This window comes from Alexandromys fortis, unplaced genomic scaffold, assembly GCF_014885135.2.
Source record: "Alexandromys fortis isolate MF-2015 unplaced genomic scaffold, M_Fortis_MF-2015_v1.1 scaffold_0, whole genome shotgun sequence".
NCBI lineage: Eukaryota > Metazoa > Chordata > Mammalia > Rodentia > Cricetidae > Alexandromys > Alexandromys fortis.
In genome coordinates this window covers 26,701,357-26,773,445 of record NW_026067949.1, presented here as the reverse complement: position 1 = coordinate 26,773,445, position 72,089 = coordinate 26,701,357, and positions in this window count along the sequence as shown.

Sequence of the window (72,089 nt, the reverse complement as noted above, 5' to 3'; positions counted from 1 at the left end):
GCTTATAAATCCCTGTGTTGGGGGCCAGACAGAAGCAGAAGCCTAAAGGTCATTAGTGACTCAGCATGTTCAAATCAATAAGCTTGAGGGTGGATATGAAACCCGGTTTCAAATGGTGAGTTAGAGACCAATCAAGGAAACACTTCCAATCAAGGAGACATCTGGCCTCCACACATACATTTATAGACACACTTGTGCACACATATGAACATATACATACAACAAATACGCATATACAATTTCATACATACCAACACACAAACACACATGATTTTAATGTAGCTAAACTACCATTGGACCTGATAAATCCATGAAGTTGATTTTTTTTAGATTTTTGACAGTAAAACAACCTATAATTTTTTGTCACAAGAATAAATGAATATTTATTATGAGAAAGTGAAATTTATGAGGACTAGATGAGTCTGTGAATAAGAGAGATTGTGATAACTGAAAAACAGGTAAGCAAGGAGGGATTATACAAAGATTGTAAGGCAAATTTTACTTAAAAGAAAATAGTTCCTGTCTTGATAAGTCACTGTAATAACAGTTATTTGCATCCATTAAGTGTGCACAGCCACTTTGCATAATAAAGTATCAGGCTTGTGATTACAGTGACTTTTGTTATGCTTCAGCCTCCTCATTTTGCAGAACATTTGCAAATGTCAGAAAAAAAATTGCAATTTTTGAAAACATTTTGTACCTTCCTGATTCTAAATATAAAGAAAATCCTGCAACTTTTTATGACATAAAGAGTTCCAGGTTACATTTTCTCAAAATGTTTCCTTTTGATAGTTTCATGCATACTTCCCTTGCTTTGGTGACAACAACATCAAGTTAAATTCTGGTTAAGGTTGTTTCACAGTTTTTAAATAAAAAAAAAAACATTTTTTGATAGGAAGTTTTTTAAAGAATTAAGCTACAGGAGATCAGGTAAACATGTCTGTTCATGATTTTCATTGCTAAGTGTGTATTCTGGACTATTGTAACAATTGGTAAGTTAAATGAGAATTTACACTGAGGTGGATTTAAAGGAAGGAAGGAGGGTGTGGTGTTGCTTGGGTACCTTCTGTGTGCTGGACCTTTAATGTGTTGTATGTTAATATTTTAAATTTCAAGGAGAGGAGATTTGTTTCACAACGCAAAAACAGAGGCTCAGAATGGAACATCAGTTCTACAAGCTCATGTATTTGGAAGTCAATTGAATTTGTGTACTTCTGCTCACATAAACTATTTTTCAATTATATAGAGTCATCCTGATGTCAGTGATTGCTCATTTTTTAATAATTGAATATGTTGCTTTCACAAAAAAAAGAAGTTCCAAAAAGAGACAGCTTGTTATTTTCTGTTTAAAGAATAAAATCAACATCCCAAGCTATTCATTGATACCATAGGAATGAATATTTTTGTTATTACCTCCTTAATTCGAAAGTGCATTTTTGTTCAGCTGAAATCCACCTATAGCGAATAAGCTTTTAGAAAGACTGCTTAGTTGGAAATGGTAGCTCATGCCTTGACTCTCAGGCCTGAACAGCTTGGATAAAATGATCATAAGTTTGAAAACAACTGGGCTACCCATAGAGAACCTGTAGTAAGGAAAACAAGTAAGCAAGTTCCCTCTGTGTACTGTGATTACCATTAATGAATAAAGAAACTGCCTTGGCCTGTTGATAGGGCAGAACTTTAGTAAGCAGGGAGGACTGAACTGAATGGTGGGAGAAAGAATGCAGAGTCAGACAGGGACACCATGGAGCCACCAGAGTCAGACATGCCGAATCTTTGCCGGTAAGGCATTGCCATGTGGCAATATACAAATTAATAGAAACAAGTTAAATTAAGATATAAGAATTAGTTAATAAGTAGCAAGAGCTAATGGGCCAAGCAGGGATTTAATTAATACCGTTTCTACGTGGTTATTCAGTTCTAGGTGGCTGGGACGAACAAGCGGCCTCCTCCTACTAGCAAGCAAACAAACCAATAAACAAATAAAAATGAACCAAATCGAAATACAAATGTTCTGAATTTTGGAAAAGACACTATAAACTACAGGCTACTAATTCTTAGGTTATAAGCACAACTCCTCATTTACATACCACCCAGTGATGTGCGATTTCCCTTTGTGTGCTATGATTACCATTAATGACTAAAAAGAACTACTTTGGACCTATAGCAGGGCAGAACTTAGCTAGGCAGAGGAAATCTAAACTGAATACTGGGAGAAAGAAGGGTGGAGTCATGTAGGCCTGTCAGAGACAGATGCCGGGACTTTAGCATGTAAACTACAGCCACATGGCAATGCACAGATTAATGGAGATGGGTTAAATTAAAATGTAAGAGCTAGCTGAGAAGAAGTTGGAGCTAATAGGCCAAGCAGTGATTTAATTGATACAGTTTCTGTGTGGTTATTGTGGGGCTGAGCAGCTGGGAAACAAACAACTTCCTTACAACAATCCAGATTTACTGTACCAATTCGAAAGCACATTCGACATTATTTTTATTTCACATTGCACAACATCATGCTTTCTCTCTTCATTTCACTGTGTATATTCTAACCAATCCAACTTGTGTTTCAAATACCCACAAATAGTTTATCAGAAAACAAACATTATGAAAAAGTAGGAGATACTCCGGAAGTTGATGTTGTATGTTGGGTTGTCTACTCCATTGCAGTACTTGGATTAGTAATGTTTTTAGTTTCTTGGCTTCAGATAATTTGCCATTTTTTATTTGTTTTATTTTGTTCGTTTTTTTTGAGACAGAATTCCTCTGTGAAGCCATGGTTGTCCTTGATGCTCTGTGAACTAGGCTGACCTCCAAGTTGTAGAGTGCTGGGATTAAAGGCATGTGCCACTGTTACCTGCCTTGGCCATTTTTTTAATGGACAAGTATTAAATTAAAATTCAAAAATTTAAAAATAGTAAAAATGACAAGTATAAAAATTAATAGGAGGCTTTAAAAACTACCACTACCCCTAAGCATAAATGCTAAAAATTAATATTGAGAGCTTATGTCAAAATCAGATATAAAGTCTAAAATAAACCCCTACTTTCATCTATCTTTCACTGAAGAACAATTTTTTTATTCATTATTATTTATTTTTGCGTATTTGTTTACATTTTTTCTTTTATTCAAAATAAATTTTTAGGTATCAATCTATAAGGAATGAACTTCAAAAAGGCGGTTCATGATCTAGGGATAAATACTGGTTCCTCTGTTCGTAAACTGCTCAAGCCACACATCTGTCATCCACATTCAGAAGGCCTAGTTCTGTCTTGTGCAGGTTTCCCAGCTGTCAGACAGGAGTCAGGTGTTTCTGTAGATTTCCCCCATCATGTTCTTGATCCCTTTGCTCATATTATTGCTTCTTCCTCTCTACAACTGGAGTTCAAGAGTTTGGCCCAGTGCCTAGCTGTGGATTTCTGCATCTGCTAGTTAGTGTATGAAGGTTCTATGGTGACAATTAAGGTAGTCATCAATCTGATTACAGGGGAAGGTAGTTAAATTGCCCTCTCCACTAATCCTTAAAATTGTAGCTGGATCACTTTGGGGATTCCGTGGAATTTCCCTAGAGCCTGGAAGATACTGGGGGTAGGAAGAAACCTTTGTCCTACCTCAAGTGATGTGACAGACTTTGTTGACTCTCCATGGGAGGACTCATCCTCTCTGAGGAGTGAATAGAGGGTGGGGAGGGGTGGGAAGAAGGTGTGGGGAGCAGGAAGATGGCAGGGAGAAGAAACTGGGGTTGTATGTATAATAAGATAAAATAAAATAATAAGAAAAGAAAATTGATTTTAGCCAAGGAGTGGTGGCACATGTCTTTAATCCCAGGACTAAGGAGGCAGAGGCAGGTGGATCTCTGTGAGTTTGATGTTAGTCTCGTTTACAAAGTGAGTTTCAGGACAGGCAAGGCTATACAGTGAAACTTGTCTTGAAACCACACACACACACACACACACACTTTCCTCAGACAACATAACCTGATTACAGTTTCCCCTCCCTCTATTGCTCCCAGTTTCTACAAACATCATGTCATTTAAAAGGCTTACTAATAATACAAAATTTATAATTTGTAAGGCTTTTTACATAAGATATTAATTTTTCTGTTATTTATTGATTTCAAGTTGCTGTCAGCTAACCTATTGAATAGGATGAGCCTATATTAGACAGTTTATTTGACAAAATGTAGGGAGCCCTGGAACTTACATACCATTACAGGCAAGGGTGTAGGTTTTTGCTTTAGTTCTTCCTTTCTCCCTAACTTTGCTACTCAAGGATGAATAAGAAACATTAGAGAATTTATACTCATCTCAAAATGCTTTCAATGTGCTTTTAGAAGTGCCTTATGATGCTGAAATTGTCTGACTTGAAAGCTCATAATAATTTCACACTTTAAAAGATATAGGGAAGACTTAGAAAATTCACACAAAGAATTTTCAGATTCTGGAAACGAGTTAGATAGTAAAATCTGGGACATAGAATGAAGGGATAAAAAGAAGGTAGAGAAACAGCTGTGGTTCTTAGAACTTACACCTGTGAGACCTGAGGCACCATACTGCACAGGAGCTTGACTGAACCAGTGACCAGGTATGGAGCAGGCCTGTGACAGCAAACTAGACAGAAGCAGGTCTGAGCTAACAACCTTGGGCTGGAACAGGCCTGAGGCAGCAAACTTCACAAGAGCAGGATTGAGCCAGTGACCTGGTGCCAGAGTGGGCCTGGGAATGTAAACTCCAGGGTAGCAGGAGTGGATACAGACCAGGAACATTTGTGAAAGCAGGACTAGGACAGCAACGTAGGCTGGAACAGGCCTGGGGTGGTGAGCTCCACAGGAACAGGTACAGGGGAGCAAATGCTGAGCATGTGGGCCAGAGTAAGAGACTGCCGCAGATCTGGATGTAAATCAGGAACCTTCTTGGGAGTATACCTAAGCCAGAATCTCTGTAGGTCTGGGCATGAGTCTAGACTTCTGAGGGAGTAGGCCTGAGCCAGGACCTCTGTGAATCTATGCAAAGGTTTGGGACCTCTGAGAGAGTATGCCTGAGCCAAGTTCTTTGCGGGTCTGAGCACACCTGAGTCTGGGACCTCCAACGGAGTAAAATCAGAGCCACAGACCTTTGCAGGAACAACCCCAAGCCAGAAGAGCTGCAAAAGAAAACGATCAAGTAACCTATAAAGGCAGACCTATCAGAATTACACCTGACTTCTCTCATTGAAGTCAATGAAAGACAGAAGGTCATAGTCAAGCGTTATGCAGACATTAAGAAACCACAGATACCAGCCCAGACGACTATACCCAGCAAAACTTTCAATCACCATAGAAGGATGAAAAAAGATATTCCATGACAAAACCAGATTTGACCAATACCTAGCTACATTGGAGGTTTCAGTCTTGCAAAATATATATTGTATATTTTAATTGTTTCTGGTTTTGCTTTGCGGTAAGGAATCTTCTACTAGAGTTTAGGCGACCGAGCTCATGATCATCTGTATCAGGCTCCTGAAGTTTTGAAATTAAATACTTCTGTCCCCATGCATAGTATATATGTATATATAATTTTGAACATGTATATATAGGTATGCACGTATAGTTATATCCATACTCTTCCGTACAGGATGTAGGTATGTGCAATCAAGAGTTCCTCTTATGTAGTGAAATTGCAAGCTTGGCTGAGTAGCGTAAATGAAAACACCTTTGCTTTGCTTCGTTTTCACTCACACTTCAGATTGAACCCATAGCTTTGTGATTACTCAGCAGGTGCAGTCCTCATGATATACCCATGATATCCCATTTCAGGAAACAAATTTGAAAAATTGCAGAATGTAATTTTGCTACTTCGTTTTTTTACATAATCATAAAGGAATCTCCTAGACTTCTAATCTTGCTTTTTCATCTAAACTCAAGAGTAATATATATTCCTGATGACTTTAACAAGCTAATATTCATGAAAATATTCAGCATCCTGCAGACACTTAAAATTTTCAGGCATCATCACTGATACTTATGTAAAATGTTTAGAAAAAGGAGACCTCTGGAAATAATGACCTCTTGATTCAGAACTCTAGTTCAGTCAGCACCAAGGATGGACACTGTACACTGAGTCTTACCAAATGCTTTCTCTGTTTTTCTTTAAAGAGAAGAAAAAATATCTCCTCAGATTCCTTTTGGCCACTGTGGATGAATCTCTATTTGTAGAGTGTTCCTACAGCATCCCAAAAGCCCTGGGTGTATATTTCAGTTGCCATGAAACTGCCCTTGGTGGTATCTGCTTGAAATCCCAATATTTGGCAGTTTGACACAGGATTAAGAGAAATTCAAAGTCCTCTGCAACTATATTGTTAATTTGACGCCATCCAGACCAACAAAGATCCTGTCTCCAAAAGTAAAATGAAAGCAAAGGAAACAAAACATTAACCAACTAACCAATGAAAACAAACTGTCAGTTAAAAAACTAGAGTTTTATTTATAACCTGTAGGGTGAATAGTTAAAAACAAATTCTGTAATGTTGGTCCGAATGCCACATGAGCAAGTTTGCAAATATACACATGCATACGCACATAAACACAAAACACGTGTTTAAACTGAAATGAAATAAATGATTTGAAAGTATGAGTATGTAATCTAGTCACAATTAACTCGTCTAAGGTAAGACTTAGGCTCTTATGTGTTTATTGTTTTTTTAAGAAATTTATTGGACTGATGTATGAAACCAATCTTTAGAGCTATCAGCTCTAGCCCTACCCTTTAATCCTCTGAAAAATTAAGACATAAGCACCAGAGGTAAAAGAGTGAATTTATGGTACTACATAATTGCCATTTAACTCTTAGACCACCTGTTTTAGAATTTCTTGCCTTTATGGGTTACATAAAAAAAAAGTCATGTGTATTTGAAATAGCAGAAGCCTACAAGACTAAAAGGAACCAATGGTAGAGAACACCTTCTAGGGTGACTTAATTCACGCCCACAGCAGACAGGCAGGCCAGGAGAGTGCAACTCTCAGGTGTTTCATCTTTCACATTCGTTAATGCTGAGCAGTGGTGAGAAAATGTGTTTACAAGAAATCAATAATTATGTGGAGATCAATATTTTTACTAATGTCTTAACCCTTTTTAGTCACAGTGCTAAGGATTGCTGATTGTACCACTGGTTTTTATCAGTTTCCTGAGAGCTTATTCCAATCCATTATTTTGATTTTTGTCTTTGTGGCACTGGATAGTGAATTTAAGGCTCCTGCCACATCCCCAGCCCCTGTTTTCATGGCACAATCTTACTGAGATGCCCAGAATGGCTTATTCTTAGGATCTTCCTTTTAGCCTCCCATACATGCCTGCACCACCACTGTTGCCAACTGCCAATATACCCTGATTGATTCATTGGGATGTTATAGAGACAAACATCCAAGATCATAACAGTGCAATGTAAAAATTTCTGAAGAAATTGACAAAATAATTCTGAGGATGAATTTCAGTGTTGCATTAAAAATATTCAAAGTACATCTGGTTTGGACTATTTTGATGAATCTTAAAATATCTTGTGGCGAGTAGAGTGTCCTTGCCATATGCTCAAGCTTTAGTTCATTGATTGGTTTATTGAGCTGAGCTGACTTCCTAGTGTAAAGCTGATTCATTTTATAATTTATCATAGGAAAAGCTAATGAGAACCTTGGATGCCTTTTCTGCTCTCCTGGAATATGTGTCTTTCCTAATGGCTTTTAAATGGTGTGGCTCTCAACCATGACCTTGATTTCTTCTCTCCAAGATGAAAATTAAGATAGCGTTTAAATTAAAATGTGTTCTTCAGTGGAGTAAAGATGTTTGTGGTTCTTTAAAAGAGACATAGACCCTAACATATTTCAGAGCTCATTATTTACTTAACTAGCGTGTTCCAGTGTGGTTTCCAGAAACGGCTATAGCAACATTTCCCAATGCATATATTCTTATAGTAAGACTTTGAGGAGTCTCTCATCAACAAGTCAGACCTGTTATGCTCCTTCAAAATCTAGAGAGACTTAAAAGGAAGGCAGAGTATTACAGTTGAACCCAAGGCACCTGAAATATATTTTCGGGTATTATCAGTAACAGTGAAGTGTGGAAGGGCTAGGATTGATGTGGCAATATTAGCTGGAACAGTAACATCACCAATATGCTTCAAGAGACAATGACGCTGGGGCCATAAAAATTCAGGAGTTAATTATTACAACATCTGAGTGGGTATCTTTGGTAAGAACGTGAGACCAAACAATTTTACCATCATGGGAATGGCCTCCTAAAATACAAAAGAAGAAAAGCAGCTCTAAGAAATCTTTACCCTGCTGCAAGCTGCAGCATTAATGCATGTAGGCAATGCATCCTTATCTAAAATTCTAGCAAATGAAATTCATCAAGCAGAGTTTCATGGCAGGCAAAGTGCTGGTTAAATATTACCGTGATCTTCTGGAATGATAATGAAGAAGTCTGTGACCAGCAATAACTCTCAGCGATCACAAGCTGTGGCTTCCACAAGCAATTTCTTGAGAAGAGATTTCTAAAAATATGCATTGAATGTAGAAATGACACTTCATGCAAATAATAATTTAACTTTTCAAATCTGTTTGGTTTTACATAGTATATTGTTTATGTGTGTCTCTGTGTGCACATGTATGTGTTTGATATGTGTGTAGATGTGGATGCCTTAGCATGTTTGTGGAGGTCAGTAAATACCTTTGATAAGTCTATTCTTTCATTTTACCATGTGGGTGACATATATCTAACTCATGTTGCCAGTCCTGGCAGTAAGTGACTTCATGCGACAAGCTAAGTTTTTAGCCTACAATAACAAATAAAGGCACGTTGTTCATAGAAGATACAATCTAATTGCAAACTCCCTGTTGCTCTGCCTTGTGTAATTTTCCCACTGTCTTCTACAGTGATCCTTGAGCCTCAGGTACAGAAGGTGTATTGAAGTTCATCTTTAGATTGAGTTCTATGATTCTGCATTTTGATTCATTGTAATTTTATGTAATGGCCTAGGAATTTCAAAAGCTATCTTCATAAAGTATCAGGAAGATGACTAACTAGATGTGAACTGATCAAGAAGGACAATAGACACATTAACATGGATGAAAGAAAGCCCAGGAGGCCTCAACCATACACAAAGAACTGCAATCAACAAAGACATTTCCGAGAAGTAGAAATAGTCTTCCCCAGTGAAGAGAACACCAATTTGTTCAATGCCAAATCAACAGCCCTGAAAAAGACAAAGTTAGTGTTATATAGACTAAACAGGCTGTAACTATGAGATGTGTGTGTGTGTGTGTGTGTGTGTGTGTGTGTGTGTGTGTGTGTAGCAATTAATGAAAAAGCCATAGGTTTGAAAAAGCAGGGGTATATAACAGGGCTTGAAGAAAGGAAAGTGAAGAGGAAAATAATGCATTTATATTATAATTTCAAAAACTAAGAGAAATAATTTTAAAAAGCACAGCTTGCTTAAAGTTTTAGAAAATTTGATAGTAATATATATGTTCATATATAATTTAACTTTAGCATTTCAAAGACACTTATGCAAAACTGATTTACTTTAGACAACTTTACAAGTGTTGAAGACATTACAAAAAAGAAAATAAATGTGTTTTAAGGGGTGATTTAAAATCATTTTAATTCAATAGACCTCCAAATTCTACCTCTTTAATTTTCTTTCCCACAGACAAGCTTCATGCAGCAGGTTCCTTTTTTATTTCCCAAGGTCGTCTTAAACACATGGACTCTTTCTGTGAATGATTTGGTTCAATCCCTTTAAAATGCCCAGTGCGGTAGTGAGGAGTGGGGATGAAGATAGAAAAGAGCCTTGCTAAGAAAAAGTACTCTTTGTTTCACATCCTGGACTACTAGCAATGCTTGTTCATTGTTTCAGTCAATTCTTTTAGCTCTCCCCAGTGGAGCTGTTATTTTTAAATTAGGAACAAAATTTTTGGTACCAGAGATACTGGTTAATGGCATGGTGGTAAGATCTGTATTTGGAGTTGACCTGATGGCAGAAACCAGGCACACGTTCTTTATTCTATATTCCATAATCTGTTATTTCACGACCATCATAAAATAATTACAATATGTGTGCATGTATATATGTGATATTAACTATTGAAGACAATGAGAATTATAGAGGGTGATGTGTGAGAGACACAGTTATAGCCTGAGGAGGAGAAGGATGGTTGCATGTGATGTAAATACAGTACTCAGTACTCACATGAAATTCTCCAAAACAATTTCTTTCCAAAATGAAACAAAGTGAAAATATTTTCTACCAGAAGCTCACTGACTATAAAGAGAAAAACGATGAGTGTACATCCACACTGGACACAGTGTCTTAGGGTTTTCTATTGCTGTAAAAAGATACCATGACCATGGCAACTCTTATTTCAAGGAAAATATTTCCTTGAAAGGACTCGGTAACAGTTTCAGAGGTTCAGTTCATTATCGTCATGGCAGGGAGCATGGTGGCATCAGGTAGTTGTGGTGCTGGAGAATTAGCTGAGAGTTCTACATCTTACAGACATCAGAAAGTCAACCAAGACAGTGGGCCGTATCCTGAGCATAGAAAACCTCAAACCCTGACCCCACAGTGACATACATTTTTCAACAAGGATATATCCACTCCAACAAAGCCACACTTCCTTATAATGCCACTGCCTGTGAGATTATGGGGGTCCTAATAAATTCAAATCACCACAAGCAGTAAGACTCCATACACAGTAGCAATGTGGACAAACAAAGCATTATTCCTCTAAAAGATATTGTTTCCGAAAGATGTCTTATTTCCAAATCATCTAACAGCTATAAGCACAAAGATACCGTATTTTCAAAGCACATGGACTAAGTAAGAGACTGAAGGTGCATTGGTCTCAGGGTTGGAGAAACTCGCTGCTGATGAAATGATACAGTTAAAAGTCAATGAAAAACACTGAGTAATTTTAACAAAGTCTGAATTTCCTAGTGAGCAACGGAAGATGAAATAATATTTTAATAACAATTAACTACTTGAGTAGTCTCGATATCATTTTAATTCCTATTCAAATTATTATAATCTACACTTAGATCCTTTGTGTGATGACTTTTAATGATGGTCAGCCAACATGAACAAATAAATAAACATAAGCCTCCAACTTCTTTTTCTTTTGCCTCTATAACTTTAAATATAAAATCCTTCCCTGAATTTTCATGAATAAAACCCAGTGTATGATAATTACATTTGTGGTTTGTGGTGGTTTATATTTCTAAACCTTGAGTACTAAGGCTATTCATACGTCTGTTAAAAGTAACTATTTCATATTTAGTATGCATAGTAGTTTTAAATAGAAAAATATTGAAATAGAATATTAAGTTGTAATAAATGCACTTTGGCATTGTATGTATATAGGTGTATATGTTGTACAAGGGAGTGCATGTTCTGGTGTGTGGGAACTATGTGTGTGTTTACATGCATTTGCGAGTGCACGTGTGCACAAAGAGTCACTGTCAGGTGTTTTTTTACATCTTTCGCACCTTCATATTTTTAAGAGTCCTCACACTGAGCCCAAAGTTCACCAATTGACTAGAGTGGCCAGAGGCTGTGGGGAGTCCTCCTTTCATCAAGCCTCACAGATGGGGCTATGAGTGTCCCATTTATCGTTTTCAACACAATAGGATTCAATTCTCTCCCTGTTAGCTTCTACTGTCAACTCAAAATAGCCCAGAGTTATCTGAAGGAATCAGAGGATTGTCTCTTTCACATTGGTCTATGTGCATGCATGTGAGACATTTTAATTGCTAATTGGTGTAAGAGGGTTCAGCTAGTGAGTAGGGGGCCAGGACTATTTAAGGAAGCAAGCCAAGATTAGCAGGCCAGTTTCTGCTTCAGTTCCTGGTTGGGTAAGTGCTCTGACTTCCTTCATGATGGACTGACTGGAAGTCTAATTCAAATAAGTCCTTCCTTCTACCAGCTGCTAAGGTAATGTTTTCTTTTTGTTTTAAACAGAAAAGGAACTTGGAATATGTTCATGTACTTTGAACTTGTTTTGAGAATTTTAATCTGGAGTTCTATCAATACTCCCCCTCCAGTGAGAAACCATCTGTTAATCATTTCTATTTCAATAGGTATCCAAATAGAAAATTACATCTAGCAAATACTAAGAATCAGCGTGATAAGGGTAGAGAGATGGCTCAGATCAAGGTATTTGCCGAACAAAGCTGAGTTAAATTCTTAAACCCACATGAAAGATAGAAGGGAAAATGGCCTACAAAGTCTTCCTCTGATGGCTACAAGCACACCATAAAAAGTGCATCCACACTCACATTATATACACATACACAGGAGCAAATGAATACACATATGCATATACACCTATATACAAAAATCAATCAATAATTTTATTGTGGGAGTGTTAGCATAGTACACCAGGAATGATAACACTGCCTGTATCTCAAGCACTCAGGAGGCAGACACAGCAAGGTCAAGAACTGGAGGATATACCCAGCTACCTAGCAAAGGGATGGATGAGAACCTGATACCCTAGAAGAGAAAAGTAAACAATGCTAATAAAAGTAAACAGAAACTAAACTAAATCAATTTAATTCTTACGAGAATCAGCCTTTAGAAAATCAGACAACCTAGCAATTTACCTGTAACACATACTTTGAAAACAGCACTATAGATTTATCCAACTATAGGGTCAATAGTTTTGAATTTCTCTTATTGCATTCCATACAATTAGATTATTTCACACATTTTATAGGGTATATCTTTGAGGTAAATTCTGAAAGTTTTATCAACACATTCATTCTGTTTGTTGGTATATATGCAATTGTGTGGTGGAGGAAAAATATATAATTTTATAGTTGAGTTATAACATACAGAGAAGCTGCCATGAGACTAAACATGCAAATGATTATTGGGAGCAGTGCCCAAGATGCAGCAAGGAAATGAGCAAGAGAAGATGAAGAGCATCCAGTCACCATGGCTGTTAAACATCTATGAAAGAAATGGAGTGGGAAGAAATGGGTTAGAACAATTATAACTACAGTCCAAGTCTATGAAAGATATGTCAAGATCAAAGAGGAATATTAAAACCATTTCTCCAGTTAGAATAGTTCTGAGACTCAAACGAGACAAAACCTTAGTGCTCTTGTCATCCTAATATAGTACCACTGAATCACTTTGGAAAAATGTACAGTTAGTGCTAAGTTCAGACTGGGAGATCTGTGCAGTGCTCTGTTAATGACTCTCACTGCCAGAAGATTCTGTACTGCAAACTGCTCGCAAGTAAACACACAGAAGCTTAATAAATGATTGGCCAATAGCTCAGGCTTATTACTAGCTAACTCTTATGTTTAAATTAACCCATATTTATTATCTCCAATTAGCTACGTGGCTTGGTATCTTTTCTTCCATCATTCCATCTTGTTTCTCTTAGTGTCTGCTTGCTACTCCTCCCTTGGTTCAATCTCTGTGAGCCCCTATAATTCCAGATTAGTCCATTTTGTGGGTTTTCTTGTTGATATCCTTGATTCCTCTGGCTGCCATAATCCTTCCTGCTCCTCTTTGGTTACTTGTCCTTTCTACAAGATGCAGGGTGAGAAACCAATGACTGGTCCAGCCTAAAATTCATACTATGAGAGGAAGTCCACCCCTGACACTGCCTGGGGTGCCAGGAGCCAGAGGTTGGATAGTCCAGAGATCCAGGATAGAACCACACAGGACCATCTATTAAAAAAGTCAATGAAATGATCCCAATTGATGTTTTTGCTATTACAGTAGCCTGGAGCTTAGCCTAATCATCAGCAGAGAAGTTTCTTCCAGCAGCTGGTGGAAACAGATGCAGAGATCCAGTGTCAATGTTAAACTATGAGAAGACAGAACTCTTTTTCCAGGTGTTCAACTGATTGGATAAAGAGTCACCTGTATCTAAGAGGAATGATATATTTTGCTTTTCTTCTTTTAAGTAACTGATATAAATCTATACTTCATCCAGAAAAATTCAAATCCCATTTCTCCCAAATATTACCTGTTAAAATTATGTGTCTGCCTCAAACGATTAATGTTATATGTGATACATGATGTTCTTTATATTCAATTTGTAATAGTTCATCAACTTTAATATTCAATCGGGAGATATTAGCTGCTTGGGAGGTGAACAAGAAATTCAGCACAATGTTTCTTTGGATATTTTAGAACCAGTCCTAATTTTTGAATGAGTATACAATTTTTTGGATCAATAAGACATTTCTGAAGTTTATTGGACTTTTAGTGGGATCAGTCCTTTTCCTTTATTGGGAAGCTAGACACATTTGTGAGGCGTGCTGATTGTGAATCCCTTTGTTCTAAATCATTTAATAGTATATAAAGTCAGATATTTGTGTGTGTATGTGTGTGTGTGTGTGATAGCACTGAGCAATGTAGTGAGGGGTTTTACCACGAGAGACATGACAATGAACACAGAAACAGGAAAAAAACAGAGTTAATTTTACTAAGCTTGGTTTCAATATATCTGTATACAGTGATAATTTTATAAAGCAACTGTTATCTATTATTAACTCAGCTCAGTTTTCTCAACTAATATTTCCCTTTTCATTTCCATTCCCACTCCCACTACACAAAAAGTTTTATAAGTGTTTTAAATATAATTCTATCCCCATAAGACATTATCAGACTGAATTGCAATCATTAAATCTGGAAAGTGTATTATCTCTTCCCTATGAAGAAAAACAGCAGAGATGTCTAACAAAGGTCCCTAAACTATTTGGTCACAGCAGCATCCTTTCCCATTTTTGCAAAAGGGGAAATTAATCACGTTCAAATAGTGCAGATATATTCTGAAAAAAATGACAATCTAGAACATTTCTACAGAGAAATGATACGGATGGGGCAGAGCTAAAATGAACATAGCTTGTTCACGCATCAAACAGCAAAAAAATAATTCCTTTTATGGCCTGGAAAATGGGGAATACTAAGGGAGTTTTTTGAATTTTGTTTTTTCAAGAAAGATTCAAGGAAGGCTTAGACAGGGTATGCTGCTGTGCTGTCCCAGATGCTGGCATAATGACCAGTTATATAAAGATTGTTAATTTGAATCGAATTCGGGAGAATAATTTTCATTTTCTTCACGTAGAAACACTTGTCTTTCTTTGTGTAGCAGCAGTGATTCCAGCTACAAGGACTTGGGATTACAATGAACAAATTGTCTCACTTGCCTAGAACTACTGCCTTCAGAACAGATCTAGCGCTACATTGAAACTTTGTTCTGCCCAGATTACACAGTGAGACGTTGTATCAACACACAATAAATAAACAAAAAGAAATAAAGTTAATATTATATGTGTGTGTGTACATATGAGAGAGCATTCTTATGGGAGATAGGAGAAAGAAAGGATAATTATGTTTCAGTGAATAAAATGCATTGCTGTGCAAGAATGAGGGCCTGAGTTCAGATCCCAGCACTAAATAAAAAAATAAGCGTGGACCTATGGATGTAGAAACAAAAGGAATAGGACTCCTGACATCAGACTTTACTCACTGTGTGCATTGGCACAAACACATGTAGACACAAGAGTGTGAATGGATACACACACAAACACACATTAAAGTGTATAATATCATTACATGAGCAGATACTCGACTGACAAGACCTAGTATCATTTATTCTTTACCTCTTTTTTGTTTTGTTCTTTTTACATAAAAAGATTTGGAACACATTGAAAGAACAAAAATCCCTAAAACAAAATCTCATAAATACCATTAAGCACAAAAATTCTAAATTTTGGATTTCTTGAAAGCAAGTCTTGATATATGTGCACTCACTTACCTGCCTGGAGAAACCACAGTAGGCTGTTAAGTGCCCTCCTTTAACCTCTAATTCTCTGTATTATTCCTTTGAAACAGGATTTCTCAGCTGGACTGGGAAAGAACAAGCATAGGACCTCACAAGTCCCTCTGAATGTGGCTGACAGTTGTATTGCTGGGGCAGACTAAGGGACCACTGGCAGTGGCACTGGGATTTATCTCTACTGCATGTAAATTTTGGGGATCTTATTCTCTTTGGATGGATTCCTTGCTCAGCCTAGATATAGTAGGGAGGGCCTTGGACCTTCCGGAAAGCAAAGCACTTTACCCTTCTTGGGATTAAAGGAGGTGGGGCTGGAGGGTGTGTGGAGGGGATAGGAGGAGGGGAGGAAGTGGGAATTCGGATTGGTAATTTTTTAAAAAAGAAAGAGACCTTGGACTTCCCATAGGGCAGGGAATCTGGACTGCTCTTCATTCTCAAGAGGGAGGAGAGGGAGGGGGAATGGAGTGAGGGGGAGGGGGAGAGGGGGAGGGGAGTGGGAAGTGGGGGTGATGTGTGCGAGGAAGGGGAGGGAAATGGGAAACGGGGAGGAGGCGGAATTATTTTTTTGCAACAACTAAAAAAATAATAAACACACACACACAAAAGAAAGAGATCTCTCATTTAACTGGGAATCTCTGGACCTCTCCTCCCAGCACTGAGGCTTTTTATGTAGTTTCTTGGGATCCAAAAGCAGGTTCTTAGGTTTGCACAGCCAGTGTTTTTATTAACTGAACCATCTCCCCAGTCTTTGCATGATTTACTTTATTTAATACAGATGACTTACTTTTGTCAGTATTTTGAAGTATATATTCTTGCTTCAAATATTCATGTTGTCTTTATATTTCACCAGACACAATATCCATCAGTTGAGATTCAAGAATGAAGAACACTTGAGCCCTGCTAATAAGTAGCTTAGAACAACAGATGAAGTGAGGCATATAATCAGGTGTGGGATGACATGTTAGAAGGGTGATGACAATATGTATATTAGAGCACAGAATTTCTTGATGATAATAGCATTAGTATTTTAACACATGAGCATCAGAAGCCTTGCAAAGATGCTGTATCCATGGAAAAGTTGGTATGCTGAAAGAAGCTCTTATTATGAGATACGGCATGTAGCATCTTTGTCTATTTTTTCAGACCTATTTTAAGGGACAGTTTGAGAAAGTAGAAGGCGTCATGACCTTTCAACTCTGTTGATTTACAAAAGGTAACTCTATAGAGTTCATTACAGTTGTATGTAGTGATGGTTATGATTATTACATATATTTTCATAACTCCATTAAATATTAAAATGGATAATACAGAAGAGTCCATCCTGACAGGAGATGTAGTGATACTGCTTGTATCTATAGAATGTATAGATAGTTAATTTTATTATTGTTATAGTTTGGAGTTTTGCTTTTATGAGACAGGATCTAAATATGTTGTCCTGGATTGATGTGAGATTCCCCTCTGTATGCTGTGAATACCGTTGGTGAATAAAGAAACTGTCTTGACCCGTTGATTGGGCAGAACTTAGGTAGGTAGGGAAAAGTGGACTGAATGCTTGGAGAAGGAAGGCAGAGAGAGGAGAAGCCATGTAGCCTTGCCAGAGATAGACACCAGAACTTTTCCCAGTAAGTCAGAGCCTCATGGTGATACACAGATTAATAGAAATGGGTTAAATTAATATGTAAGAGGTAGGCAATAAGAAGCTTCAGTTAATGGGTCAAGCAGTGATTTAATTAATACAGTTTCTGTGTGATTATTTCGGGGCTGGACACCTGGGAACCAACAAGCGGCCTCCTCCAAAACTGGATGATCCTGACTCCACTATAGCTAAGTTGACTTTAATAATGATCTTTACCCCAGTCTCCTGAGTGCTTAGACTACAGGTGTGTCCTATACCCAGTTTAAAATCTAGAAATTCTGATAAACACTTGTGGAAACAAAGTTTATTGTTCCTCTGGAATGGAAGAACACACATGGAGCTGGGCAGGTTGAGTTGAGTGAGTGGTATTAGGAAAGACAGGTACTTGATCTGCAGTTATTCTGAGTGCCAGGCACATTTTCACCTTTACTCATTGGGGAAATGCACACACAGTTAGCAGTGAGCTAAAACACAGACTGTGAGAACCCCCCCTCCTTTTCTCAATTTTGAAAGGGTGATAGATCTCTCTTTTTGTTTTGATGAAAGGTTTTTATGTAAAGAGCAAATCATTTCCCATATGCTAATGAAGCCCTTATTATAAAGTTTGTGCACAAACTTAGAAGGAAGCGATTTGTATGTGTCATGCATGTTTCTGAAAGTCAGACACATTCCTAAGCTGTTTCTTTTCCCCCCCTGGGTCTCCTTATAAATAAACCGTGTGAAACAGAGGCATAGGGCAGTTAGATAGCTTTCCTTCTTCCTCTTGGGGCTGTTTTTTATCTTTCATTTTCCAATTAACTCTGTCTGGTCTCTCATTGCTCCACATTACTCTCCGAATTCCCATGGTAGGGACCACTGCTCTTTTCATTGCAGCAGAACAACTAACCAAACTGTCTCAACATTTTCATCAGAAAGGTGACATGGGCTCTTCTAGTCGAGATATTTATTTGCTGGGAGGCCAAAGGGAAGCCAAGGAAGGTTAAATGAAATTGACTTCTTCACCATTCCCTTTGAGCTCAAACTGCTACTTTTTCTTTGCTTCTTCACTATAACACGCATCTAACTAATAACAAATACATCATTCAGTCTACTCCCCATGCTGTTATGTGGGAACTCACTCAGAAACACACGTCTTCTCATCTCCTAAATCAATTCCTTCTCTTCCATTACAAGGCTGTGATTTACTATGTCACTTCTGATTGGGCAGTTTAAAATCCTCTTACTCTCCTATCTTCCACCTACATTCTTAAATATCTCCGGGACTTTCAAAAGTGTTTTTTTCCTCCCCCTAGTACATATCATCTTAAATATGACCTTTACAAACTACAGGTCAGAACACCTTTGTCAGTTTTTTATTCTGTATAATGCTTAAGTTATCCACACTGTCCTTGTTCCATATTCTACTTAGCAAATTATATATATATAATATATAAACACATATATATATTATATTGTGTGTTTGTGTGTGTATATGTGTTTGTGTATGTGTATTTTAATTTTTTACCCGCTACACTGTGCTCTATGCTACCACAAATACACATTATGTGTGGCAATCTCTGAAACGGAAGTGATACTCTTCCTTTCAGATTAATGCTCCATACTCCTTATGTTTCCATCTCTTCTGAATCTCTTAGGAGTTCCCACAAAAGGTCTGCAAATATCTTCATGTTCTTAACTTTATTTACAGCTTCTTTAGTACACTGCACTTTCAGGTTCTTGGTTAGCTGTCATTTCTTTAAAGTGGCAGCTGCTCTTTGTCCCCTATCTTCTTATTGATCATTCAGATGCTATTTATACATCACCATCTCCAAAGCCATGTCCGAACTTCAGGTTAAGCATCTTTTATTTTGTGCTGCTGCTACACTTCCAGGATAGCTGGCAAACATTTCCGATATTATATGCATTTGAAACATTTTTGTATCTTTGCATACACCCATAAATTTCAAGGTTTGCTGATTTGTGCTGTGTGCTCATTGGATTTCTGTTATTTTAAAAATATATCTGAAAGAATTACCTTTTTAAGTTTAAAAAGGTTTTAATTCATGATTTTAGAGGCATAAGTCCATGGTAAAATGTCTCTGTTGTGTTGGGGCATGTAGAACACACTCCAATATAGCACAGTGAAGCTGTAATACATTGCGTTAGCTGAGGAACAATGAGAAGAGGCTAGAGCATCAATACCCAGGTCAAAGTCATTCTCCAGGGGAATTAATTTCTTTCTGTTGTAAATCTGTTTTCTAAGGCTTCCACCATACTCCCAAAGTTGTATCATCTTTCATACTGCAGCTCTAAGAATATTTTAAATCCCAAGGTCCCAATGAGGAGCGGATGGAGGGAGAACACGAGCAAGGATGTCAGGACCACGAGGGGTGCACCCACCCACTGAGACAGTGGGGCTGATCTATTGGGAGCGCGCCAAGGCCAGCTGGACTGTGGCTGAAAAAGCATGGGATAAAACCGGACTCTCTGATCATGGCGAGCAATGAGGGCTGATGAGAAGCCAAGGACAATGGCACGGGGTTTTGATCCTACTTCATGTTCCGGCTTGGTGGGAGCCTAGCCAGTTTGGATGTCCACCTTCCTAGACATGGACGGAGGGGGGAGGACGTTGGACTTTCCACAGGGCAGGGAACCATGACTGCTCTTTGGACTGGAGAGGGAGGGGGAGAGGAGTAGTGAGAGGGGGAGAGGAGTTGGGGGAGGGGGAGAAGGGTGGGAGGAGGGGGAGGGAAATGGGAGGCTGGGAGGAGGCGGAAATTTTTCTTTTTACTTTTCTCAATAAAACAAAAAAGAAAAACCAAAAAAAAAGAATATTTTAAATCAGAGCAGGCTATGGTGTGTGTGTGTGTGTGTGTCTGTGTGTGTGTCTGTGTGTGTGTCTGTGTGTGTGTCTGTGTCTGTGTGTGTTCCACGTGCACACACGTTTTTTGAGACAGGATTTTTCTATGTAATAGCCATCTTGGAACTTGCTTTGTAGACCAGGCTGGCCGTGAACTCATAGGAATCTGCTTGCTCTGCTTCCCAAGTTCTCAGATTAAGGGCATGTACCACCATACTATGAAGAGCTCTCATGACTAAGGCAACTATAACACAAGAAAGAGTTTATGGGAGCCCAGAGTTCCATAACTACCATGCTGAGAACCAATCAAAAGCATGTCACTGGAGCAGTAGCTGAGAGCTCACATTTTGGGAACAGTGATGAAGAGAGAGCTAACTGTGAACGATATAAGCTTTTCAAGCCTCAAAGCACACCCTGTGAACTTCATCAAATAAGGCCAAGTCTCTAAATATTTCTCAAACAATGCAACATACTTGGAAACTAGTAATCAGATATGTGTGCTTATGTGGGCTGTCTTCATTTAAACTACCACAGAAATGTAATTAACTTTTAATGTATGTCTTTCACTTTTTGTTTATAATTAGTTTTTATTTTCTTATTTTAGGTTGCCTTGATCATGGTATATAACTTATGTTGTGTTTGTAAGCTAACACTTCTTCATGAACACAGCACATATTAAAATGTATTCTGTATAATGTGTTTTAGTAATTGGAATTAATGAATTATCTCTAACAGTAACTTTTGCATTTTTGTAGTTTCAAAAATATTAAGCTTATAAGATTTATAAGGCTGTTACACTTTCATGTTAACCAAAATGCTTTATATGCTGAAACAAAATTATAAAATTTTATTTTTAGGTAAAATAATTAAAATGTTTCAAATCCCATGATAAATATTTTGAAACTTATTTGCATAATGGTGATTATTAATTTACCTTCTCTCTGAGACTATAAAAAGTTCTATTTAGTATCAACCCTTTATTTGGAATATTCTTATATTCTTACATATCCATACTACTTCAATAAAAATAAAGCTTATTTATCATTTTTAAGTCTACATTTCTTTCCTTCCCGATTAAGTTCACTTTTTCTGCAAGTAATACCTGTGCTTCATTTTTAATTAGCTGTGCATGTTCTTCTACATTACCCTATTTAAATATTTCAGTTGGATTAATGCAAAAGTTAGTATAGCCACATAGGGTGTTACTTAAAGCAAATATTTATTCTGCTTCATGTTTTCTGTTGACTCTATATTTACAATTATTTTTGCACTTAAAATGCAGGTATCACTCTTTCCCTGAATTATTGGTCTGACCAGAGCTCATTTTCATTGTCACCCCAAGCAAGTACCTTTTTTCATCACCTTACCCTTTAAATGTAAGACAAAGAACATGCAAATGGATTCAATGATCCATAGTGGCCCTTTTAGAATCTTAACTCTGGTGTCAGAGCACAGAATCTCTGCTCCTTCTCAGTATGTCACATTGTCATTTATGTATCTAACTAGGAATAAAAATATTTCTGTATTTAAAAGTATTCTTAGTTTTACTATCGGTTTTCTACAATTTTCAAAAGTTTTCAGAAAATATACTTTATTTTGAGCACTAAACTATGTGATTCCAACAACTTATAAGAGTTGTTAATGTTATAATAGATTGTTTTATTTTAAAATATAAGAAAAAACAGTTTTATGTTCTAGCTTGGACCCACATGATACATTTAATTGTTAAAGATTCAGATGTCTATTGTACTTTAGATGGATATAGACAAATGAGGAACTTACATCAGATTCTGCAGACAGGAACAATTTCTCTTACATTCACTCTGCTCTTAACTTTGATGCATGAACCCAGTTGCTGACCTGCAAAAATTGCTTTTGACTTTTACTCTTAAAAATGAAATTCAAAAATGTTAACCACGTATTTTTTGAAACATCATTATTCATAAATATTTGGTACATGATTTCATAAGAATTCAGATTTTCCATGAGTTATATGAGAAAAATGCTGTAAGCTTGTGATAGTGCTTTCTATGTAAACACAAACCATATGGTTTACTACAAAATATGTTGGTGGCAGTACTTATCATTTACAATGCTTAGAGTGGTACATGAAATAAGTCTCTAGACCTGAATTTTAATAAACTAAATGTGGATTTAACTAATGTCATTACAAAAGATACTACTTAAAGCTTACCAATTAAAATAAATTTTTAAAAAGAGTAATTCTATCCCAATTGTTAAAAGTACTGATCTTAGTTTTGACTCATAAGTCATATAGTATTTAATCAACCTAGAGATATTACAAAAGCTTGTGTTATCTTTTTTATATTAGAGGCTATAAGGACCATTAAGTTTTTTGTACTGTTGTTACATTTTCCCCAGGAGATGCCAAGAGACAATCTTGTACTAAAATGTTAACACAGAAGTCTGGATGTCTCCACAGGCCACACTTGTTGCAGATTTGGCAGTGGCAGTGGAATATCATAAACATGTGCCCCATCTGCTGAAGGACACTGAGGAGCAGCTCCCCTAAATTTATAATGTCAGGTCTCTGAGTTGTTGTGGTTTAGTATTGGAAACCATTATATTCAAGGCCTGGAACAGGTTCCAAGATACTGGGCTTGACTTCTTATCTCAGAATGTTACAAAGCTGTAATTTCTGTTCTTGTTCTTAAGAACTCCAAATGAAGAATTTGAGAAAACAAAATTAATTTCCTAGTTCTTGAATCCTGTTCCAAGCATTTAAGGCTGCTTTCTGGCATAGGGAGAAGATTTGGGAGGGTGGAAATGGAGGAAAGGCAGATATAGGAGCAGGGAAGAAGATACCTACATTAAGGGATCCATTTTAAAGTTGGCAAGAGACTTGGATCTAGTGGGGATCCCAGGTGTCCACAGGGAAGTCCCCAGCGAGGCCCTTGAACAGCAGAGGAGAGGGTACCTGAACAGTCCTTGCCCCACTATCACGCTGATGATTATCTCGAATATCACCATAAAATCTTCATCCCGCGACATATGGAGATAGAGATAGAGACCCTCATCAGAGGAACGGACCGAGCTCCCAAGGTCCAGTTGAAAGGCAGAAGGAGGGAGAAGACAAGCAAAGATGTCAGGACCGCGAGGGGTTGGTCCACCAACTGAGGCAGTGTGCCTGTTCTAATGGGAGCTCACCAAATCCAGCTGGACCAGGTCTGAATGAGCTTGTGATCAAACAGGACTCTCTGATTGTGGCTGACAATGGGGGCTGACTGAGAAGCCATTGATAAAGGCACTGGGACTTGTTTATACGGCATGTTCTGGTTTTTTGGGACCCTAGTCTATTTGGATGAACAGCCTGGATGTAGGGGGGGAGGGCCTTGGACTTCCCACAGAGCAGGGTTCCCTGCCCTCTCTCAAGCAGGGTGCTAGAGGGAAGAGGGGTGTGGGGGAGTGGGAGGGGATTTGGAGGAGGGAAGGAAGGGTAAATAATTGATAGAAAAATAAAACACACACACAAAAATAAAGTGATAAAAAAGTGAAAAAAAACTAAAAAAAAAAAAAAAAAGATTTGTTCATTGTAAAGAGCTTGAGCTTGTGGGTCAGCATAAGTTCCCTCACTAAGAATTTGATCTTGGAAAGCTCAAATCCTTTTGTTTTCCCCTATTTTTCTAAAATTTTAGCGTCTTACCTGAAATAACATTTAAACACCAGTTGAGGCCCGTCATCCAGGACTGCTGAAATTAAATGAAGCTAGTCATGTAGTATAGCTTTAATGCTAGAAGACCGTGTTTTTTTTACCATCTACCTAACAAATGCAGAATGCAAGCAGTAAGTTACTATTGTGTCCTTAATTTCTTTTAGATCATTCATTCCTATAGGTATCCATCTACCTTCTTTGGATCCTTTTGGGCCTTTAGAACTTGATGCCTTGTCAGAGTAGATTGCATGGTTGGAAGTTAAAATCCTGGGTAAGTCATCTCTGACAGGTATTGATGTTAAATACTGTCCTTGAACCTTATTTCCCTGCTCATCAGCTCCAATAGTTTCTTCAATTGTTTCAAATCTTTTTACTACTCTTTTTTGTAAAGCCTGAATCTTCTGGCCTGTATTTATCTTTAGTGATTACATTGAGGCACCCAGCATCTGGTCCTCATTCTTCACATGTGATTCTAAGGTCTGAAGTTTTTTCCTTTAAAGAGAACACCTTGGACATTATTTGGATAGCGTGTAGATTGCTATCTTAGAGAGACATTCTATCTGCTAACCTATCAAAACGTTTTAACAAATTTTGATTGTCAAATTCAACAGTATGAATTCTTTCAGATAATTTCTCTGTACCCTTTGACATGGATTCTATTTTGTCTGTCAAATTAATGTTACCCTTTTCAATAGTATTAACTTTTTCTGGTAACTTTTGATTTTCCATGGTATTAATCCTGTCAGCTACCTGTTCCTTATTACTCTATAAAGACTGTGCCTCATTCTTGGCTCTGTTATCAAGCCATTTTCCTAAGGACGTAATATGAAAAAAACTGATAAATGGACTTATCACAATAACCATATAAGCCTTGAAGAATACAATCTGTAGTATTAGCAAATAAGTTACTATAATTTTCCATGGTAATGTTGTCTGCCATCATATATTGATTTATTAATTACCTGTTATGAGGTCTGGTAAATTATTTTTGGTGTGATTATGTTTATTGTCCAGTAGGTGTTGTAGTTGCAGGGTCACAAGTAGCAGTACAACCTGCTGCCACTAACAGTCCTAAGCTGCTTTGTACTTTTTCACCTTGGTGCTGGTTAAATACTGAGAAATAGGCCTTGCTTAACAACTTAAAAGCAATTAAATCAATTCGGTACATGAAGCAAGAAGCCCAGACCTCATGGGCAGGGAACACAAACTGGAAGCTGGGCAAGACATCACAGGGCAGAAAATGTGGCAGTGGGGGAGGGGATGTGCACGAGTTTGGGAAATTTCCAAGTCACATGCAGTTAGCTCCGATGTGGCAGGGCTTTTACAAAACACTCCTTAAGTAAAAGTAAGCCAAGTGGGCATGGGTGGGAGACTTTCTGGGCTGTGGACTGGTTAGGCCTTTAAGTTGGTCCCCCTGGTAGGTGTGGAGTATGGATCCATGAAGGCAACAGATGAATATGGACGCTTAAAAGAAATACCACACTAACTCAGAATTAAGTAAAACAGAGGGTTATTTATTTAGGAGTAGACTCACAGATTACAGTCCTATGCTTGAATGGGGAACAGCAAATTTATTCCATAGCTAGAAGAGAGGCCAGACACTTGCTTTACATTGCTATGTATAGTGTAAGAGGCCACACCCAAGTGGGTAGGTAACTTAAAGGCTACTGGCTATAGGGATTCCTACATCATGAAGTGATTCTTATCTTATAATAATGATTGCATCATGAATAAAAACAGAAAAGACTATTAGCTTTCAGACAGTTTTTCTTGATGATTTTTTCAATAAGTGTTGAGAAAGAATAGAGTAAAACTGAGATTATTAATTTCTACATCTAGTATGCAGTACAAAATAATGATTTGCTGTTATGGGATTATTGAACTGAGACTTGGTGAGAAAAAAATTTGTGAAGATTAACTCCTTTAAATAAGGCAGTGATCATTTTTGTTAAAAATGTTGATAATAGTTAATGCAAATTAAGTTATTAATTTTTTATTTTGGGTATGTGTTCTTGGTGTTGACAGTGTTTCATTAATGAGAAAAATAATAGAAAATATGTTATTAAATGAATTATTTTGCTAACATATCAATTAGATAATATAATCCTGTTAAAAACAGAAATTAGGGTGATAAGTAGGCCAGCAGAAAAGGATAGTCTGAGAAGTGACATGAGGACACTGCAGCACAGAAGCCCAGACCATGAAACATATAGGGTTGCATGTGGCATACTCACTATCAACTCAAATAAAGATATTCTGAAACTGCGTTAAACTGAGGTCATGGGAAACACTTTTCATTCATGGATAAGACTGATGAGAGTTTAGTGAGTAAGTATAGCTTATGATATGTTTAGAATAAAATTATAGTATATTCAAAATTCTATAGCAAAACCTATCACAATATCTGTGACCATTTGTCAGACACAAAAGTATATTTGTACAGACTTAAGTTGTACATTGTCAGTTAATCATCCTTCTTTATTCTTTATTCATAAAGTCATGTTACTATCACACATTTTCCAGTTCTCTTTCTTTGTATTTTATTTGATTTATTTCACTGGTGCATTTATTTTTATGTCTAACCTATCCTCATTTATTCTCACCTATATACTATCATTAAACTATGTGAGTGATTTTAAGATATACATTGATATTGTATGTATGCACATACTTAAAATACACAATTATCACTTCTTGGAAATACTCAATTGTTAATATGCACTAGCATACCTCAAAGTTTATCTTAAACATTAGCTTATCTTACCAATATACCAGCCATGTATAGATAATATTTTTCCTACCTAGATATTAAGAAACTGAGGCATATAGAGGTAAACTTCATGAATTGCTCAATTTCACATAATTATCAGGAAAACAGATGTATCAAATAAATCTTGAGGATCTAGCCCATACATTGCTTCTTTTATAAACTGAATTGGATTTCAGATCTATTTCTATATCTTACTTATATTTGTTAAGTATTTAAACTCAGTGCACAAATATTATTGTTACATGGTGATGCTGCTGAATACTATTCTTTAAAAAGTATTCTCAATAGTACTTTAACAATTCTATTGAGAAACATGAATGAAGGCTAGAATTAATAACACAAGTGACAGCTCTTGCTGGCTAGGATGTGGAACAAGTGAAACACTCCTCCTTGCTGGTGGGAGTGCGAACTAGTGCAGTGATTATGGAAATCTGTGTGGCAGTTTCTCAGAACGTTGGTAACTGATCTATCTCATGACCCAACTATATCATCCTTGGACACGTACTCAATAGATGCTCTCTCCATCTTACCAAAAATAACCTTGGTCTACCATGCTCATTATGTTTTTATTCATAATAGCCAAAAGCTGGAAAAAAACTTAGATGCCTCTCAACAGAAGAATGGATAAAAAAAAATGTGGTACATTTACACAAAGGATTATTATTCAACTGTTAAAACTTATATGAAAATTTCAGGCTTCCAGTGAAGGATGGGGCTGCATTCAGTTGAGTTGTTGGCCAATGGTGTTTCATAGAAATCCTCAAAGAACTCAAACTAACATTAAGACAAAGGCTTGTGCTCCATATACTGACAGTAAGGTCCAATTGCTGAAGATAATAGGCAAATAGCTCATTGAATATTCAGAAGTCAAACTTGTGCTTACATGGAGCCTTCATGTCTACTTTCTAGTCTCGTTAGTGTGGTAAGATACTCTGTAGGCTACTAAAAGGGAAGACTGGATCACAACCCAGCTACAAAACTGATGACCTCCATCTGTCCTGCCTGCGAAATACACAAGGGCAGTGGTAGCACAGAACTTGTGTGGACAGTAGCCAACAAATGACTGATTTGATATAAGGCGCACACCATGAGAAGATACCACACTGGGCATTGCTTTGGTAACAAAGAACCAGAGACCTAATGCAAAAAAAAAAAAAAATGCTGATAGTCTCAAAAAATCAATAAAATGATTCTTAATGATAATCTGCTCTATTCATAGATCAGTGTCTTATCCAGTCATCACCAGAGAGGTTTCCTCTGGCCGTAGGAAGGAACAGATGCAGAGACCCTCAGAGAGTCAAATTGGAGGTCTCCATCAAACCCCTCCACTAAGTGCTCAGGAAATCCCACAGAAGAGGAGGCAGAAAGCTTGAAATTGTCTAAGGGGATAAGTAAACCAGGACAACAACCTCTGAATCAACTAATCAAGGCACATATGAGCTCCCAGAGACTGAAGCAGCAAGCACAGGGTCTTCATTGTTATACAGCTGCAGATATATTATAAATTAGTTTAGGACTATATGGGACTCCCGATTATTAGAAAAAGTGGGCCACTGAGTCTTTCGCCTGTCTTGGGGACTCTTCCACCTGTTGAAATGCCATGTCCTACTTTGATGTGACAGTTTTTGCTCCATCTTGTTACATTTATTTCGTCATGTTTAATTGCTATATCTTAGAAGCCTTTTCTTTTCTGATGAGAGATAGGAAGGTAATGGGACCAGCGGTGAGGGGAGGGGAGGAGAAATTCTGAGGAGTAGAATGAGTAAAAACTATAATCAGGAGCTATTGTATGTGAAAATAAACTATTTCCTATAAAGGAAAAAATAAAGAGGAAAGCATTGAGCCTTGTTTTTTCTCAGCAGCAAAGATATCTTGAAAGCATACTTCAGCTTTAGGAAACTGAAGTTAAGTTAGTGCACAGTTAAGCTTTAAAAGCTATTTGTATAAAAGTTTTTTAGTAAAAGATGTGAGACCCTCTTAAATATCATTTTTGGCGCTGGCAGAAGTTTCAACTCTGTCAGAAAACTAGAATATAGATTTAATAAACTGCAGTACAATTTAGTTTGTTACAATAACTCAACACACATTATTATAATATTGTACCACACAGCTTTATAATTGCTGAGAAAGGAGTGAATATCAAGATAGATTTAAAAAATGTACAAACTCACTAAAGTAGATGATACTAGATCTATTAGAAATACCATGCTGCTCATAGTACAGATGTGAACATTGTTGAAGCCCATTCCATTCCTAGTAGAATCAAGTAGTTTGGTTTTGCAGAGAAAAAAAAATCCTGACTGAACTTATCTACATGTAAAATAAGTACTGAGATAGCATTTATAATGTGAAACTGTCTGAGGAATTAAATGTGAAGATATACCCTCTAATTCTTAGCTGGAATTCAGGCCATATGGTAAGAATTTAATGTTAGCCGTTCTGTCCCTTTGAGTCACTCATGTGTTCCAGATAAATAAGAAAAATGGGCAATTGAACATTCGAGAAGTATGTGTTCCCTTCAAATAAGCCTAGAGAAATAAGATGGCTAGACTACAGTTAACACATGCTTTGGGGACTATATGGTGAACTGGTCTCACTCTGTAGAAGAGTGATTCCCAACTATCCTTATGTTGTGAAACTTTAACACAGTTCCTCCTGTTGTGAGCCACAACCATAGAATTATTTTCTTTGATACTTCATAACTAAATTTGCAATTGTTATGAATTATAACGTAAATATCCTGGGTTTCTGATTGTCTTCAGTTACCCCTGTAAAAAGGCCCTTTGACCACACAAAATATTCAAAACCCACATGTTGGAAACCTCTGCTCTAGATAATTCTCTACAACTTTTGTTAGATTATGTCCAGCAAGCCAATTCCTGTCATTTCTTTGACTAGGAAAATTTGATATGAAATATAAGAATCAGAAATTGGATTTAGAAATTAATGAAATTGGGGCCAGGAAGAATCAGGAGGATCAGGCATTTGGGCATAAGAAAAGGCCATCTCTAAAAAACGGAAGTGAACAACAAAACAAATATTTTGCAAAGCCATTGTTCTAAAATAGGAGCTTGGACCACTCATTTGTCAACATCCAGTCACATTTACAGTAGATAACAAAAATGAAATGTGTCCTCAATGAAAGAGTTAGACAAATTGGAAGACTTAAACCTTGTTATCCTTTTAATAGATATTGACAATTTGAATTATTATATATATTTCTGTTTCTGGGTTTTATTAATCATGCTACAAGATTCTATATCCATAAAGACTCTACATGCATGGCTTTCTAAACGTGTTGCACAAGAATGACACCAATGGGCATGGTAACATGGACGGGGTAAACTCACTAGGCTTCAACATGTGCACATGTGTATGTGTGTGTGACCAATAAATGTAAAAAATGAAGCTGAAATGTTTGAGAGCAAGATGGGATACAGGCAAGATATGGAAGAAAGAAAGGGAAGGGAAAATATTGTAATTATATTATAATATGAAAGTAAAAGAAAAAATTTAACAATAAAACAAACCAGCACCATGCCTAATATTACACACACTCTTGAATAAGAATATACACAGGCAAGCAAGAATTTGCCCTAGTTGCTGTGATTTTTTATTAACAAAGGACAGTTTCAGAAATCTATCCCTCACTGGGAGCATGAGGATGGGTTTAAAAAGCATACCTAAATATTTCAGATGAACAAAGGTCAGAAATTCTCAAACACTGCCGATAGCCTTATTCTCAGTGGCTTTTTAACCATGCCTTCTGAAGACAGAAGCTTCAATAATTTAAAATATACAGCCATTCCTTTTCCAGTACATGGTTAAGAGATTTCATAGTCTACTTTTCAAAAAGTCTTGTTAAAATCTTGTTAAAAATCAAAGTATAGTATCTAATTCCTTAAGTTTTGAAAATTGTATAATAAAATCACCCCCCCACCCCCACACACTAGATTTTGTTTCAAAAGCCAATGTAGAGAAAAACTATTAAATCTGTAGTGTACAGAAAACACACGCAAGTGCCTGAAGGTTTTGGTCATGGTTCAGAATAACTAGGTCTTTATTCTGAGTCTCTGAACTTGGGGAAATGTGAATCTTCAAAAGGCAGTCTATCCCTCTGATGCTGATTGCCTAATGTGATCATCAGGGTGAGAAGCCAACCGGAGTCCTATCAGCCTCCAGAATCTAATTTTATATAACACATTAAAATCCTCTCATCAAAAGAGATCCCTTAGAGATCAATGTTCCTTATAAAACTCTTAGAAAATTTGTCAACAAAGAGCATATTCCCCATGTATCATATGACCAAGTTTTTACCATCTGACACAATTGTCCTTGGTGATTCACCAGATGCTGTCTTACTAAATCGATGGTAAATATTTAGTTCTTGGGTACTTTGTGGTATTTGTATATTTAAAAGAGAAACAACAGAGTTAACATTTTCGCCAAATGTGCAAAAAAGAAAAAAAAAAGGAATGGTTTGTCCTTTGTAATCCACAGAATATGTTAAATGCTTATTATATATTTTACAATGGGATGAAAAACAAACAAGACAAGAGAGAATTAGTGGGAACGGTATTGCTAGTATTAAATTAAGTGAATTGAATTTGCCTTAGGAGTTTTTTTTTTTTTTTTTTTTTTTTTTTTTTTTTNTTTTTTTTTTTTTTTTTTTTTTTTTTTTTTTTGACAGCTGTGGCACTATTGGTATTTGGACTTGTGGAACCTTTAGAAAGTGAATCCTGGTAAGAAGGAGTAAATTACTGGAGACATCTCTTGGTCAAGATGAAAAAGATTGGAATTCTGTGCCCTCCTATTCTTCCTCCTCTTCTTCTCCTTACGCCTCCTCCTCTTCTTTGACGTCAAGATGGCATTAAAGAAGTAGAGCAATGAATAGAAACCCCTAAGGCCATGAACCAAATAAAATTTCCTCAGGCATTTTGTCACAGTAATGAAAAATTTACTAAGACAAAGAAAAAGCAGGAATGTAAGAATCATTTAAAAAAATGAAAATACTATTATTCTTTTATTACTTGAGTTATAGATAACACTTGCATTATAATGTAATAAAGGTTGGGAAAACATTTAAATAGAAAAATATTTCTTAGGATATAAAATATAAATATTCTGAGTTAGTGGCTTTTATGTTAGTTCATAGGGCAATGAAAATTTTAAAAATCACAAGAAGAATAAATTGAAAAGTGAGAAAGCTTACTTAAGGGAGTGAATTTCTGAATTGGTTACAGGTACTCACTCTTGTAGAGATGCTGCTGTGCTTTAGACATGTTCTCTTTACTCTTTGTTAATAGCTAAGTTCACCCCAAAGTAGACCCATATCAGATCTATAGGTTTCACCTTTCAGTCACATTAAGCTCCTATTCAAAAGCCCAAAGTTGAAGGTTTCTCCAAAAGCCTTATAGGAGTTCCTATTTCAGGAAGAGTAGAAGGACAAAGACCACAAATCTTCTGTTGCTGAAGGTATGAGGTGAATGTTTCTCTGCTGAAAACTGTTAGTGCCATAAAATACCAGAATCTCTAGGCTATGGGCCTTGCCATTCATGAGGATGGGCTAGCATTGGGTTGGGAAATGTGTGATCTGGCCATAAGTTGCCTTTATTCCAAGATGAGATCTTCAAGAATGAATTTGGATGCTTGTGACAAGGATAAAGAATTTAACGGCAGACCAAAGTGACTGAGTTCCATGAAACCGGCCAATAGAAGAGCAATAAGTCTCCATTTGTACAGTTAGCATTGTATTAGAGTAACACGGTTGTTAATTAACAACCATTGTAATATAAATTCTCTGAAGACAGGTATTTTGTTTTTTTTTTTTTAAAATATATCTAAGCCAGTAACCTCTAAATCAGACTGCCAGGGACTTTCTAGAACAAGAAAGAACAACATTTTGATGGCCAGGTAGGTTCAATTCAGGCAATGATGACCAAAATAGCACTTTAGGTTGCAAAGATCAGTAAGATGAATTTTTTATCGATTTTATTTTATAAATTTTTTAGTGAATCCATTAATAAATATTCTTAAAAAGTGATACTATAGGACAGATTTCAAATGAGCAAAAGACTTTTACATTTGTCTTGCTTTAAAAAATGTCAAAAAGAAGAAGAAAAATAGTCTCCGCAAAACTGACTTTCATAAAATTCCAGGCTCTTGAGACTGTCAGGCCTGTATCTTTCCAGAATTGCACTTTTTTTTTTGAGAGAGAGAAAAGAAGTCATCAAAACTCTGCTGAGCAATGTTGATACAAAACTTGTTTTCTCCTCATGTTAACTGCAAAGAAAGAAACCACCAACCATGACTCAGTGCTTCTTATTTCTTGACATTTCTATAGGATTTCTTGACATTAGCAGCCCACAGGCTACCAGAGTCATTTAGTAGTTCCTTTGGAGGAGGAGATAAAATGAAATTAGATCTCGCGGACTCACTTGATTTCAAAATAAGTGACTTGGTGACAGATAGGAAGAATATCAGAACTGCTTTTGGTTTTAAACTTTGATTTTTAAATAAAAAGAAACTGGAAATGCAAGTTGTGGCAGTATTCTAGTTAATAGGAGTGGCAAATGAGGCAGAACTAAGGAAGATTAATTTTGCCCATTGTTTCATAGGATTTCATTCATGATGACTGTTCATACATACTTCCGGAAAGTAACATGTTGAGGTTACTATGTGGTAAACAGTTCATTCACCTGATAAGGACAGGGAACAGAGAGGAAAGAAGACTTGGGATAATCTTCAAAGTAGCGCATTCTGTAATCTAATCCAGACCCCACTTCCTTAAATTTCCATCACTAGCATCTTGGGGAAAAGTGTTTGACACAATATCCTTAGCAGACATTTCACTTTAAGCCCTATTACTATTAAGACCTTACTAAACATGATCTGAAATTAATTTACATCCTTTGGGGAGGCTGAGAAGGAAGCTTTTATTTTAGTATCTATTGTCATGTCTCTTTAGTAATAGAACTCCTAACTATCAGCCCAACGTGTGGTTATTAGAGTTAAAATCACATTTCTAGTTTTCAGGTTGTTATAAAAGTTTCACAAAGAGCTTTCAGAGTGTTTGCTTTTGCTTTGCTTAAGAAGCAGATTTCCTCTGTTATTATTTTTCTTTTTCTAGATGAAATGAGACCAATCTTCCAGTCATTTTTTTTAGTGAATATAGGTTTTAGAAGCAACAAAAACTATTCACTAATTTCTCCTTGAAGCTTCAATCAGTCCCAGGTACACGTAGTTAGTTAAGCAAGGCTAACATAATCACATGTTGACTCCTCCGGCATCCCTTCCTGAAAAGTCCAGGTATCAGTTTCAATTTTGTAGTTCCTTATTATAACTTTATGTTTTGAAATATCCTTTGCATACTGCTTTGGGAATCCTAACTTCAAATATTAGCATATTTTTCTTATAACTTTCATTGATTATTTATGGATTTCACTCCATGCATTCCAATCCCACTTATCTCCCTATAGCCTCGCATGTCCCCTCTGCCCTTGCAATCTCCCCCCCAAATTAAAACCAAATTAAAAAGAAAAACCAACCAACAAACAAAACAAAGCGACAAAAAAAAAAAAAAAGCCAGAAACAAAAACAACATTTAGAAAAAAATATCTTGCACGGTAGCTGTAGTGTGGTCTGTTGAGTCACACATTTACATTCAGCCCGTTCATCCTTTTTGCAAGTGTTCATTTCCAGGAGTCATTGGTCTGGCTTCAGGCCCCTGGTTTCTGCTACAGGACAGATTATGGGCTGTCACTGGGGCTCCTCTTGGATATCCTGTTGTTGTGCTGTATCTGGGAGATCCTGTGGTTTTGGATCTGGAGATTTATCCCCTTCACAGATATGGTGGATGTTGGGGTGGGCTAACTCATAGTCTGGGTCCTAGGCCTGGTTTGCAACAGGGTTGGTCAGCTCACCAGCTTTCTCTCGTTTTCACTGACTGGGTGAGTTCTCCTCACTGCCTCAGCTAGCTTACCCAGTGCAGCCTACAACCAGGAGCCTGCCCCATTCTGCTCTAAGGCCCTCATATACGGGTTCCTCTCACATCACCAGGACCAGATCCTATCTTTTTCCCGGTCATGGTGCAGAGCCTTCTCTTCTGATTGTTGTATGTCAAATGAATAGACGGGCCAGTTCTCCCGCTCTCATGTTCTCAAGGCCAGCTCACTTGGACCCTGCTGTCAGGGTCAGCCCTATTGTACTTCCAGATGGGAAATAGAACCCCCATATTAGTATTTTATAATAAAAACATGTTTAGCCACACTAAAATTCCATATATTACTTAACATTTCTTTAGGCTGAGAAGAGTGTTCAGTAAATAAAGTCTTTAATTTGCCAGCATGAAGATCTGAGTTTGAAACCCACAGAAAATGCCAGGGATAGTGGCAGAATCCCAAGTCTTGGAAAGTAGAAACAGGTGGATCCCTGGTACTCATTGGCCAACCAATCTAAACTAGCCTAGCTGGTTAATCTAAGCATATAAGAAAATATCTCTCAAGGAAAGAAAGAGAAAAATAGATTCATGGTATCTGAAGATTGACACCAGATGTTGATCTCTGGCTTCCACACTCATGTCCACACATATTCACCTGCACATAAGATTGTACAGGAACATACATACACACAGAGATAAATAACAAAGAAACAATTATTCAGCTCTCCATTTAAATATTGCTTGAAATATTTATACATAGCATATTATTTGTTTTATAATGTAATATATATATAGTAACTTTCTGCCAAACACACAGGTAATAAAAAGGCAAGTCAAAATTTAAAACAAATTCTTTATGGGCCTAATGAGTGCTGCCAAGTAACTGGAGAGTTTATACATATGTGGTTCATTCCATCTGCATATGATAGAAGAACATACATTTTCTGTTTTCAATTTTCTGCTTATTTCCTAGATTAAATTTTTTAAACCTCCAAATCTCCTTTCATTTTTATCTTTATTTTAAGTGTTTCGCTTCCTCCTTTCAGTTTTCTTCACACTTTGGGAAGGAAATGCACACAGTATTCCAAATTAGAACCCCGGGATGACTACTTTACATTCACTGTCTGAGGAGAAATCAGGAATCCCTTTACATGCATGAAAGTTGCCATTAGTCCTGGAGCCATAACCTTTTTTTTTTTTTTTTTTTTTTTTTTTTTTTTTTTTTTTTTTTTTTTTTNTTTTTGGTTTTTCGAGGACAGGGTGTTTCTCTGTGGCTTTGGAGCCTGTCCTGGAACTAGCTCTGTAGACCAGGCTGGTTTTGAAGTCACAGAGATCCGCCTGCCTCTGCCTCCTGAGTGCTGGGATTAAAGGCGTGTGCCACCATCGCCCGGCCTGGAGCAATAAGTTATAAGTTATAACCTTATAACTGCAAAATTACGTTTTTGAAACAATAAATTCATCCTATGGGATTGTTGTGCAGCCAAGTCTATGGCGGGATCAATTTCCTTTTTATTGTCCCCTTTTCTTCATTCAGCGCATGTACTTGAGCTGCTTCAAGTCATTGCTCCACAACACAGTGTGCTTCACAGTGAGCCCCTTCTTTTTTGTTTTGGTTGGTATATTTGGAGTTGGGAGATCAGTTCACATTTCTAATGTGACAACAATGACATTTCTAAAAATAAAAAACCCTACTAAACAGAAGATAATGAAGTCAAATGCTTCCACAGTGAGTTTATTGTTCCAGCCCTTCTTTGTATTCAGACAGAAAGGGAATTAATACTTCTCATTTTTAGGCATGCGGGACTCTGTTCACCTATACATCCAATTCTCTTAAATTAACAGCATTTGTCCTAGCCATGCTTATTTTAGACAAATGGAATGTTTACCTAATATACTGATTAATAAACAAGGGTCTATGGCTTGACCTCAATGTTTCATCACCAGAAAAGTAATGTGAAGTGATTTAAAATATCTAAGCTAAACAACAAAACTGACCTGACTTCATTGAGTATTTTTCTCCATATTAAATGTATCTTTTTTAAAACTAAGTATTTACACACACACAGACACACACAAATATATACCTATACATATGTATATATGTGTGTATTTATATACATATATCAGTATGTGTGTATTTTATGATAGCATGTGTATATTTAACTCATCACAAAACAGATCCACTATGATGATCTGGAATTATCTTTAGAAGAGTTAAGAACCTTGTTTTGAATCATACTGTGACTTTTTATTACCTGTGTGTTTGGTGTGATATTAATTTTCTATATTACCTTATTATTATCACCTATAAAATAAAAATTATAGCTATAGTGTGAGTTCATAATTAATTGGAGGAAATAAGTAAAATTACAATCAAGAAAATCTGTAGCAGGAGAGGTGACTTTCCCCTTAGAAGATCAAAGCTATTGGCCATCAAATATTCAGTCCTGAAACCATACATATAGTTAACATATGGATTGAATAGGCTATACTTAGAAATATATGTATACAATATACATATATGCATGCAGTAACAATTAGTAGAAAAAGAGTCATGGATTTGAAGGAGAGTTTAGAAGGGGGAAGTGAAATGTAATTAAATTATAATCTCAAAAAGAATAAGAAAAACTCTAAGAACATATTTAAAATATTATACTCCCTGATTTGAGGAAATAATTATGTCCCCATAGGCTATTTGTTAAATAAAACAAGTATATTGTATAAACTACTAAAGCTTGAGTAAACTACGAAAGCTTGAGGAATTCTTATTATGGTTAATATAAACCAACAGAGTTATTTCATAACAAGCTAAATTTCTATGCAAATTGAGACAAAGTATTAAGCATAACATAAAATAAGTTTACAGTGTAATTGTATCATTTTCATTTTATATGAGTACTATATTCCAACAAAGTTATACTCATCTAGTTGTAATAAAAGATTTAGTTAAAATGTGAGCCAGTTCTTAAGTCTACAAAATTTCATTTGGATGTTTTCAGAGTGACTCTCAAAAGAAGCTTATCAAAGTAAACAACACTTTCACTACTCCAAAGACGTCCACTTTTATTATATGTTTAGGTCTTTAATTGGTGCACATATTGTTTTAAGACTCCACCCAGGTTACTAGAATTTACTAAATAAGATAAAATTAGTATTAAATATATTTTCATATTTTATTCAATTACATTTTAAATTCTGAACAGTTTTTAATTAAAAAGACTAGTTAAGGAACACATGGCTTATACTCAAACCACAGAAATATCATTATGTAAGTAAATACATAGCTTCATTTGTATTATCTTTTTGAGTCTGGACAACCTAATTAAATATGTTTTTCCCCTAATCCCACTTGTTTGCTTGCAATTTTCATAATATCTTCTTTTTTAACAGCTGAGTAATACTCCATGGTATAAATGTACCACACTTTCTTTAACCATTCTTCAGTTGAGGAGCATCTAGGTTGTTTCCAGTTTATTTCTATTATGACTAGAGCTATAATGAACATGGTAGAGCAAGTGTCATTGTGGTTGGATAAAGCATCCTCTGGATATGTGCACCACAGTGATATAGCTGGATCTTGAGGTAGACTGATTCCCAATTTGCTGAGTTACCATTGTATAATTTTAATGATTTTAAACTACTGAGAATATTCATATTGCAGACAAATACACTTGAGAAAATGTTGAGCAAGGACCAGGAAACTGGATGATAATTTGTAGAAAGCAGTGTTGGAGACCTTCAGACAGAAACAATGATAAGTTCTGGTATTTCCCCTCAGTTCTACAAGTGGTGGGTTCTGTCAATGCTGGGACTAATTAAGTCCTGGTTTTAGATGCTCTTCCCTGTCTAGAGCCTTCTAATTGAAGTTACTAGAAGCTGTGGAAAGCTTAGAGGATCAGGGGATGGGATTTTCACCTGTTGGCCATTGACTACGTGTATTTAAGCCTCCATGGTGCTATTAAAGATAGGATTTTGGCATATCAATTTTATCCTTTTAATCTGTCAAAGAGCATGAAAAAATACATATTCATAATTCACAATCTGGAACTATACCACAATGAGTCCTCTTAAATTTGTGACTTTTTTCTTTGAGGCAAGTAGGATGTGTATGAGGCAAAGGACAGCAAAGGAACAAAGAGATGGCCATGAAATTTACAACCAGAATCACCAATGTTTATATTGAACCTCTACCATTAATAAACTCCATGACATTATATAACATAGAATCATTTGTTTTTATGCTTACTAATTTATTTACTATAGTAGAATAATATCTACGCTTCTTCTGCTCAGTCAGCATTAAAAAATCTACTAATATAGTATTTATTTGGTTTCACACAGTAACAGAAAACTAGAGAGTGAATTTCCTAAGCTCAACATTTATAATGTGACAGTGCATGCTTATCAAGGATGTTGAGCTTAGGAAATTCAGTATCAAGATGCCAGTACCCAGGAAAGACTTCCTTGATCCATCAAAACATGGCAGAAAGCATCATATTCAAATAATAAGGGAATGTGTATGCTTGACATTGATTTCAGACCTGCTCCAAGTTACTTTATAGCATATAAGTCAGTGGGGTTTTATGTGTCTTACTCTAAGAGACTCCATATTATAAACAACATTTGATTCCTTTGAATGCAAACATTCAATACTTTGTAAACACCACCATCTGGCTGTCACCATATAGAAGGCAGAAAGAAGGCTAATGACTGAAAGTAAAATTAATGCACCCAATAAATTTATAAATCTGAATTAGGACTAAATTACCAACTAGGCATATTAAAATCATGTTAGGAAAATGTAACTGAAAATATATCAAATACTCCAGGGTGCAGTACCCTCATTTGCATACTACAAAGATGAGGACACTAGACCCTATAATGACACCAACCTCCCACTTCATCAACACTGTGTGTGAGGTATGTAGGTACATGTATGCATTACATAGAGAAATGCTAACTGTCATGAGGTGCATCTTGGTTTGTCCCCAAGTTGATATGGCTACTAAAATCTGACCTGTCCATTTTCTTACTCATTCATCGATATCTGGGCTTGAACTTCTACACTAATGGTCTAGTGTCTTCCAGGTTCAGCTTAGTTCTGCAGTTTAACTTTACCCAAAGGCTGGACAGTACTCTGATCAAACGGCTTTGGTTGGCAACAGCAAAATCAGCAGGTTTCCCTATCTAATTCCCACATGAATACCCCATCTCTATCAACATTTTTATTTATCCAGTGAAGACTATTTGGAAGCCCTCAGACTGTTTTTGGTGTCCTTGTACCTTGTAGTCATTCTGTAAACCCCACAGTTAAGTATATAGACAAATGGAAGCATAGAGATAATGATAGGTAGATAGATAGATGATACACAGACAGACAGACAGTCAGATAGATAGATTGACTCTATGAGAGGTAATGTGTGACCTAAAATTTAATATTAGTAGCTAAGTTTGTAGTGAATAAAGTCAAATTTTCTTCAGTTATCTACCAAGAAAAAAATAGACTTCTTGGCAAATCACAGCCAATGGTATTAATGTAACTTACAGGTTTATTTCTATTTAAAAAAATCTTTCATTGAGGACTCACATGTGTCTATCTGTGTTCCTGGTATAGCACTTCCTCTTTTTCTAAAGCCACTAATCTCAACATAGTCCCTACTCACCCCATGACCTTCTTTAATTATAACCATCTCCCAAAGTCACAATCTTCAAATATCAACACACAAATTTGACAATTAAATTTTTACTACATGAGCTTTTGGGGAAACATTCATATCATATGGAAGTAATTTAGAAAGACTGTAAAGTTCATGTCAAATTAATTATTACCTTAATCAAATTTTATGTGTGACTCTTAGTTATTAAATCTATAGACTTTGAAATCAGACAGTATCTAATATTAAGTATGTAATATCCAGTAATTTTATTCATCTTTTAAAACTTACCTTTTTGTTAACTTTTATTATAATGATTATCATGGAGTTTTGTGACATTTCCATAGACCAATGTATATAATATTCATAGAAGAAATTTTAGGATTTGGAATAAACTATCAAGAAATGCCAGCTAAAATTGTTTGTCCTTACAGGTAAATACAAAAATGTTAGAAATGGATAACAATTATTTTGGTTAGTAAATATCTCTGGGCTTTGAAATATCTTATAAAAATTAAAGCAGAAATTCTTCCATAGACTAGAGATTGCTTTCATCAGCTTCATATCACTGTAGCAAAATATGGACTAAATAAACCATTCCAAACATAAATTAATTTGCCTTATATTTACGGACAATGTTAAGTCCAAGTTGAAAGAGTCAACATCTAATAAGGGCTATTACTTTCCAGTATATTATACAGTATACTAAAAATGAAAGCTAGAGAGCTATAATGGGAGATAACAAACAAGAGAGAAAGGAAGGAAGGAAGGAAAGAAGGAAGGAAGGAAGGAAGGAAGGAAGGAAGGAAGGAAGGAAGGAAGGAAGGAAAGATGAGAACAGAGAGAAAGAGGACGAAAGAAGGTGAGAATGAAAGAGAAAAGAGAGAGAAGACTGTTTTTATGCATACTAGCTCTGGAAATATTTAAGGTAACTCTAAAGCTGTTTCTACTGAATCCATATTCTAGAATAAGCCACACTGTTAGCTCAGTGATAGATCATGGAAACAAATGAAGTTGGCAGTTATTTAACACACTATTGCATGATTCATCTCTAAGTTTTACAGGAACAAGACCTTCACAGTGAAGCCTGGAACACTTTGAAACTGTACTGAATGTCAAAGATTCTTCATTCTCTATATAGATTATGGAGCCAATGTAAAATTTGTATGGAATGTAGAACAAAGTTTTACACTGGTCTTTTTGGTGCCAACAATAAGATAATTTCTCTTTTCATTTCTTACCTTAGCAGACTATTAGTTAGTGTGGTTTCACTAATCAGAATCCTTTGCTGTATTTTCTATTCAGTGTTTGCTCATCAGAGTGCTCATGACTGCATGTGTGAAACAGGCAACAATGGAAGCTGTGCAGTGTGACAAAGGCTACACATCTGGTAAGGAACTGCAAAGTTAACAATAAGACAAATATTGCAAATACAAGATGAAAAGTTAAAAATATTTTAAGGTGTTTTTTCAATTATAAAATATGAATTCTTTTATTATTATTATTATTACAAATTTTCACCTCCTCCCCTCCTCTCATTTCCCTCCCCCTCCCCCATTCCTCCTCCCTCTTCCTCTCCAGTCCAATATAATATTAAGGATTTATTTTTACTTAAACACAAAATGAGACTTTTAAAATTGACTTGGCTTCTAATTGTTTTCTTTCAGAAAATTCTGTTTGAGCAATAAATAAATGTATTACGGTAGTATATATGAGCACATAAAGTAGTACTATGTGTAATTGGTTTATAACTCAGAGTACATAGAATGCTAAGTACTTTGTATATTTAGAAACTGTGACTATGAACAAAATTTCTATCTAGTATAGAAGATTCTTATGAAACAAAAATTTCATATGAAATTTGTTATGATTCCTAAGTAATTTGTGAACAGATCATAATAAAAATGCTTACCTTTTTGTGTAGTTCTGTGAATATAACTGATTACATACATGTTAAAATGCACAGTGATGACTCCACATGAGTCATGACATAACCACATGTCACATATAGTGAGTCCTATATTCACATTTATCTTTAAGATAAATTGACAATCCATAAGGAAGAAAAACATATTTTCCTAGCCATAAGTAGGTACTTTGTGGACTGTGTTGTAAAAGTTAAGCATCTCCCCTCTCACAGAAACTGGAAAATAAGAGTATTGTTTTTTAAATGGCAGTGTTTGAAATAGACGGTTTCTAGATCCTTGAAAAGTAGAATTATGGGCCTAAGAATCTGGGAACAGAAAGTTTAACAAACAAACAAACAAATATGTAAACAACAATAAAACCCTTTTATACATTCTAAACAATAGGAAGAATAATTTTGATTTGAATTTTCTGAAGCAGATATTTAAGCAAACATTTAAGCATAAAAGATAGGTTTTCTTTTGTTCTTTAAGGAAGGAAAATAAGGTATCATAATTTTAATTTTTATTAGCTCTTTTTGCTGCTTATGATGTACAAATTTTGAAAGCAGTGAAATTACTTATGAATGAAATGTTGCAGGGGTGAACTATCAAAATCAGGAAAACCAGACACTATAGTAAGAAGACACTTGGGATTTATACTGCATGGTGTGTTTTCTAAGTTTCATATTGAAAGATACTAGCAGACTATTCCACAATATTTGTATTAAATGATCTTGTAAAGACAGATAATTAATACACAGCCCCATATTCATGTGGTGGTTTTATTTGAATGGACTTTTCATTTCTAGTCTTTCTCATCCTCAAACTTTCAATTTGCTAATATTTGCTTTGTGTATGGTCCAAATAGGTCCCTGGTGCAGCTTATTGTAACAAAATTCATGTTTTATGCATAGCTACCTTTCCTTTAGAGGATTTTTATAATTGCAAATGATTAATTGAGATATTGTTACTAATTATCATTGCTCATTTTAGAAAAAAACAGGCATTGTTTCTTTTAACTCTGTATCTAATTCACGATTTCTCATGATGCCTCAAATTACCTACAAAGTACCATCATAAGGAGTAATTTTTCAAAAGTAAGTATTTTAATGACTGTTTGAGATGCCTTTACTCTTACTGAAGTGAACACAGATTAATAAGATTTCATTAAACATAGCTGCTTGGCTATGATACAACCATAAAGAAGGTGCCCATCCCTTCAGGTGTGACTTTCTTATGGAGATTATGACTTAAACAACAACCTCAGATAAATGATCTCAGATATTGAGTATGTCATGAGAAGTGATGGTGATGGCACATCTCCTCGGGTGGGGGGGGGAGGGCTTCTCACTGAAGTGTGTGTTAAGATAAATTCTAGATTCTAGAAAACTTTTTATGACAAAATCAGTCTGAAAAGTTTCAACTGGTTTTTCTTGGTCAGATACTGGAAAGTCTTGAGGACTTCTGTATACTTGCAAAATACCAAAACTTAAAACATTTGTACCTACCAACATGGAGCATCCACCCTTAAAGCATGCTGGAAAATTAGAGCCTCACAATGTGATTGTGGTGTATGTGTGTGTGCATAATGGGTCTTGGAAAATTTAAGTATCTAAACTATTTTCAGAAGGTAAATAAAGTCATTTCTAATGGTGCAATGTCCTATACGGCAAGGAACTCTAAACATTGCTGCTGATCATCAGACCCCAGAAGAGGCATGGGACATGCTGTCCCAAAGAGACTCAAGAGGAATCAACAGTACCAGTTCCTTGATTCTATACTTGTAGACTCCAGAGAGATGGGAGAATAAATTTCCACTTTTGGAAGTCTCTTTCTGTGCTGAAAAATATGTTACAGCCTGTGGAAAACAAACACATTACTCTTCTGGCAACCATTTCCTGTCAAGTGTCAGGTGGTAAAATATTCTAGACTATGTGCCATGTATTTTCTCCATGGCATGTATTTCTTCATTCCAGTTTTAAGATTCTTTACCACACAAAACTGTTTCTAGACATGTGGTTCACACATATATAAATCATATCACATTTGACTTAGAAATCATAATTTTTTACAATACCCTATTTTTGATTCCATTAATATATATATATCCCTATATTTATTCTGAAAGATGAAGTAGAATAAGTCACTATAAATAGGTATCAATTTGGAAAATTGCTTTAATTTTGAGTTTGTTGTGTCTTTCTCTGTCTCTCTGACAACAACAAAGGGATCCTCTCTTTGTTACTTTCTCACATACATGTTAATTAATAATTCAATGATTAACTCAAAATAAAGCTTGAATCATGGAATCTCTTCATTATGAATATGTTTATCAGCATCATTTATTTGCTAGCAGGAAAAATGTCTTTCTGAATGATTAAAACAATCTAACAAGAATTATACCAGATCATTTGTATCACTACCATCATTTTTTGTTTATTTTGTCTTCCATCCATTACAAAGTCATCCATCCTTGGTCAGTTTTTAATTAATTATTAACTAATATATACATGTTAGTGACAACAAGAAATTGTTAAGCTGTGACTTTGAGCTTGATTTATCTGGACAATTAGATAATATCAATGTAGGCAGTGTATTGGTCCATTTATGAGGTTGTAAAATTCTTTTTGCCATTTTGTTATTTATGTCCTATTTGAAAGTGCAATTCCTACAATTCTGAGCATCAGAATTTTATACTTTTATAATTTTATACTTTTTCACCAGGAAAAAAACATGGAAACAATACAAATGTGAAAATTACTCCTCAAATATAAAAGTTTTATTATATGTTGCAAATAATATCAGTGGCTTGGGTGTTAATGGAGTTAACAACACTTATTTTTTGTTGTATCTTTAAAGAATATCAAAGCCTTCGTCTCCTCTCTTTTTTCTTGAAGAAGAGAGACACAGGGCTCATATAGTCCAGCATGGTGGCACTGATGATGAAGTAGAATTATTAAATTACTAGAATGGATCTCTTCTTTGAATATTTGACTATCCTAGGTGTTTTAGTTTGTCAAGACACTTTCGTTATCATTGAAATTATTTATGGGCCAAAAGAAGAGTTCAGTCAATTCTCTTGATCAACTCACCTTCCATAACACATCTTCTCTATTGACTCCAAATGAACAAAGCATTATAGAACCAAACTCCGTGGATTCTGATGTTTATAACATCCTTCTGAATGTATCTCTACAGATCCTCACTTTGTTTTCTAGTAATTTATTTAATTTATCAAAATGAAATATTTAGGGGAAAGGTTAAAGCAGTTTCTGTAAGCTATAGAAACAAACTCTTTGGAGGCAATATTTTAATTCACAGTCACCTAATGTTTCATCCACTCTTTCTCTGCTTCACTGATTGCTTACTAATCAAGGTGCTACAGCAATTAAGTTTGTGAGGGTGCATTTCCTGCAGGAGATGCAGAAAGTCAAAATTTACCATTTCCGAGTTGCTAAATGTTTGAATAAATCTTGTGTCCAAGTCTTTTGAGGATTCCTTTGCCTGCTAAGTTTAATGCATTCTACTATTCTACTATTCTATTAAAAACTGGTTGGTATAACCAAAGTTCAGAACAGTTACAAATGAATGAGAATAATGTTTTTAAAGTTGTTTTTCAAAGTCTGTTTCACATTGGTGTCAAAACTCTTAATGTTGAAACATTTCTAATGTCAGTTAAAGTTAAAATAATGATTTTTAATTAATTAATTATATTATATTATATTATATTATATTATATTATATTATATTATATTATATTTATTATACTTCTTTTTAAAAAAGATTTCAGAAGAATCTGTAGATGGTTTACTTTCTTTGTCATAGAATTCAGGAACCTACAAAATCAGTATCTACCTTTAAGACAAAGCTGATAAACACAATTGGACATAAATACTAAAGTAAGTTTAAAGGTTCCCGTAAGTCACATTTGTCTAATTGTTATGGACGAAATCTTGAATCAAAAATGATCTGATAGTTGTAAACAAAACTGTAGTCATAATTTCCTCTAATATTTTGGATAGAAATATCTGTGACTTACTTTTGAATGAGAAACTTAATTTAATAGGTACTTTAAATATCTCCATCTAATGTTTAAATCCTAGAATCACAGAATCTTGGTAAAATCAGTTTTCTGTACAGTTCCTTTTTTTCCTTGCTTAGCCCATTTCCTAACTACAGAGAGACAAAACAAAAGAACTGTTTGTACATAAATACTTGTCATCTTATGTATGTTTTTCATATGGTAAAACTTCATCATCTGTGTCTCACCAAATGTAATTTAGGACCTTGTGATAGATGAGGCCTCATATAATCTTCCTGTATATGGAAGAGAGTTTGTCAGAACCAGGGCCATAATTCCATAGTGAATAAGAATATATGCATTGAACATTTTCTATAAGAGAATAAGGAAAGTTTGATTGACTTCATTCATAAATTCTTTTGTCATATTCATATATCACATTACAACTCCTACAGCTCTATACTGCATTCTGCCACACTTATGATTCACACCATCATTTTTACACATATATTTTCGAATACAGATTTATTTTCCTTAGTCTTTTGCTTATGGTATAACTTTGTATTTATTTCAATAGAGACTTATTCTGAGGTTTTTAAAGAGAATAGGCATATAGTTCAGTGGTAGAGAATTATCTAGATTGTGCAAGGCCCAATATATAATTACATATAATAATTTATATAAAACACTCATCTGTAATCACACCTGCAGACACAGAAATTTATTTCACCAACAGGGACTTACTGGCAAAAAAAAACCCTTTTGAATATTAAAGAATTCTCTAGAATACAAAGATATATGTATGTATGTATACAGATGCATACAAACCATTGCTTATTGCACAGCTTGAAGAACATGTGGACTCCTGAGCAGAATGATATAAATGAATCCCGTTTGTCTTTTATAGAGGGACACCCTGTTACCCAGGAGCAACTAATTGAGAAAAGCCCTCTTGCCAGTGAGAAGAAGATAATATCTTTAGAAGTTGAAACTGGAAAGGAAACATTTTATGTCATATCTTGGCAACCAGAGATGACACAGCAGGAACGTCAACCAAAGCGTACAAATGAGGAACTTTAACCATAAACAGATCTGGGATTCAAACACGGTATGGATGTCTAACTATTTTCATTCATAAATCAGATAAGCACCTGGATTATTTGAGCTATCTTTCATCTAAATAGTATTTTTATAACAAGTTTAGAAATTAAAAATTACTAGCAACATGCTTCCTGTGTTCATGCTATTCAATACATGACAGTTTTTATATTGATATTTTTAATTACTAGGACAGTCAGAAATAGAATACATGTACCAACTCATTATGCCTTCATATTCTTAATGAAAGATTCCCTTTGTTTGATGCACACTGTTCATATCTGTTGCAATTTATAATAAAATAGTTTGATAGTAGCTCAGAATGGAGTATAATAAAAGTTTATTTATTTAGGGGTAGACTCATACAAAAAGCAGTGGTCAGCAGTCCTCTTCGTGAGCGGGGAACTGGAACCAAATCCAGCAGCCAACGGGCCCAGGCACGCTTTTTGTCTGCATTTATAGTATGTGAGACCACACCCAAAGTTGGCTAATTGAGTTCTCACAGTACATCCAATTTTGAAAATGTGGATGAAGAAGATAAGTTTCAGGTGCAATTGTATATATGTTGGTTTATCCTCAGAGTACAAAATACAGAATAATCTGATATAAGAGAATATTTTATGCCAGACATTTGACAGAAAGTTTTGAATCTGTGACGTTTCCTTTGTCACTGCTCTTGCATTTTCCTAAGAATACTTTATGCAGAACCACCTGGAATTGTTTTTCCAAGAAAAGAGATAATAGCTATAAACCTGAGGAGATGTTGGAATTGAGAGCTTCTTGCATCAAGCCAGCGGGGACAAGCGATGGGTGACAGTGTAAAGAGAGACATGGCCCTCTTCCAGCATGATTACTTAAATGAATATGATAATTCTTGTCTAAACGAATGTCACTGTGTTATCAACTTAAGTCCCTGCCTATGAGAAATATACTATTTCCCTTCATGGAATAATATAATAATAATAAGAGAAGGTGAGCCTCATGTTTGTGTGGTGATTTATATAAGAGTAGCCACATAGACTCAAGTGTTTGACTGCTTGGCTCATAGGGGCTGGCACTATTAGAAGGTACGGCCTTGTTGGAATAGGTATGGTTTTGTTGGAGAAAGTGTGTCACTGTGGAAGCAGGCTTTGAGGTCTTAAAAGCTCAAACTAGACCTAATGCGGCAGTATCTTTCTGCTGCCTGCAGATCAAGATGTGAAATTCTCAGCTTCTCCAGCACCATATCTACTTGCATGCACCATGCTTCTTGCCATGATGATAATGAACTAACCCTCTGACACCATAAGCCAGCCCCAAGTAAATGTTTTCCATTATAAGAATTGCTGTGATCCTGATGTCTTCACAGCAATAGAAACATTGAGACAGAAGTTGGTGCTAGGTAATTGGAAATTGTTGAGATAAACTAGACTGTGTTTTTGTTCGGAGTAATGCATACTTTGGGACTGTGGATTAGAAATGTTGCTGAGTACTGTAAGTGGGGATTAATGAGACATCCTATTAGAAACCCTGACGACAGTGGTGCTGAGGGAGATTTAAACTGTTTGGGGGCCTTGTGCAAGAATCTTTAGTGGTGAATGATAATATGCAACCTAAAGACCAGTTTTGTTATGTTTTGGCAAAGAATGTGGCTGCTTTTTGTCTTTGTCTGAAAAGTCTGCCTAAGGCTAAATTGAAAAGTTTTGGATTAATTCTATTGGCAGGGGAAATCTCAAAACAACCTAATATTGACTCTGTGGTATGGTTATTAGTGTTCCCTGTTATGAAAGGAGCAAACTAGACAAGGAAAAATACAAAATGTACAGTTCAAGGAGAAAAGGCACACCAGGAAGTAGAATAGAGTATGTCTTGTGCTTGAGGAGATAAACCTATTAAAGAAATACCTGGTATTATGTGGAATGAAGTGATAAATCCTCAGGGCAAAATCCTATCTTACTAAACTTCCAACTTGTGCAAAAGAATTAAAGAAAAGCTCAGACCTAGGTTTGGTGGTCACTACATTAATCTCAGCACTCCAGAAACAAAGGTAAGCAGAGGGTCTCTGATTTTTAAGGCCAGTATGGTTTACAGGACAGACAAACTTACGCAGTGAAGGAAACCAGCAAAAACATAAAGCTTAAGAAGCAGGACAAATGAAAATGTTCTAGAGAGGCAGAAAAGATGGAGGACTTATGGGGTCCATGTTTTGTTTGTTTGTATTTGTTTTTGTTTGATTTTGTATTATTTTGTTGTTGTTGTTGTTGTTTATGCTTGCTTAATTGTTTGCTTGTTTTGTTTTGGTGGGTTTAATTTTTGTATTTTTTTTGGTGGGCAGCTGCAGCAGAAATGGAAGGATATGCAGGTACTGAGAGGTACTGGAATTGGAGTGCATGATACGAAATTAAGAAATATTCAATAAGAAAATTATAAGTATAAATAAATTGATTAAATAGTATTTAAAAATTAAGAAAAGAGAGATGGAATTGAATGAGGGGAGCATGATCCATTCCTAGTAAGCTGCAGATCTTAAAAGCTTAGGTCACGAGGTTCTGGCTTTAGAGCCAAGGATAGAAGAAAGTAATTATGTAATATCCCCTCCCTGCCTTTAATGATTAAGGAAAGTTGCTAAGGGCAGGCCTGTGTCAGGGGTATTTCTGAATAGAGGACTAGAGAAGCCATTGTGTGAAGATGTGAAGGAAAGCCTGGATTTCCTTGGAGTCTGCAAAGATGTTGAAGATGCTAGAGTCATAGGATTACTACTGAGGAAAGCTGCTAATAAGGAGTAGAACCAATCCAAGAGAAAAATGTGTGTTGCAATCAACAGAGCTGAAAGGAATTGAATATCTGAAAAAAATTTTGACATCAAACATGGAGATGCAGAGTCTGGAGTTTGCCCAGCAGCTTTTCTTGCTTTAGTTCAGTTTTTCTTTACTGTGCTTCCTGTAGGAGGTTCTTCTGTTCATGTGTTGTTTTCATTGGTTAATGAATAATGAACTGCTTTAGGCCTGATAGGGCAGAACTTAGGTAGGTGGAGAAAACAGAACGGAATGCTGGGAAGAAGAGCAGCGTGAGAAATGCCATAGATCTTCTGCCTGACAGGGACGCTGGTTAGAATCCTGCTGGTAAGCCACAGTCATGTAGTGATACACAGATTGATAGACATGGATTAAATTAAGATGTAAGAATTAGACAATAAGAAACTAGAGCAAATGATTTCGAGTGTAAGCTAGCTGGGTGGACTGGACAAACAAGGGCTCCCTCTCCTTTACAACATATGCTCCTTTTGCTCCCTTTTCGAATGTACTATATACCCTGTGCCATTAGATGTTGCAAGTGTGTGATCTGCTTTTGGATTTTGATTTTATTTTATAGTGCATTACAGTTAAGAAATTGCATGAATCTCAGAAACTTTGAATTTTGAACTTTTAAGTAAGTTTGAGACTTTATTAGACTATGGGAACTTTTGAAGTCAGACTGAAAGTATTTCTGCATTATGGTATGCCTACAAGCCTATGAGAACCAGGAAGTGGAATGCAGTGAATGGAATAGGAGTGGCTCCTATAGATTCATGTCTTTGAATGCTTTGCCCTTAGGGAATGTCATTTTTAGGAAGTGTGATTTTTTGGGAGTAGATATGGTCTGCTTGGAGGGAATGTATCACTGTGGAGGTGGGCTTTGATGTCTTATATGTCCAAGTTAGGCTTACTGTGGCACTCTCCTTCTAATCCCTGCAGATGAAGAAGTAGAATACTCAGCTCTTTCAGCAGTACCATGTCTGCCTTCATGTTGCCATGCTTCTTGGCATGACAATAATGATCTTAGCTTCTGAGACTGTAAAGCATCTCATAAGCATTAAATGATATCCTTTATAAGAGTTGCCATGAATAAAACCCTAATTAAGAAGCCATGCTTAGTACATTATGCAAACAGATCCATGCATTGTCAGTCAATTTATGTACTTCAACGCAGACCATGTATTTGATTCTTCCCAAGTCCGTGTTATACTTTAGGATTAGTTAATTTTTTTCCAGAATTTCTGCATGTAATTCTGAAGCATATCTCCTTCAAACTGTAGAATCCTGTATACATTTATTATTTTTTTCAGTAAATTTAACTGAGTGACTCTATTGGAATCTACCCTTCCATGAATAGCTGTTCTTTTCTCAGTGATATATCAAGCAAGAATACATAATTAGATATAATTAGATCTCTTATTATCTGTAAAGATTCTACTAAGCCAGACTTTAGGGGTCAGCACACAAAAATAGAAATCAAAGCCAAAAAATGGGGGGTCAATCTTTTAGGTTGAAATTACTGGAATTCCTTACATATGTATTTTCTATAAACAATGAAAAGCTAGCTATCTCAAAAGATTAAAAAAAACATTGTTTATATTTGGTTAATAGCTACTTATATGTCTAAGAAGAATGAGGTTACGGCTAAGTATTGGGACTAGATTTTGCTAGATGTGAAATTTGAAATTGTAGCTTCCATTTTCTCAACTATCATAGTATTTAAAGAAAGGCAAATATGTCCTGCAGGGCAATTGTATCCTGCTGTCTGTTTCTATAAAAAAAACTTTTATTTTAAAATGCATTCTATTTGAAAGATTATGAAATTATTTCAACTTCTGCACGAGTCATCTTGTTTTTTTTTAAATCAATTGACTCATGTTTCCTTCCAAAGTTTTGCAAAAAAAAAAAAAATACCATTTAAGCTGAGCTGCACTCAATACAGAGGGCAGTAAATTCAACAAACACTGTCTCATATTCTGAAAGAATGTGTGGACCTTGTTAAAATGTCAAAGAAAAATTCTTAGGAAATTGTCATAAAAATGGCCTAATTCTCTTAAATAATTGTGTTTTATAGTTGGCATTTTCATTTGACCCCTCAAAATTTTATTTGAGCCAAGCTAGATGTGATTCATAAGTTATCACCAAAAACTCTAAAAATTAAAGGCAAACTGTGGCCAACACTCAGCTACCTTCTTCAGTCTAGAAACTAACTTTGGAGATTTGTCTAGAACTATAGGTAGATTGAAAAAAAAAAAAAACTCCTTCTCTGTAATAATGGTACAGAATTAAAAAAAATTGTCAGGGTGTGGTACTGTGCAGAAAGTTCCTTGCCATGTACATTTTGCATACAATGGTGTCTTTATGGGTGTTGCTTGCTTTAGTACCTTTCTAAGTCCCAACTTCCTGCTATGTGAAATGGCACACAATTCCTTCCTTTCTTAAACACACAGCATTATGTACGGGGCTTTGAGGTATCTTCCTATTTTTAGATAATTGTGGGAAGTATTCAGAGATATCTCAGGCCATCATCACTTCACTCTGCCTCTGTAGACCACATATTAAAAGTGAGTCTAACTTCAGGAGTAACAGCTGCCAGCTACTGTAGAAAGAGAAGGAAAGAACACACACACACACACACAATTAAGTTTGTTAAAAGGATTGATTGGGCCTATTCATATGAATATGACACTGTCAGGATTTTCTGGCCTACGTTTTTTTTTAGAGAGAGAAATTGTAGCATCCAGGGAAATGAACAATTGGATCTGCTGTCATGAATGGCTTCCGACTCAATGGCAACAAGTGTAGTTAATTGGCAGCCTCTGGCTCTTAACACCTTGCATTCTCTAACTCTGCTCATCATGAGAAGCCCCAAGCCAGTTGCTGAGCATAGTGGAACACTAAAATGAAGTAAATTTCCTTAATGCATGTTTTTCAGCAGGTAAGTTTCAATACAGACTGTCCTGTGAGCTATTGAATACCCTCCTATATTTTCGTGGCAGTTGGACACTTCCTCTGGCTAATCTTCCTTCCCGCATCATTTAAGCAGTATGTTCCAAAGAAAATCTCTTGTGTTTCTTACATATTCCTCAACATCTACTTCTGAGACTATCCGACTCACATATTAAGATTTAGTGCCACATTGTTTTTGGTTCATAAACAAGTTAATTGGTAGCTAACTTGGTTTTACATAGATATTTGTTCTTAGCACTGTAGTGTGTGTTCAAGAGTTGCGTAATATTTATGTTTTTAATCTTAATTAAATTTCCTTTAAATATTTTTAGTGTGTTTAATATTAGGAAATATTTATATATTTGCTGTAATACTGTTATAAACTTGGTTGAACTTTGCAATGATGGAATATTTGCACCAATCATTTTTCAAACCATATTTCATATTCTCAATTTTGCTCCTCCAACAAGTGTTAAGACAATTAAATAAAGTCAGTGGTGATAATATGGCTCACTTACCAGAAACTGGACTCTCTCAGACTTCAGTGATGAAGACATGTATCTTAGTCACAATTTTAATGTTGCAAAGAGACACGATGAACAAGGATACTTATCAAAGAAAACATTTATTTGGTGGATTTTTACAGCGTCAGAGAATGTGTCAATGGCAGACAGCATAGAAGCAGGCAGGCATGGAACTGGAGGAGTAAAAGAGAGCTTTAATCTTTCAGTAGTAAGTTGTGAGCAGAGAAAGAGAGAGAGTTAACTATGAATGACAGGGGTCTAAAGAAACTTCAAAGCCTATCTTCAGTGATACATTTCCTTCTACCCAACTACAGCCTAATGCAAACCCAAATATGTATGTCTATGTGGTCATTCTCACTGAAACCATCACAACATACACTTTTATTTTTCTCTTTTCTGTCCAACTTCTATTTGTTCCCCACTTATATCTCCGGTTCTGTGGTATCTCAGCTAGTTTCAGAGTTAGTGCTCTGGTTTGTGGTAGGATTAGGTTTAACAATGTCTTAATACACCTCTCAAGACTTGGAAACCCTAATAATTTCTAAGACATTAACTTTACCTTTGGTAAATAGATCCTGAGAAAGAACTCAACACAGAGGTCTCATTAGACATTCCGCAGAGCTTCAGTACTTAGACATTACACCAGGGAAATACTTTTGTAAATGTTACTGATAGAGAAGCAGATAACAGTGACCTCATAATTGCATATCATTATGTCAGCTAAGTTAATTTTGTTTTCTGGTGTCTTCGAGACCTCTAACTCTTTTGCCTACTATGAATACAACATTACTCACTGAATTTCCTGTCTGGGAAACTGGGAATCCTATAGTAACCTCACAGGTACTGTGAAGAAACATTGAGGCACTATTTACAGAGCTTCTAAGCTTCTTATATGTCATATTAAATTAATAGAAAGATTCACAAGACTGAGACTCATTGCCAGCTCTACTTTTTAATATCTATACAGTATTGCTCTAGTGAATATATCTCTGAAGTTCATTGAGAACTTGTTAAGACACAAATTCCCAGTTTCCACCACAGAATTAATAATAATAACAAGACTGGAAAAAATATTTAGAAATTAATTTATATATAGAAAGATACTTTACAAATGAAACACCTCAGGTAAAACTTTAATACATAATATAGTTTATTAAAGAACCAAAGTTTTCTTCTTGTTCTCAGAATTTATCAAGTAAGTTTTAAGGTATAAATTTTGTAATGACTGGTTTTGTAGCTATAGAAACTAACATACATAGCTATTAGATGCTAGTATTCAAACTTAACGTCTAGGTTTCTGTAGTCACTCTGATTTTTGAATTAAAACTGCATTAATAATCAAATATTAAAAATTATTGATAATAAATGTTAAATATGTACATAAATAATTTTAAATTCCTCAGCCTCAGAAGGTCTTATGCAGAATATTGAATAGTAATTCCATGGAGGTACAAGGTTTCAGATGGGTAAACTGATGATTAGAAAAAAGTTCCATGTCATTCCCATTTTTTTCTTCAAATACAACTGTATCATTAGAGTCAAAACTTAAAATTCATTTTTTATAAATGGTATGTCTGATCATAAAACACCTGAGTGACATTTAATCAAAGGGAAATGGACATTGCAGAGCTTAACATAATAAAAGTAACGCATCATACTACCAAACCCAAACACATGTAGACAGTCAAATGATTAAAAAATTATGCAAAATGAGGAAAGAAAGGAGAAAGATGAGGAGAAAAGAAAAAACATACTTCATAATTAGCTTTATACATATAGATATCAAAGGATTTAAAATTAAATATATTTATTAAAACACCTTAATGAACATATGCTCTAAAATGTTTATTATACCAGATGATGTTTTCATTGCTTAATATATTATATGTAATCTTGGTTTCTAAATTATACAGGTTTGTGTTTCAGTGACTAACATGAAAGAATTAAAAAATTTGTTGACTTTCGTACCTTTTAGCTTCTAGAACCAATTTCATATGAATAATAAAGAAATAGAGAATCCCCTCTTTCTTAAATGACACATAGCAATGTTTTTAAAAGTTATTTTGTATTATTATATTATTTTGTTACTTTATGTTGTTTAGAAATATTACTATACGCTTTCATGAGGGAGAAGTTGTAACTATATTCACTAGGTATGTTAGTTTGAAAGTGAATCTAGACAAAATGATAATGCCTATTGGGAATAGTATGTAGTGAACAGCTGCTCACTATGTTCATATTCAAATAAGCCAATAATATATGAGTATTTTCTCAACCTTGATTCCTTGATTGTTGTTTATATACTTTTAAGTATAACTACTCCATGTTCATTGATCATTAAATACAACAATAACTCAAAAGTATATTATGAGGAATGTGCATTTTATTTCTCATTCACTGGTCTAAAAAGGAAATGTGGTAAAAAGCTAAAGCAATTTGAGAAGTTTATTGTGCACACTGAAAAGTAGATTTCACCAGGGAAAATGGGATTCAGGTTCTCATGAGCACCGAGACCGTTTGTGTAAAGCAGCTCAGGATTTTAGGTAAATCCAAACTTCAAATCCAGTGAACTTGTTATAACATATTGTATTAGTCACTGTGCTGGAAACAGCAAAAAACTTAACTGTGTCAACTCTTTTGATTTCTAGCTTATCCTTCTTATAAATAATGCAAACTAACTCCAACAGCTTTTGTCTACTATACTTGCCAGAATCTTCAAGTTTTCTCTTTGAAAGCTTAAATATTAGAAAGTGAGGGAGATCCCAATATTTGAACTAATGGAAACCTATTTCTTGTTGTTGAATTAAATATTTTAAAATATACATGACACTTTACACTGATAGAAATGAGAGGTAATTACAGATATTTTTCATTCAGGGTTATATTTCTAAGATTTCATTTGCCTTCTGTATGTTCTTTCCTAAATAAATATACATCATGCCAGGAATAAATATTTTCAGTTAGTGTTTCTTACTGTACATAGTTGAGGAATCATTCAGCTGCATCTTGTATTATAAGTAGGTGAGTGCAAATGATGTCAGAGGCAGCCATTTGAGTAGAAGAGGATGGCAGAGACCAAAAACATGATCCACATTGATGAGGGAAAAATGTCATGCAAGATATTCTAACACACACACACACAAAGTACACCCCAATTATTTTTTCACAAGAAAATCTATAGCTAAGGGAATATTTTTACAATATGAAGGTAGAGAACCGTTAGGAATGAACTGAAATAATATGCTTATATGATAAATTAAATGCAATTGTAGTAGTTGTAGCATATGTTACTCATCATTTTTTTCCAGATAATCTGTCTCTAAGAATGATCAGGAATGTTACAGTGAGACTGGACTTTCTAGCTATGGGAAAAAAGCCACACCCATGAACTATCAGCTATATGTCTTCCTACACAAGACTTGGACAATGTAAACAACTCTTGACATCCCAAGGTATATTGATAAAATCTCGAGGGGCTCTATCGCTACATAAATAGCTGTAAGCAATTAACAACTACAAGAAAGAAAATTACTTCTGATGAATTAGCCCCTGGTTGGTGGTTTTCTAAAACCAAATGGTCAGCCCTGGAAGCATATATACTCAGAGAACACTTAATCAGTAGGTTGTATTTATATGGTACTTCATATATATTAAACTAATATATATAATTAATATATATATATAAATTTTAAAAAGAGGAGATAAAAATTTAGGAAGAAGTTGCAGCAGTAGTTGAACATGGAAGGCTTAGAAGAAAGTAGAAGGGAGCAAGCAATGTAACAATATTTTAATTCACGTTTTTGAAAAGGAATAATTCTGGGTGACAGAATATAGCTGTTCTGTATCAACAGAAGCATGTTATCATGACAAATGCAGAAGGGAATACATTTAAAGAAATAAAAGATGCATTTTGGTTCACTGTTGTAGATGTGTCTTGGCTTATTCATTTTGTGCTTTGTGAAGACAGCATATCATTGCTTAGGACACATGGCTCAATGTACATTAATTCTCAAAACTCTAAAGAATGAGAAAGAAGGGGAAATGAGCTGGTATTACATTAATCTTTCAACGGCATATATTCAATTAATAACTCATCCCTTGGAGTAGGTAACTTTCTGAATATCCTTTTGAATATGTTCGGTGGACATCTATTAGATCCCAATAGAACCATGGGTAGAGGACAATGTTTTCATCATATAGATTTTGTAAATATTTAACCTCCAAGTAATTGCTTTTTCTTACTGCCCCAATATAATTCTCAAAGAAAAAGAAAAATGCTGAGAAATCTCTTAAGTTTCAACATCTTATCAAATACAGAAATTTATATTAAAAGCACATTGAGATTTTATTTTATCCAGTTAGGAATATCCAAGATCTAGAAAACATCTTACAACAAATGCTAGGGAAGGGAAGAAGTAATCTATATACACAGTTTGTGGGATTACAAGCTGGTGCCACCACTGTGGAGATCATTGTGGATAATTTTCAAAAAAGCAAAAAATAGATATAATCTGAATGAGAATCAGTGCCTTGTTCAATCTTCAGCAGAGAAGCTGCAGGCAGTAAATGGTAAGGAACAGAGACCCACAACTGTACAATGTACAAAGTGAACTACCTTTTAGCACTTCGTCCTAAATGAGATGCAAAACACTTGCCTTCAATGCTTAAAGAATCTATGCTTTAAGGAGGAAGAGGAGGCAGAAAGATTGTAAGGTTCAAAGGTGGAGGTGGACTCCAAAGAAACAGTGCCTCCCAAATACAATGACCTGTGCACATATGAATTCACAGAGATTATAAGCATACATAGAACGTAAACGTATACATTAATGTGATGTCTTCTGAAAAGTCCATTCTCTTCACTCTTTTATTTCTTTTGCACCCCATCAGTACCCCTTTATTACCATGTTCATGAAACTTTGCTTTGCTTTGTTACACAGTGTATTTGGCCAGAGTGTGACCATGAACACTGAATTATCCACTGGAGTTTACTGGGCACTTCAGTGACAGACTTGGCAGCAGGGTAGTGAGGCTCTGTAACGCTCGACATAAATTGAGGCATAAGAAGTAAGAGGAGCAGGTGTATTGTGGCAAAACGATAAAGTATTAGAGAGTGCTCTCTTAGACACTGCCATCCCCTTGTGTATTTTTGTGAGGGTTCCTGAAACTGCCAATGTTTATGAGACAACGATGAGTCAGGCTTCTCATAAGCATATGTGGGCGATCTGAGTTCCGCCAAGCCTTCGGCACTTTAAATACACAGGACATTCTTTAGAATGAAAATGACTGGCACTTCTTTGGTGTTGTAGGATGGCTTTTCAGTTAAAATCAAGTGTCATTTATATCCAAGCAGTCATTAGTTTCTATAGTTCTTTAAAGTATCATCTTGGGGAATATTGTACAGATGGAGCCTGTTGCCTGAATACTAAACAAAATCATATTGATTTCAGTTGCACTTTGCCTGCTAGCATTTGCATCATAAATATCAGAAATGTAGAGCTCAGATTTCACACAATGGAGAGTGAGCATCACTCCACAGCACGACAGTCTCAAAGACTTCATTTACATCACCAAAGGTCTAGATAAAGAGTTCTGAGGCTTTGAGAATAGAAGTCCCTTTATTTCCTATATTTATACGATTGAAATTGGTATCTTAGATGTGAATAGGAAATTATGCTAACATGAGATTAAATGGCTATTTGTTAACTTGCTAGAATTTTAAGTACATTTCTTTGTTATTTCATGGAAGCTTGAATCTCCAGGTGTCTAGCTCTGCCCTCAGGAGTTTGACTCACAAGTGTTGTCTCATTCCTGAATTGCTACTGCATAGCTCTCACTAAAACCATGGGTACAGTGAAGCCACTTTGTTCCTGATGATGAGCTTAGTGATAAGCTAGGTTCTCCTTACTTCCACTTTAGGGTGTTATGCAGAAACCTCACCAAATATTATGTTCAAAACACAAAGTATAATGGGAACTTTAATACCATCTGAGAACATGCATTCTTAAATATATGCTACCTAACTACTTGGAATACAGATGGAGTCTATCTTTTCAACAGGAACATTCTTTTCCCCAAATTTCTTGTTGATAGATTATAAGACATTAATAACATCATTGGCTGCTTTAATAATTTATCAAAGCTTGCTGACTGTGGACTCTGTAAGCTACAAAAATTACAACCTGGTACGCTATTGGCACAATAATGGTAAGAACGTTATGAGGATAGCAAGCTACTTTGTTCTTGAATTTAAAGCCATCTTCTCAGTCAAAACACTTGTCTGGCACTGGAAATGGAGTGAGGAATCCTTGGCTGAGTAGCTCTTAGGTTTTAGAGGAGAATCTAATACTATTATTTTGCTGTAAATATATATATATATATATATATATATATATATATATTCCTTCTAAATATTTTATCCTTTGAATAGTGTAACTTTCAACCTTGTTTTAAAGTTAGCTTTGATTATTACGAAGTTTCACAAATAGTGAAAATGTAAAGAATAGTTGACTATGGATTGTTTAGTCCTCTGTAGGAAAACATCTATATCATACCTCATTTTGGTGTGATCTGTAAGATAAAAAATTGTTTTTATTTATTTTTAATTTGCTGAAAAGATCTTTTGTCAAATGCAATTGTCAATGGAACCTTAAGCATATTTTTGTGTGCTTAAAAACATCAGTATCCTTGTTTGCTTTCTGTTGCTGTGATAGACACAAGCATAGACCAGTTTGGGAAGGAAAGAATTTATTTTCCTTAAATGTTCTTTTCACATTCCATTACCATCACTGTGAGAGCTAAGGGAGGAACAAAAGAAGGTAGGAGCCTGGAGGTGGAGACTATGGAAGATTGCTTTATACTGGATTTCCCCCCCATTATTTTCTCAGCTTATTTTTATACAACCCAGAGCCGCCTGTCCATTGCTGACAAAACTCACAATTTTCTGCAACTATTTTCACAGCAGCATTATTTGTCATAGTCAGAACATGGAAACAACCTAAGTATCCCTCAACCGAAGAACGGATGAAGGAAATATAGTACATTTACGTAATGGAGGAAAAGGAATGACATTAAAATTTGGTGGCAAATAGATGGATTGAGAAAATATCATATTGAGGGAGCTATCCTAGATCTAGGAAGACAAATATAATATGTACTCACCCATATGTGGCTTTTAGACATAAAGCAAAGAAAATCCAGGCTACAACTCTTAGTCCCAAAGAACCTAGACACTAAAGAAGACTCTAATGGAGACAAACATGACTCTTATCTACATAGGAAGTAGAAAAAGACATCATCTGCTGAGTAAATTAGGGGCCTGGGAGAAGGTAGAAGGAAGGAAAGAGGAAGAGAGGAGAGACGAGAAAAATATATAGTTAAAAAAAAAACTACAAGGTAACAAATGTACAGTGTAACTGACTAGTGCTAACAAGGGGGACTGATATTTCTTAAAGCAATTTGAACAACTCCATTGCTATGTAGATTCTGGTCACTTGCTACCTTCATGGTCAGAAGCATACTACATGGTAAAAACCTATTTCTAGATCTTGTGCACTAGTTTGTTGTTACGTGCAGTTTCACAGTTTAGTGCTTAGTCTTGTAAAATTTCCAGAATTATCATAGTAAAATGTTGATCTTTCCCACATATCTGTCAAAATTATTATTGCAAAAAACTATCAAATAACAAAAAATTAAATCCAATTTCTACTGCATAGATGGTCTCCTTGAAATAACTGTTTATATCAATAAACTGTGTCTTCACTGGATACACACACACACACACACACACACACACACACACACACACATATATATATATATATATATATATATATATATATATATATAAATTTTTGGAAAGACTTGCCTTTACTCCTACAAATAATTATGGTGCCTATCATTTGTATGTGAGAAAATTTGGAATAGTTTTAGTTGCTCAGCCCTTAGTACTGAGATGACTATCCAACCAGAAGATTCCTTTTATAGTTGATATTGCTACAGTATCTACCAAAGCACTTGCATAACTGTTCTAGGAACCAGAAGTATTCTTATTATGGTGAAGTGCTTCCAAAATCTCAGACATAAGGTCTAAATTTGCAACTTTCTCTCAAGCATGATGATGTGGAGGACCTGAAAGATGAAGAACACAAGAGCAGTGGCTGAAATATGAACGTCAACAATAAGGGCAGCTGGTTGGTGTTACTGGTTCATTCACAGGTGAAATGACTCTGAGCAGAAGAGGTAAGGGGTCAGTGCTAAGTGTGGATTCCTTTTCCTTCCCTCACTTTCTTCCTTATTTCATTCATTCCTTTATTTCACTCTTTTTCCTTCCTTCCATGATTTCTCTTTCTTCATTGATAAAAATTACTTTGTAGTTAGTAGGCAGCCATGACCACCTCCTTAAAACCCTTGAACTTTTCCAGAGATTCCTTTTCCAGTCTAGGACCCTCCAATGAGCCTAAGAGTACATTCACAGCCACAAAAGCCAAGGCATGACTGTGTATGTCTTGCCTTTACTCTATAAATAAAATTAAGAAGATTAATATATCATTTCCCTTTCTTCATGTGAGTTTATTCTAGTAATTGGAACATATAATTGAGATTATGAATTGAGATTCCTTATTATTTCTTGGTGGTAGGAATCTATAAACTATGATTCTAGAAGAGGAGGCATAACAAAATCTCTTGTGAATACTTTCTCCTAGCACAGAGTAAGCTACATGTCTTTACAAATTTATTGTAGAAATCAATATAACTACCAGAGATGTAAATTCAATATGTGTCATGTCTTGAATGAGGCTTTGACCATAATTAGTTTGTATTTCTGCTTCAATTTTTAGCATAGTATCTGGATCATGCTGCCACATATACATCATTTTATTACAGAATTCATCAAAATTTTCATTGATCGCTAAACAGTATTTGTAGATGTGCACAACATTGTACATTTATTATATATACACAATTTGTCTTTGCTAAACAAATATTTTAAAATAAAAAAGAATCCATGAGTGGGCAATTACAGAATTTGAGTGATTTGAGAAAATGTAGTAGCATTGCTGTGCTGATGGCTCCAGACAATACCATTCATATTCTCTTCTACAGGATAGTCCTTGAATCAAAGCTCAGGGTCTCCTTACATAAACATTCCTGGATTGTATTATGCACCATCTGTGAAGTTTATTCTCTTTTCATCAAACATTCTACCACCATAATGTCTAATATGCTAACGGTGCTCTGTTGGGCATTTTGTGTACAGGCATGTTATTTCTTCTAGCGCATATTACGGAGGTGCCACTGAGCAGAGTAGAAGCTCTTATAAGTGTATCCTGCTGAGAACAGTGCTCTTGTAGTGATACCTAGTGAATGCATGAAACAAATGGTCTTTATTTAGAGGGGAATGTCAGGGAACACAAATAATGCAAGTTTTCTTATATAAAATCAAAATCTTCAATTTTTGTTTTCTTTTCTGTGACAGATTTCCTTCGAAGACTATATTTTTTCAAGATTCTAAGCTATAAAGTTATTTAAGAAGAGAGAAAGTTTTTAAGCTAGTAGATCAGAGAAAAACTCTTGCTTCATTTCCCCATATACATAAGAAATGGAATGTCCATGGTGTTCTAAGTGGTGATGAAATATTCTTGTAAATTCTCACATCCTCCAGTTGATGGTGTTGTCCAAAGATTGTCCTTGGTGCTAACGGAGTACTCATGATTCCAAGGCATCTATAGGAATGTATATCAACTACATTTAGATGATAGAAACATCCAATGCCTTGTTATTTATGGATTTGTTGATTATACTTTTTATATGTACTTTCCAGTTTATTGTTCCAATAGCATACCTGTTGATAGATGGTTTAATAATCTGACTTGATGGGGTCTTCTGGCAGTACTAATTGAAAGACCATCACAGGGGAAATACTTTTAAGAAAACACTAGATGAAGCTACCAATGATAAGCAAATTTCAATGTGATCCTAGAGAGTGTACAATGAACAGAAAATTCTCATAGAACTAAAATTGTGTGTGCTAAGGCTCTCTGACTGTAGATTGAGAATGGCCCTAAGGAAGCCATCACTGTCACCATCTCCATCAGTCACCATCAACATTACTCACCCAGGAAGACTTAGGATGCTAAGGAAAACATTCCATTAAGACAGCTCTAGCAGAAATCTAGTAATTGACCAATTATTATGAAGATTTATATTTTTATTTCATGTAAAAAGAAAATTAGCACGATTTGGAATATATAGCTCTATCTTGTAGTTGATGGTATTGAAGCTTCTAGAAAAAGGTTCAGATTACTTGTGTCAAATGGTTCCTTGAAATTAGAGATCCATCTGTCTGGTCTAGGTTTACTTGTAACTTTATACTGATGAGCTGACTCCATTTTTCTCATTTTTTTTTTAAAGAGGAGTGATTGATTATTGACTTTCTGCTTTTTCTACAACAAAGTTGGAGTAAGGCCATTTATTAAAAGCAAAGAGGAGCCCAAGGAACCAGAGACAAAAAAAAGAGTTTATGAGGAAGTCTGAAGACTAGAAAGGACACACAGACAAAAGCCAGAATTAGAGCTGAATGATGTAGTTAGTTCAAAATCGAAAAACCCGAAATTGATAAAATGCCCACAGGACTGTACCTGTGAATTCTTTTCAATGTTCAGGACTTGGCTTTCCAGTTGGTAACCCCACAATCTTCTCCAGACTTTAGGAACATGCCCTCGGAATTTCATATCTGCTTCTATTACACTATTTCCCTTTTCAGTTCTTGCCATTAGCGACTCTTGGAATTTTACTATTTATAATTTTATTAGTCGTTTTCTGGAGCATGAACCCCAGAGAGATTTCTGTCTGTTTACCTTCATGATACACTTGATCAACTGTGCTTAGTTACTGTGAAATAAGATAGGATTTGTGAGAATTGCAGAAGAGAAGAAGCAGGGACTGGTGTCGGTGCTATCAGAGAAGAAAGACTGGATTTCTGCTTCTTGTATCTTTGCAGTTCTTCATATACAGATATCGTACAAATTTCTTTATTTGTTCTTTTACTTAGAATGAAGATAACTCATTAATGGAAAAAAAAACATTAGTCTCTTTACTGATGTTTACAGAAATGGAAACTGTGCCAGTGAGGAGATGTTCTCTCTTGTGTCCTACCGACTTGAAAACTCAGTGAATACTTGCTTTCTCTGTGGCTAGTTTGCAGCTTGAAAATTACACTAAGCATAGCCTATCTTGACTTTGCTTTTAGAAGATAAAGTCCCAAATGATCATGTGTGTTCTGAAAAAAGAGAAAACAATGAGAGATATATAATATAAGCTCTAAGATTTTACTAAGAGTAAAAACATGCTAGCAATGACTAAACTTTTCTTACAAAGAAGGTATGGCTAAAGGACATTATCTGCATTGTATATATGGTAAGCCTAACTATTATTGAAGATTTTTGGTTTTGTTTTAAACATCGTAGTTTGGCTGCTTCAAGATGACGAACGTTGAATTTTTTATTAATTAAATTTATTCATTTGCTTTACATCCTGAATATACTTACCCTCCCTTTTCTCCTCACATTCCCTCTCTCCACCACCAACCCACAATGCACATCTTCTCTGTTTCTGTTCAGAAAAGGACAGGCCTCCCATGGGTATCAAGAAAGCATGGCATATCAACTTGAGGTAGGACTAAGCTCCTAAGCTCCTTCCCTTATATTAATGTCGGGCAAGGCAATCCACTGTGAGGAATAGTTCCCTGGAAGACAGCCAGTGCTTTAAGGACAGACTCTTCTTCCACCATTAGCATTCCCATGTATCACGATACTTTACTACTATTATCCTTTATTCATTTTTTTTTATTTTTTATTGAGGGTTTATATGTGTAGCTTTGAGCTTTCAAACCTGTCATGGAACTCACTCTGTAGACCTGACTGGCCTTGAACTCATAGAGTTCTGCCTGCCTCTGCCTCCCAAATGCTGGAATTAAAGGCATGTGGCACCACAACCCAGCCTCACTGTCATTCTTTTGGGAAGAACTTAGATGTTACTCATTTTAAATTCCCTGTAACAAAATTTTCTGTATTTTTATGTTTCTCCTATGGTGTGTATGTATGTGTGTGTATTTGTGTACGTGTGTGTATGTTTATTTGAAATTTAGGATTAATTTACATGAGGAAGAATGATAAAATATTAGTATCTGTTTTTATGCTAAACATTTTTGCTTCCACATTTTAATAGTTTCTACATTCTTTTCTTTCTTCCTGTGTAGGAAGGTTATTGATGTGCATCAATATAATGTAATAATTTACATCTCCAGAGATGAGTAGAAATAAAAGATAAAAAAAACACTGACTGATCAAAATATCACATGTCAAGTCACAGCAAGAACTGTAGTCAGGAATTGGCAATTTAAAAAGCATCTAAGCCATCAGTTAGATTCATTCAGCGTGAGCTTCCTTACCTGTCAAAGACAACAGTAATGTCTACGTCAGAAATGCACTGTCTTACTTACTTTTCTGTTGCAATAAAATGCCTTGAGAAAAGCCATTTAAGGGAGGAATGCTTTATTTGGCTTTCAGTTTCAAGAGGTTACAGGCTATCATGACAGGGGAGATAAACAACAGGTAGAGACAATAAACGACAAGAGCAAGAGCCTGGTTGGCCTAGGCAATGGGTTCCTGAGTTCATGATTTACTGTGTACAGATCTATATACATATTACTATTCCCTGAAATTGGAGAAGCAAAGAAATTCTCTGGCTAGATTCATTTCCATGCGTCCATCCAGCATGTATACATCTGATATTTTCCCTCTTAAACTAGAAGAGATATTTTATTTCCAGCAAAAGGTTAAAGATTTCTTTTTTTTTTCTTTTATAAGATGAAAATCACGTTTAGAAAGTCTCAGAAACCTTCTGGTGACATTTGAATGGGCCCCATAGGTTCATAGATTTGAATGGTCATTAGGGAGTAAGCCTGTCTGAAAGGGATTAAGAGGTGTGGCTTTGTTGGAGTAGGTGGGACATTGTAGGAGGAAGTATGTCACTGGCAGTGAGTGGGCTTGGAGGCTTGAAATGCTCAAGCAAGGCCCAGTTTCTCTTTCTCTCTTCCTGTTGCCTGTCAATATGAATACAGAACTCTCGGCTATCTCTCTAGCATCATGTCTGCCTTTGTGCAACCATGCTCCTTGCTATAACAATGATAGACGAAATCTCCGAAAATAATAATAATAGCCAGTCCCAATTAAACATTGTCCCTTGTAAGAGTTGCTGTGTATAAGTACCGTGTATATGGTTATTACATTTATTTTATATAGTTTTTCTTTTTTATTTTTTTTTCTTTGTTTTTCGAGACAGGGTTTCTCTGTAGCTTTGGTGCCTGTCCCGGAACTAGCTCTTGTAGACCAGACTGCCTCGAACTCCCAAAGATCCACCTGCTTCTGCCTCCCGAGTGCTGGGATTAAAGTCGTGTGCCACCACCGCCCGGCCTATAGTTTTTCTTATATTAGTTATAGCCTTCTTTAGTTTAGACAAAGGGGAGAAGTGCAATAGTCTTTTATTTGTATTTTAATAAATAAAACTTGCCTGAAGATCAGAGTGCAAAGCTAAGCCACTAGAGGCCAGAGAGTAGTAGCACATACCTTTAATCCCTGGACTTTGGAGAAAGAGGCAGATGGATCTCTGTGAGTTCAAGGTTACCTTGAGCTACACAAGACTAGTCCAGAAACAGATCCAGGTGACAAGTTGCTAATGCCTTTAATCCCAGTGTTTTGGAGTCACACACCTTTAATCCCAGGACTAGGGAAGTGGAGACAAGAGCAATATGGCTGGGCAAAGAGAAGAATATAAAGGGGAAGAGACAGGAACTCACTAGAGTGTAGAGTCTGAGGTTTGGTGGTAACTCTATGCAGTCTTGCAGTCTGAGGATTACTCTATCAGTCTGAGCATTGGTAGAGGTAAAAAGTCTCTCCAGTGGCTTACTGCTCACTCTGCTTCTCTGATCTTCAGCTCTTTAACCCCCCCCCCCAACAAAAAAAATGTTGCTGTGGCCATGCTGTCTCTTCACTGCAACAGAACATTGAGTCAACCATCCTCTAATTGTATTTCATAGTGCAGCATGGAATTGACATATGGTGACTGCAATAATACCATAAAGCCAATTTAAGTATCTCATAGGGGTTGATGCTATTCATCTTTTAGCAATGTGATGTAAATTGCCCTTTGAGTTTGAGGACACAGACTGTTTCAAGACATATAAACTCCCATAAACACAATATCCAAGCTTATTAGTCTATGAATAGCTTAGCTTAAAACCTCCTTATAGAAGAAACAGTTGGTAAATAGTCCCGATTGAACACAGGTATAATTGAGAATAAATAATTCATCAAATCCCAAGAAAAGAGTTAAATAGAGTCCTACCAAGTGAGTGAACATTAGAGCCAGAATTATAAATTTGCTTTGTAATTCTGTAAATATCCAAATAAGCCTCTAACTTATATGTTTCTTAATCAAGTTACATAGAAGGCAGTGTATTCCTAAATAGAGACATTTTCAGTTCAAGAAATTTAGACATTACAATATTTTAATAAACACTGGAAACTGAAAATGAAATATTAGATATCTTAATTTTTGCTTTTATAGATTTATTCTCCAAAATTAATTTTAGAGTTCTAAATTCTGATTTATTATGCAAATTTTATAGGGTATCACAATTACTGATTCACTATTTTGCCTTTACTACACTATTATACTACTAACAATATATTAGTTTTAATCCTCCCTGTAGAAGAAAGTGTGTTTTTTTATTCACCTGAAAAACAAGATAGCAATGTTTACCACAGGCATGAGGTATTTCTTGGATAGTACTTTCTAAATTTTGGAGAAAATACTCTAAAAAAAACAATTAAAAATAATTCTTTTTGACTTATATTTTCAATAAAATGGAGTCTATCTTGGAGGGAAAGATGAAACAACAGACAGAGACAGCATGGTGGCAGAAGCAAGAGGCTGGCTGGTCACAATGCGCTGACATTCACGATGTACAGTGTGAACAAAAGGGGAGTCAGTTTATAAACTTTAAAGCCTTTTCCCAGTGTTCTATCGCCTCCAGTGAGAATCCAATGGTGAAAGGGTTCACAGTGACAAATGGTGGAGTCTAATGCTCAAACATATGAGAATATGGGGACATTTCACACTGAAACTTTAAAGAGGTGTGACTTACATTAACCATGTGCAAACTGTGCATCTCTGCCCATCTGCTCACTTGCTAATATTCAAGGATAGAAAAACATATAAAATTGTCCATTTAATGTAGTATACACTTCTGTATCCTCGTAAAAATATATTTGTCAAATTTTATTTTCCCTTCTTAGCTGCATTTAATGTATTTAGAAGTAAGTTAACTGTTTGTGATTTTAAAGGTACTTTGAAAACTAAACTGAAGACATATTTGTTACCAAATTTGGCCAATATATAAAAAATTGAATTGTCATTTATCATAGGGATTTTGATAGCTAAAATAAAATACTAGAAACCTAATGGCTTTCAAGGTATCTAGATGTAGGATTTCCCTCTGTACTCTGTGAATGCCATTGGTGAATAAAGAAACTGCCTTGGCCTGTTGATAGGCCTAACTTAGGAAGGTGGGGAAAACTAAACTGAATGCTGGGATAAAGAAGGTAGAGTCAGAGAGAAGCCATATAGCCCCTCTGGACACAGATGCCAGAACATTAACAGGTAAGCCGCAGCCATGTAGCAAATCAAAGATTACTAGAAATGGGTTAAATTAAGATTAGTGTTAGCTAATAAGAAGCTAGAGCTAATGGGGCAAACAGTGATTTAAATAATATGGTTTCGTGTAATTATTTCAGGTCTGGGCTGCTGAGCAGCCCGGAACCAACAAGCGGCTCTCCCTCCAACAGTATCTCTTACCCTTGCTCTCTCTCTTTGTCCTTCACCCAACTTGACTTCCTGGATCCCTCATATTCTCCTCCCTTCCTTACTCCTTGTTTTTTGCCTCAAGTGATAAGACAGACTTTGTTGACTCACCATAGGAGTCCTCTCCCTCTCTGCGGAGTGGATGGGGAAGGGGGTAAGAAGAAGATAGGGGGAGTTGTAGGACAGGAGGGAAAGGCAAGGAACTGGGACTGGAACATAAAAAAAGATTGTAAGAAACAAAACAAAACCAAAAACCTGATAGCCTATAAACTACAGAGATGTATCAAAGATGTATTTTTCACATAGATGTGAGAAATTATGGGGACCCTGTAGATTCCAAAGTTAAGAGATTGGGAGAATTGCTGTCGTGAGCGTCTACTTCCCAGCTGAGCTGTGTATTCTCAGTATTTCTCATTATACTCTTTGATGAAGAAAAAAATGAGTGAACTTTCTTGATCCTCTTTTATAAAAACACTGTATTTGTTTGTGAAGGTATCACATTACAACCAAACCACCTTTTAAAGGATGCATCTTTTTTTCATATGGTTGAGATGAGGAATTTATCTTTTTTTTTTTTTTTTTNGATTTCTGTCTCTTCCCCACCGCCGCCTCCCCTTTCCCTCCCCCTCCCCCAATCAAGTCTCCCTCCCTCATCAGCCCAAAGAGCAGTCAGGGTTCCCTGCCCTGTGGGAAGTCCAAGGGCCACCCACCTCCATCCAGGTCTAGTAAGGTGAGCATCCACGAAACTGCCTAGGCTCCTACGAAACCAATAGGTACAGTAGGATCAAAAACCCATTGCCATTGTTCTTGAGGAATTTATCTTTAAAAGTAGAATATTCCACGCAAATTCTTATACATGACTAGCTTATGTGATAGATATAGAATTATGGAGAAGTAAAACAAACTTAAGTTCTGCCCATAACTACGTACATATACACACTTTCTTTTAATATTCTGTTGTTTGAGCTTATCTTTAAATTATCACAGGTAGAGTCATAGGAGCTGTCATACTTCATAGAAACACAAGACTGATTCAGTCATTTGAAAATAATGATGGACTATATTGACTCCTAGCACCATCTGCTTTCTATTTACTTAACTCATTTCATTACTTTTGTTTACAGGAAAAAGTCACAATATTTTGAATCAAGGTATTCATAATATAATGCAAAATAGTCTTTGAAATTCTGCTTCCATTAAGATTTAGCACTGACTCAAGACACTGGTATTTAAATGTGCTTTATGCATTTTGCCATGTGGGATACCAGTCTCTCGAACTTTGTCTTCACCATTTCTTCCTTTCTAGTAAATGGAAGAGAACCGATGCGTGCACCCAATACTCTGGCACAGAATCTTCTGCTCTTTCCATTACTTTAGTGTAAACTCTCCTGTGATACTCTGACAAAAGGCATCATTGTTTCTTCTAATTCTTTTCATAGTACATGCCATTCTGCTGAAAAATACATTTCTAAATATGTCTTGCCACTTTGCACCAGAAAAAGAAAAAACAGATGGTCTCTTCTTCATAATTCTATAGCTTTCAAACCGTGTCAGAGGTTCAGAAGACAATATGTAGCGTGTGCTGTTTCTATTTTAAAAAAATTTACTCTGGACAGTTTTCATAATGAAATGGTTTAGCTGTGAGTTCGTCAATTACCCCATACCAGAAATCTTAAATTACGTGACAGAAATCTTTGTAACTAATTATAGATAAATGAATTAATATTATATATTAAATTTCGGTACTGGTGGTAGGGGTAAAGGTTTAATAAGAAAAAACATATTCCGTTGCTCTAAACCAAGCAGAATTCTTCTCCATAAAATAAAACTCAAGAAAAATTATAATTTTCTTTTTATTTGTGTCTATGTAATTTGATGATTCTTGCTATTATGGTCATACTTTTTAGAAAGTTCTCTCTTCCTAAGGGACTCTGAGTCCTTTCTCTCATGTATTATTATATCATATCTTTTAGTATGTGTAATTTTTCTGCTTTAATCTATAAAAGCTGAAAACAATTCTAGATAGTTTGGAAGAGAAAAATTCTCCTAATGATATAGCTATTTACTAAATTTTATGAGAAATATACCAAAATAATGTTGACAAAGATCCCTGCCAATTTCATTAATTAATTAATTAATTATATTATATTATTCTAACTGTATTGGAGGACATGTGAGGAAGGCTGTCTGTGTGTATGCATATGACTGTTTTCATGCCAGGTCAATATCAGATGTTATTTCTCATGCCTGTCCCCCTTAGCTTTGGAGACAGTCTCTTACTGGCAAGTAGGCCACTGTGGCTGACTAGTGAGCTTCAAGGAACCTTCTCTTTATGCTTCCTTACCACATGGTTTGTAAGAGTGAGCTATTTCCAGATTTCTTATATGAGTTCTGATGATCAAACTCAGATCTTCACCCTTGCAAAGTAAGCATTGCTTATTGTGACATCTCTTCTTCCCCCAGAGACTACATCTTGCAAAGCAAGATGACCAGTAACCAGTTTCTGTGTTTCATCTCCTCCCATGAGGTCAAAAAGGGTGTGAAAGAAAGCAAAA